Source organism: Varanus komodoensis, unplaced genomic scaffold (genome assembly GCF_004798865.1).
Source record: "Varanus komodoensis strain SLA01 unplaced genomic scaffold, ASM479886v1 scaffold18_1, whole genome shotgun sequence".
NCBI lineage: Eukaryota > Metazoa > Chordata > Lepidosauria > Squamata > Varanidae > Varanus > Varanus komodoensis.
In genome coordinates this window covers 3,777,674-3,849,762 of record NW_025335548.1, presented here as the reverse complement: position 1 = coordinate 3,849,762, position 72,089 = coordinate 3,777,674, and the positions used below count along the sequence as shown (strand labels likewise).

Here is a 72,089-nt window from a genome sequence, read left to right as displayed (position 1 = left end):
GACCGGGGAGGCCCGGGTTCCAGGCCCTACTGGGCTATCAGTCTCACTGGATCATGAAAACCGGCTTGGGCTGCGTGGGGGACGGGAAAAGGTGTTAATATAGCAGATGCGCACCTGTATAAAGCAAGTCAGAATCAACGCGTAGGCATGGACGGGACTAAAACTGGAAGAAGTGGCCGTGGGATATTTGGGTCAGTGGAGGAATATGAAAGGGATGGATCCGAGCGGCAGGTTGAAGAGGGCCGAGGCAGCCACCGGGGTCTGCCAGTGGGGAGGCATCATTGAATAGGTCGCAAAAGGGAGGCAAGCTCTCAGTTCACAATCCCTATCACAGCTCGTGGGACCCCACAGACTCTGAGTGAGCCTCCACGTCCTAACCCTGCCCCCCCCCCCCACCTCTCTACTCGCGGTAAAAAGTGATTTCGGGCGCAACCCTATCCATGGATGGGCAGGAAAAAGCCGCACAGGCTGGGGGCTGTAGGCCCCTTTTCCCGTCTAGAGTTGCCTTGCAGAGCTGACAGCGGGGCTCGGGAAACCAGCGACTTGCCCAAGTGCTGCCCCGGGACCCGAATTCAGAGCCGAGCCCGACGTGAGACCCACGCGGCTCCCGCAGTCAGCCCCGCGGAAGGGCAGTCGGGCCCGGCGCTCTGGCCGAAGGGAGCAGAGCTGGGAAGAACGGGAAGAGTGGGCGGCGGGGGGGCTCGATCCGCGGGCCGGGAGGGCGAAAGCAGCCTTTTCCCCAGCGAAAATCAGCTGCGTGGCCTCCCTGGCCTTGAGCTCCCCTTGCTACTAGCTGCCTCACCCCTCTCCTCTCCTCCCTGCAGCTCCCCCAGCCTTCCCCCCAGCCCCCGAAGCCGGCCTGCCCAGCAGGCTCTGGGGGCTGCGCGCCTCCCCGCTAGCCCGCTCGCTCTCCTGCCAGCCATTTTCCTGCCTGCGAGCCCGTGGCTGGGAAAGGAGCGCGTGCCAAAAGGAAGAGGAGGCAGTCGAGGCGGGCGATCCACGCGCGACGGATCGCCTAGTGGATCGCCCGCTCGTGGCCATCGGGGACCGTGGAAGCGCACCGCAGATTCCGTCCCCGGCTGTGTTCCTTTCTCTGCTCCCTCTCCAGCCGGGGCTGTGCGAACGGGAGCGCTTTGCTGAAGGGGAGGAGGGGCGCCGGGGAAGGCTGGCTTGTGCTTAATCCGCACAGCCGACCAGCCAGGCCGCGCTCAAGTGGAAATGGGTCTCGGGGAAGGCTGGGACGCGCGGCCCGAGCTCCGCGCTCGCTTCTGCTCCTCCGAGGGCGGCTCGAGTCCTGCGCAGAGGAAACGTGGAACTTGGCTACTCCGCCACCGAGGCAGACAATTAACCCGGCCGACCCCTTTCTCTGGAGCCACCGTCCAGTGCGCAGCAGGCGGGCCAAAAGGAGAGCGGAAGAACTGCAAAACAGCAGATCCGAGGTTTTCGGGCGACTGTGTGCGAAAAAACACAAACAGCAGAACCCTGACATTGGGTTTTCTCAATAGTTCTGTTGTTATCTCCAAGCTTGTTACAAGTAAAAGGTTGCTGCTGAGATCCTAATACTAGTAAAAGATTAATTTCAGTGGTGCCTGCAGACAGGTAATGTTAGACTCTGGCCTTAATTGTCTGATGGGGCCCCGCTCCAGACGGCAATGTGTGCTACTTCACTGGATTCAAAATGTGGTGAGCCAGCCCTGTTCTGGGGGCCCTTCTCGGCTCCCAGGTTCTGCCCCGAAGTCCTGGTTTGATGGCAGCACCTGGTGCAATACAGAGGACATGTAATAATGATAAATAGGTCGGTCTGACTAGCCTTTAAAACAATAAGGTAGGGCAGAACCACCCTACCCACCTGAATTGCTTCTATTATCCCACTTCTCTCAGAATCAACCACTGTTCTGTAATTGTTATCTAATGCATCCTCCCAAGAACCTTGGGAGGTAGGTTATCAAGATTAAGTTATTTCCCCCCCTCCAAGCTACTCAAATGAACTTCATTGTCATAATCGGGATTATGGAACCACAAGGATTAGACCCTTGTGATGATGTCATGTTAGTCTAGGAAAGCAACCATTTATGGTTCCATATTCACAACCTCTGTGGGTGACTCAAATGTTCACATCAATTTTATCGCCTTGACTGTGACTCTGATATGGGGAACCGGCAGCCGAGTCTACACTTAAGTGAGAATTTGAAGAAGCTGTCCAAACCCAGTGTTCCCCTCCACCACAACATATGAGAAAGGGAGGCTTAGCCTGGTTCCTTAGTTAATTTTGGATCTTTTGGTTTTCAGAAATACCCATTGAACAACTCGTGCCTAATGCTTCACCTGCTCTAACCAGAGGAGGGTAGGCAGACAGATCGTTCCACAAGGATTCAGCCACAAAGGACAAGCCACAATGCACCCTTCATACTATCCGACAGAAGAATCGCTGGAAGTACTGTCAGGCAATCAAGGAAAGAAACATTGTCTGCTTTCAGATGCCTCACAGGGCACCTTCAGGATTTCAAAGGGGCTTCGACTTCGATGTCCTCTGCTGAGAGAGCAAAGACAAATGGAACTACCACTACCGGGCAGAATCCACATTTCCAAAACTCACAGATCCAAAACCCAAGTGCTATTTATTGTTTTCTCCACCTTTTTAGACGGATGCCTCTCAGCCTTCCCAACCCTTGCATCCGCTAGATGAATAGGACTACAGTTCCTATCATCCCCCTGTGTCTTTCACCTGCTCTTGAAAAAAAGGAGGACACCTTGAGGCTCCCCCCCCCCGCCCACTGTCACTGGAAAAAACAGCAAGCTGGTGAAACAATTCTTCGCGCTTAAAACCCTCTCCTAAAGTGTCGTGCGTGTCCTTCAGCAAGGCTTCTCCTTGTCCAAATAAAGAAGGAAGATTAAGCTGGATCCTCCTCAAATACATCAAAACACAGAAGGGGTTGCCCGGGGACTTTGCAGGAAATCACCCATCACTGAACTGGTGGGATGATGCAGAGTGACGTGACTGAGGAAGACGGATGTCTGTCTCATCAAACACATCCAGAGATGGAAATGCATCTTATGCACACAGGGAAAGTGGCCCTTTCCCGGGCTCTTCCCAGCAATAGCTGTAATGCAATCTTACGCGTTTCTACTCAGACGTAATCCCTACTGAAATGAATGGGACTTATTCCAAGGTAAATGGGTAAATGATTGCAGTTTAGATGGCCTAGGTCAGGAATAGGTAACCTGACGTCTTCAAGGTGTTTTGGACTACAGCACCCATAAGCTCTGCTCATTCACTGTGCTGGCTGGGACTTGACAGAAGTTGTAGTGCAAAATATCTGGGCGGTACTATCTGACCTACTTCTGGCTTATGGAAATAGCTGAAGTTCACTTGAGAACCCCCTGGAAACAGCTCTGAACTGTTGGGAGGAAAGACAGATTGAGGGGTATAAATCAAAGAAGTAATCATGAAAACAGAAAGGCTTTCTCTGGGTGCAATTTTTCCTTCTAGGTGAACAAACTGTACTGAATGTGCGCACATGTTTAAGCAGATAGCTTTTCAATGTAACCATGTTTAAAAACTGCTGTATCTTTTTCTGCGTGCACCCATTTGTATCCTCCTCGTTCGGGGTTTGTTTCTTAAATCGCATGTATAAAACCACGCATCCCTGGAAGGTGCGGGGGAGCAAGTTAGCTTTTTTTCTAGCATTTCATGGGGAGATTCCGATTTCTGGAGACCAGGCGCACAGGCCTCTTTGGCAGAAAGCGTCCACCCCCACCTGGAATGGCTCTTATGTGACGGATGGGGTCTTGCCTACGGAAGCTCCCGCCTCGGGATCAGGTTTCTCGGTCTGTGTTGGTTTTGCTGCCACGGACCAGCGCTGTGCCAGGAAAAGCTGTTGCACGTCTGACGGTCCGATCGCTCCCTCCCTCCGCTCTCCGGCTCTCCCTCCCCCTCTGCCCACCCCCACCCGGGGAGGAGGCGAGGCGATTCGCGAACCTGGCCCAAAGGGGCATCCCGGTGACGTTTGCCTCACCTCCACACAGGCGCGAGGCAGGAGTCCCCCAGGAGCGCAGTGACAAGATCAGGGCAAAGTCGACGGAGGGACGGTCCCGGGTCGTCCCGGATCGTCCGCCTCGGGCGCGCGCGCGCGTTTGCGAGCGAGATGCGCTGGAAGCATTCGCGGGAGAGGACTGCGCCCGCCGAAGATGTCGGAAGGAGCTGCTCGCCCCCCTCGGCGCCTGCCCCCCCCCCCCCGTTCAGAAGGGCTCGTCCGCCGGGGAGACGCGTGGACCAAAGAGCCCGCTCCGTCCCTTGGGGCAAAGCAGGGGAGACTCTGGGCGGCGACCTTCTATGGCCACGCTGGGTGGCAAAGGACGGACGAGGGCTGGGTTCCCAGGCGAGCTCGTCCAGGATCCTTCCCAGCCTTGCCTTCCCGCTTCCGAGCCGAGAAGTTTCGCGCCCCTGCCCGCGATCGAGAGATGCGCACAGCGCGAGGGGACCACCGCCCGCCCTCCCCGCCCTCCCGCTCCCCCGCCCCGCCGCCCCTTGCAGCCTTTGCCCGCGGCGCAAGGGTTAATCTCTCCTGCGGGTACAAACAGGTCCGCGGAGTCGCTGGCTGGCGACAGATGGCCACTTTCTTCGGGCCACAAAGGGACGGGATGGAGAAGCGGGCGGCATACAAATGGGCAGCTCACGTGACCCCCCTCGGAGCTTGACGTGGGTGACCATATGGCGCGTGCCGGGGAAGGCTGAAGGGCCGGGGGCGGGGCGGGCGAGGGGGCGGGGCTCGCCGCTCGCCCCTCACCGGGGGGCGCCTCCAGGACCCGCCCCGCCCCGCCCCTCCCCTTCCCCGGCAGAAGAACCTGGCTATATAACCGGAGCCTCCTCCACGCAGCCTCATAGGGGAAAAAACAGTAAGAAAAAGAAAGGGAAAGAGCAGGAGCCCTTCCTTACCCACGGAGAGCTCTCCAGGCGCACCAGGGTTATGAGACGATCACTGCGAAGGACCCTCTGAAAAGGAAAGGTAATGCTGAGGCTCGAGTCCCTGGAGCCTTGTGCAGTGATGCTCCTCGAGGCTGCCCTAATTTCTTCGCCTGGGGGTGGGGAATAAAGAGCCAACATCCCATCGCTGGGCTTACCGTTATCTCTACAGGACAGGATCGATGGATGGAAGGATCCTTGAATTTCCCCTCCTTTCCCCATAAATGGCATGCCCTGTTAGCAAACCTTTCTCGGCGTACATTGGGTGGGTGGGTGGGGGTGACTTCCAGCCCGATCCTAAGCATGTTTACTCAGGAGTAAGCCCCGCTGAGTTCAATACGATGGTCTCAGTAGCAACTCTGTGTCGGATTGTCACTCGGCTTGCTCTCCCAATGTTAGCAAGAGAAGTTTTGTCCTGGGGGCATGCAATCGGAAAGATTCGGCGTATTGGTCCCTTTTGAGTGACTGGCACTGATCCGGGAAACGCGGAACGATTCCAGCGGATCTTGTCCATCTGGCTGGGAGAAGCGGGTGTTCTGGAATGGGTGTCGCCTCCAGTGCCTCCCATCCATCTCGGCAGGTCTCCTCTAGGGAGAGCCAAGATGGGATAGGGTGTCTATGTTTTGAGGATGAAAGTGGCGGGCAGCGGGGGGACTTAGGCGGGCAGGAGAAGAACGATTTCCACTCCTTTGATCCAACTTCGCGGTCGTCTGAATTTAATTTGGGAATAAGCAAAACAAAAAGCAAACGCACGGGCACAAGGATAGGCTGGGGAGGGAAGAGGGGCGGCTGAGGCCGGCTGCCTCTCAGGGCAAGGCGAGGCAGGGATGCCCCGCAGGGCCGGAGGAGCAGACGCCTTCAAAGCCGCCGAGCAGCTGAACCAGGCGCTCAACTGTTGCGTTTTGCCCTGCAAAGCAGACTGAACTAGCGCCGCTCGTCCCGCCACCCGGCAGGTTTCATCCCAACCCACTCATTAGCCGACGTTTCCCCAGAACATGGAAGTTCCTCTAAGACCAGAAGGACGCCCCCGCGAAAAGGCGGGTGGAGGGGCGGTTTATTAGGCTGCACCTGATCCCCGTCTCGGCGGCGGAGCTCTCCTTGACTCTGAACAGTTGGGAAGTCTGCACGGCCATTGTGCAGGATGGAGTCGGCGGGCGTGGGGGGGGGGGGGGGGGGGGGGGGGGGGGATGAAAAGGAGCCCAAAGAAAGGAACAAATCCTGTCCTGGCGGAATCATCACTGGCGATTTGCCCTGCCTCTTCTGCCTTTTCAGAGGCATGCTCTTCTTTTCGATGGTATCTGGCAAATTTCTGCTTGCATATAATCCTCTCAGAGCCATCGCCACCAATATAAACAAGTTACATAATGGTATTTGAGAAGACAGATCTCCTGGAAGTGCAGACGAGCAGAGAAGTTAGGAAGTTTGTTGCGGGGGGGGGGGGGGGGGGGGAAGGAGCAAAAGAGGGCAAGGGGGGGGGGGCGCTCCTCTAAGTGAGTTCAGCACACGGTTGGGCAGAGCCCGTCTATGAACCGGCTTTAAACGTGGAAAATGTGAATTGCATGGATGCCTTCCTTGGAATGTGTTGTAATGAACGGTCTCATTTTCAGAGATTTCAGTGCAGAGACAAGTGAACGGGTGCCTAATCGACGCCTCCTTTGCAGACCTATGGAGGTTTGCTCGGAAGTAAGCCTCGCTGTGCTCCGTGAAGCTTACTACTCCGTAGGGTGTTTAGGGTTGCAGCCTTCGCGAGGGAGGCCTCTGAGGGGAGAAATCGTTGCCGCGCCCTCCGTTCAGTGTACTTTTCTTGTGCTCTCTTCTGCGTGCAGGACATCCCAGAATGACCAAATCGTACAGTGAGCACGGGCTGATGGGGGAGGCCCAGCCGCAAGGGCCCCCCAGCTGGGCTGACGACCGCCTCAGCTCGCAGGACGAGGAGCACGAGGCGGACAAGAAAGAGGAGGATCTGGAGGCGATGCACGCCGAGGCCGAGGGGGACTCGCTGAGAACCGGCGAGGAAGAGGAGGAAGACGACGACCTGGACGAGGAGGACGAGGAGGAGGAGGACGAGGACGAGGAGGACGAGGAGGAAGACGACGATCAAAAGCCCAAGCGGCGCGGGCCCAAGAAGAAGAAGATGACCAAAGCTCGCCTGGAGAGGTTCAAGCTGCGCCGCATGAAGGCCAACGCCCGCGAGCGGAACCGCATGCACGGCCTCAACGCAGCCCTGGACAACCTGCGCAAGGTGGTGCCCTGCTACTCCAAGACGCAGAAGCTGTCCAAGATCGAGACGCTGCGCCTGGCCAAGAACTACATCTGGGCCCTCTCCGAGATCCTGCGCTCGGGCAAGAGCCCGGACCTGGTGTCCTTCGTGCAGAGCCTCTGCAAGGGCCTCTCGCAGCCCACCACCAACCTGGTGGCCGGCTGCCTGCAGCTCAACCCGAGGACCTTCCTGCCCGAGCAGAGCCAGGACCTGCCGCCCCACATGCAGCCGGCCGGCGCGCCCTTCGCGGCCCACGCGTACGCCTACCAGTCGCCGGGGCTGCCGAGCCCGCCCTACGGCACCATGGACAGCTCCCACGTCCTGCACGTCAAGGCGCCGCACGCGTACGGCGCGGCGCTGGAGCCCTTCCTGGAGAGCGCGCTGGCCGAGTGCGCCAGCCCGGCCTTCGACGGGCCGCTCAGCCCGCCGCTCAGCGTCAACGGGAACTTCTCCTTCAAGCACGAGCCCTCCGGCGAGTTCGACAAGGGCTTCGCCTTCCCCATGCACTACGCGGCCGCCGGCCTGGCGGGCGCCCCGGCGCACGGCCCGCTCTTCCCGTGCGCCGCCGCCGCCGCCGCCTCCCGCTGCGAGATCCCGCTGGACGCGCTGCTGCCCTACGAGGGCCACGCGCACCACGAGCGGGTCGTGAGCGCGCAGCTCGGCGCCCTGTTCCACGACTGAGCGCGCGGCGCGGGGGCCGCGAGACGGGCGCGCGCCGGGCGGGCGGGCGGACGGACGGACAGACGGACGGACGGGACTCGCGGGCGCGGCGCCGCCAGCGCGCGCTGCTGCTCCTGCCTTCGAGAGCAACGGGGAGGCCGCGCTTCCTCCCGTGCCCCCTTTGCGTTCGCCTCCCCTCTCCACCCCAGATCGAAACCCGCGCTGGGGCTGTAGAAAAGATGCCGCTCACCTCCCCAGTGATCTGATCGGGACAACAAAACCACGAGCAATAATTAGGATCTATGCAATTTTTCTTTCCGAAACTTGTCATGGGCCGGTTACAAAAAGAGAAAAAGAAAAGAAAGAAAAAAGTAAGAAAAGAAAGAGTATATATAAAATCTCTATTTTTCAATCAGCATTTTTCCTACTTGCTACCTTTCCCACGCTGAATTATTTTGTTGTGATTTTGTACAGAATTTTTAATAACTTTTGATAAACTATTTTAAACCATGCAGCTTCATCAATTTTTATACGTATTGGAAACAAAGTAGAATTATATCTAATTTATACAGAATAATTTAAGTAATTTAAACCAGCAGAAAAGTGCTTAGAAGAAAAAAGTTGTTCTGTTGCCTTAGCACCTCCCCTTTCCACTTTCCTTTTGAAGCATTCACACCGAAAAATGACAAAGAACCAGCAACATATTCTCCATAAAACATTTTATTTCCCTGCAGTAATAATTAGAATTCTACAGTCTTTTTGATGGGATGGAAGAAGGAACTGCTTCTTCTTCTAGTATCTGATTCCAACACGTTTTGAAAAAAGCCTATGTATATATACTCCTATCTTCTAATAAGCAAATGCCAACACCCCTCCCTGACTTAATCAAAAGCTGCTTGACTATCATATTCAATTTGCACTGTTTCTTTATAATCTTTGGACCTCCTTTCCTTCACATGGTGTGATTTTGAAGAAAACAAGAGTTAACTTGAAAACACTGGTGTTTCCAGGCAATGTTAAATGCATGATTTATTATACATAGTCACATGAATCTGTGGTTTGTCATATTTTTGTCCAGAAGTTGAAAGCAAATCAGATTTATGATGGTATGATTATATAATATATACCAATTGTAGTCAGTAGTTTCAAAACAAGTTCAAACCATTTGACTTCGTAATTAGAACAATATAGTTATGCATGTACAATGCAATCCAGAATAAGAGCTGTCTGAAATGTAATGCTGGTTCAGCTGAAATCCATCTGTACTGTAATTTTGTCCATAATCCTGTATATGATGATGTAATGCACATTCGGGATTTTAGGAAACACACCTTTGCAACAAAATAGTAAGGAGCCGTTGGTCCAATGTTGCATTTCTCTTTAAGTGTGATTCCCTGCTCTCCTCCTGCCCCACCTTAGTGTAAGCAATTCCTATGGGATTATTGTAATAGTTCCTCAAAGGTGCAACCTTTACTATTTGTACAATAAAATGACATTTAAATGACACATTGCTCTTGAGGTTTTCTGCAATAGGAACTTCAGGGTGGGTGGAAAGTGGGAGAAATGTTAAGCTAGTGAACAGATGTTCGCTGGGCAATTTGATCTGGCAGTTACAGCAAGCTTGGTCTTCACTCCGACTGCATGCAGTGTTAAGAGGCGCTGCTCACATGCTCACAGTCACATACTCGCCCAAGCAGTCCAAGGCCCCATGTAGCTGTCCACCTCTGCAGTGCTGGGATGCAGCAGAGGACGGAAACAGCCGCCCAGTGTGGCCTGGCCACTTGATCCAGCCACGCAGCAGAGGGGCCTGCTGTGGCTGAGTGGGAAGCCAGGTGCTGCGCCTGGAAGCACTGCTCTTTTTAATCCAAGGTAAAGAACAGGAAACTTGATTAAGATTATTCATGTGGCTTCTCTGAATTATTGTACACCGGTGATGGTTGAGTTGAGGCGCTCAAGCCCCTCACCCCCAAGACAATTTCAAGGGAGGTAGTCCTCTCCACAAAACTAACAAAAATGCACACTTTTGTATATGCTAATTTACATATGCTCTAAAGTCTCTCTCTCCCTCTCTCTCTCTCTCTCCCTGTGTGTGTGTGTATTTAAGTACCCTCTCTGCAAAGGAACTACTTATTGGTAAAAAGGGATATATGGGCAAGAAAAGAAGGGTATGGAATTTCAGGTGGAAAAGCCCTCAGGCAAAAAAGGGTGCAGGCAGCAGGAGGTAAAGCACGTGTGGCAGAAAGGCAGCTAATTCAATACAACAGAGATCATCTGGGCCCCTGTTCCTTTATTTTGGAACATGTCCATGAAAAGCAGGGTAGTGGAGCAGAAGGGCCTCTCAGAGATTTAGAGCTCTAAAGAAAACATGTGGGGCTCCAGCCCTGGTGAGCGTTCCCTCATGCCATCTCTGGGCTACATGAGTAAACTAGAGGAAGTGATGGCCGATCTGCGTCCCTGGACCAAGTTCAGTATCCTTCCTATCTGAGGCTGCCAGCCTGGGTTGGGAGACACAGTACCTACTTGGTGTTCTGCCATGCATGGCCAAAGTTCAGGTGTACTGTGTCCTACACACACAAGTGCTCAGGGCTCACAGATATGGATTTCTTCTTCTCTTCCTCCCTGGACCAACTCAAATCTGATTGAAATGGAGGCATGTTCTTTAGGGAGGGGAGAGGATGATTGCATATAGCTCTGTTTCATGTCACATGTGATTATTCATCAAGAGCAGCTCCTCCTCCTGCTGTCTGGTTACTGTAAGCTACAAAGAATTAACAAGACAGAACAAACAAAAAAGCCTAAAGCCCCCTCCCCACAAAAAATAATCTTGGGTGTATCCAAGAGCAGGGCTCTGGTCCTTTCTGGGAACATTGTCCCTCTGTCTCCAACAGAATTTCTTTACTAGTGTTACTCAGAACTGCAATGATACCCTGCAGCTTATTTCTGACACAACAGATATGCTACTTTGAACACCATTACTAAAATTTGGAGCTCTGGAATCAAGTTTTACTGTATACTCAGCTCCAACATCAATGCTGTTTCCCCAAGGATAGGGGAACGGACTGACATTATATTACAAAGATACCACAGTTTATGAAGATACCCTCCTGTTTCGCCCTTGTGTTTCTATTGTCCCACTCACCCTTGATTCAAACGAAGAATGGGAAGTGCCGGGTCTACGAAAATACCATGTACTGTATTACTAAATGCACCATCACAATAAGCTCAAGAATGTTTGTGATCCCAAGAATCAGGCTGTAGCTCAGTGCAGCGTCACGGTTTCCATGCAGAGGGTCCCTGGCTTCTCTAGAGATGGTAGAGAATCACAGGCAAAAGGAGCTAAAACTGGGCTAGCAGGACAAGTCTGCCCAGTAAAAGGCAGCTTCCCAAATGTACCAACCTCGTTGGCTTTTGTGGAAGCACTGTTTCAGAATCATGCCCTTTGATCACAGTTAGAACAGTAATATTACCCCTGATGGAAAGCTGTGTCTGAGAGAACAGTGCCCAAAGTTACACAAGAAGCGTGAATGTTATGTCCACCAGGCTGACCAGGATCACTATGAAGGCTCTTTACAATAGAGGTACATACTCGTAAAGATATATGCCAGCATAGTTAGGCCACTGGTGGTGTGGGAGGAAGGACACATTAAAGAAAGGCTTTGTCTTGTGGAAGCCACATTTCAAACTCCTAGGAACATGACTCAATCCCATATTCCTGGTTTCTTCTTGCAGCCCTCTTTGCCCAGTGAACTTGTGGCTGCTGGGACCATGTTCCTTTATTCATATTGCTCCTTTCCCTCTCCCTTGTAATTTGTGGGTGTCCCTTGTCACACATAGATGCATTTACACATTGTGTGCAATGTTCCAAATACACTGGTTTTGGAGAATTATTGGTGTCCCTGTAGCACTCCAATCTTTTTCCTGTCACCTAACCTAAGAAACTTAGATCGAATGATACCTTCCGGGAGGATGATGCACTGGAAGAATCATTCCTGTGTAGTATTTTCCCTATTTAAATTATATTCCTAGCAAGGGTGCGATTTGAGTGGTGCCAGTGGCAAGAGGGAATTCATAAGCTGCACTAGGGATGCCAACAGGCCACCTCCATACCGTGTATCAGACTAGGCTTGGCACCTGAAGTTCTGGCTTCGCCCTCAAACCAGCTCTGACCTAAGTCCCTGCTTGGTGATTCTGCTCAGATCTTCTACCTTGACCACAACCCCTTCCAGTTTGCTCTGCCATACTTCCAGCCTGTTCTGCCCCAGGTGCCAGACGCTCTTTGGCATTACTGCCATTTCTGCAGGATGATTGTGCTTGGCCAATGTGGAGTCTTCACTCAGTAGTATCATCACGGCTGCTGGCCAATGACATAGTTGCCAGGGATGTTTTGGGAGTGGCTGTTCAGATTAGTGTATCAGCTCTAGTTGCCTGGAGGTTACAGCTATGGGAAGTCAGACTGCTAGCCTGGCACAGGAGTGGGCAACACAGCAGGGTGTAAGATCTTCATGTGAGATTGTGTCGAACGTGAGGTCTGAACCAGGTCTTCCTAGGACTTCTCTTAGCATGACACAAGGGAAAGGGTAGTGAAGAAGCCCTCCCATTTTAGAAGAACAAATGAGTCACAAACAGAAAAAGAGGAACAGCCAGCTAAAACTACAGATGTCCTTTGCTAACAACAGTTAAGCCACTATCACTAGGTTTCCAGATGGCTGAGTGGTCATCAATTCAGTCTTATGCAATCCATCTGGTTTATCAAATGGAGCAGTGACAATATGGACCAATCTGAGTTGGAGAAATTATGTTGCACTTAACTGTGACAAGAGTAGGTGCACAACTCATTTGTATACACAGGGATATATGCTTAAATCAGTGTGTCTGAAGCTGCTCAGCACAAATGACTAACTCAGCTGCTCCTCTCAAATATGTTACATGTACATGGGTCATTATAGTCACAGCAGCGCCATAACATTAAAACACTGCTATGGAAAATGTTTGGATTGCACAATGACATGCAGACATAGAAAAAGTGCTGAACAGAGTACTGTGCATCCTAAGAATCTCCGTTTTCTTTTTTAAAAAGCAAGTTCCTAGACCTTATGATTGTTAAGATGAATCATGCATGCATGTATATAATTTTATTTTGAGGATTTGTAGCATAAAAATAAATGTATACATTTTATACTATATCTCTTGAGTGAATTATCCTCAAGGCAATCTAGAACAGATTGCAATAATACAAAACAAACAACAAAAATTCCTGTATACATAATTCATCCCAGCAGCATTCGGTCCTCCAGATGATGAATGAAGCTAGAGCATGTGTCAATTGTTTTTGCAATCCCAGGCAGTTGCAAAGTGTTCTTTCTGGTGTCTGTGTGACTGTGAGGAAGAAGCTTCCCAACAGTTCGTCCTTCTCTGCCTGATGTGTGAGGTGGCTCAAACAGGACGTTTTTTTGCAGGCCTAGAACATACGTTAGCTAAAAAACCAAAAGAGCAGCTGAAGGAGGTTTCACATGGGAAGGCAAACTGTAATGACTACAGAGCATAGTAACAGATTAGAACAACAATATTTTGCATTTCCCAGATTTATACATATCAGTATTCTGTTTTTAGTTTTTGTTTGTTTTTGGGTTTTTTTGTGGGGGGTGCAGAGAGTGATTAGCTGTGCCACAGACTTTTTAGGTTTGCTTTTTTAAACACAGGATATACAAGCCATGAGGCATGATGTTAAGCCACCTTTCAAATTCAGAGGTGATGAGTGAATGGGCAGGATATTTTGTGGGCCTAGAAGCTGGACTGTCTTTGCTTCCTGCCTGCCCTATGTCAGGCAACTTAATAAGCTGATAGCTTTCCTAGCATCACTAGTTCCGGAAACGGAGAAGCAATGCTGAACTGTGCTTAGCAATTATCAGTGGTGGCTGGTGGCCACTGTGGCTGGTGGGTCCTCCCCATACATACATAATAAGCTAATGCAGGCAGGCCACAAGTGGCATAAGCAAAGCACAGCTGAATTACTTTTTGATAACATAACAGGGAGATGGGCAGACACGGTCTTTTCAAGGCAAGGTTCAGTCTCAAAGAGAGAATGCACAGATAGTCAAGAGGTCTGTAAAGGATCACAGAGCTTGTGATGCACCTTCAGAAACAGAACAATGCACATTTCATCACGACTCCAGCATTTTAAACTGAAAGCACATTTTCTCATCTATAAGGGTGCAGAGAAAAAAGTTTTTCCCTAAAATTTAAAAGCCAGATATGGCCTAAGTGTGTACTCCAAAGGACACAAAAAACAGCTTTGTGTCAAACCCATTGCACACCCCACTTTCTATTTTAGAGTTCTAATTATTGAATTTCAAACAAGTGACACCTTGTGTCATTCTGGAGACTCTCTGTAAGTATCTTGAGCCCTCCCACCAAGAGAGGGCAACAAGACCCTTCATCACATCACCACCACCACCACCTCAACAAATCCTTCTAGAGAAAAGCAGAGAAATACTTTGCGCATGGTTACAGAACCCCAGTGACAAGCTGGAAACACTCCGTAGATTCTGAGACACTTCCATTGTTCCCTACATTCCACCTGAGCAAGTTCCAAACTGCAGTCCCAATTGAACAAATGGAACCCCAACAGACACCCCACACATGCTTGAAACGCAACTTCAGAACTCAGTATCAACAAGAACAAAAAATATCTACTCCTCTCAGGATGTGCCCTTCATTTTGTGTATGCTCAGAGGTAAAATGAGCATGATAACTTCAGGGAATATTAGCTTTGGAGCATATATAGTAGATCGGTGGTGGTAGGGCATGAATGCAAAAGATCAGTCCAGCTTTTCCTCCATAGTTAGTTTCCTTCTAGTTGCAGTATAGCAAGAGTAGCTGAAAGGAGGGCACACAACACACCTCAGACACACAGTATGCTTATACACAAATTCCTGGGCTCAAGTTCAACCCTGCTGGGAAGGGAAAAAAGGAGGAGAGTTCTAACAGAGCTACCTGCAGATAAAGAGAAAGCAGAATGTCCTCTCCCTTCAGCAAATCTACTCCCCCTTGGTAACGGAGAGAGAAGCCATTGGTCTGCAGGACTATACCATTTCCAAGCAAAAAGAATCAAATCAGTGGATAAATTAATTAAGGGATAGTTGCCTCCCTTCCACTGAGACTGAAAACTTGCTCACTGAGCTACTCCGAGGGGTTCCATGGTGGGATGTTTCTTCTTCACTGTACATGATTGGCTGTGGGCTAGCCCCAGGGCACTCCTGCAGCCAATCAACTTCAGGTTGGTAGGGGAACTCCCTTTCCCATTTCACTCTCTGACTCACCACCAAGGAGTGTGCTGGATGCTTCCCAACTTTCTCTTCTATAGTCCCAGTGTAGGTTGTGCAACAAGAAAACCATTCTTCCCACAACTTTGGGTGTGCACCTGCATGCCGCCCAGAAGAGAAATAAAAGCAAACAAACACAACATCAGAACCTAGTGGTTTTCTGGGCCCCGAGAAAATGTGAGCTGCCAACAGCATTGCCAAAATCTGTTTGTTTTGACTCCTGGGGTGGGGGGAGCGGGGGAGATCGGTAGGGGAATCAGGAGGTGGTCCATCTAGTCCAACATTCTGTTCACAAAGCAGCTGCACAGCTGCCCACAGAAAACCTACAAGCAGAGCATGAATGAAAGGCACCCTCCTGCCCATGTTTTGGAGCAACTGGGGCACATATTGCCTCTGCTGCTGGAAGAAGTGTACAGCTTATCTGGACTAGTAGCCTTCTCCTCCATGAATTTGCCCAATCCCCTTTAAAAGCCGTCCAAACTGGTGGCCATCACAATACAGTGGTACCTGGGCTCACAAATGCCTTGGTTCACGACCAAATCGGGTCGCGAACAAAAATTTCATGAAAAATTTGACTTGGGTCGCGAACTCTGCATTGGGTGGTGACCAAGATTGCAGCCATCTCCCCGCCCCCCCCCCCAAGTGGGGAGATGGTCATGATTGCAGATGCATTCGTGCAGGGAAGACGTGCGTGATCGCAGCTGTGCTGCACACGTCTTTCTTGCAGGAGCGCGCCTGTGCCAGGATTTCTTTGAGAAGCACCACCCCAACATAACTGTAACGAACAGAGTGTTGAATCAGATGAACGATAACGTGGTCCCTCATTTCCGGAGGGTTATGCAGCGCCAGAAAAAACAAGTGACTATAGACAGATTTTTCACCAAAATTGACCCTGCAGCTATGAGACAAAGAGAAGAAACCCCTGAAAGAGATCTCCCCAATGTCCTTATGGGGGGGACTCTCCCTCAAAACAATAACCTCCCCCCCAGCTGGGTTAGTGTTCTCCACTGTACTGTACAATACTTTGTTGTTACTTCGTTTCAAATTTTTCTTTTTAAAAAAAATAGTTAAGGAACGGATTAACCTTATTTACATTGTACATTATGGGGAAATTTGACTTGGCTTGTGACCAAAACCTGGCTCACAACTACACTCGGAGGGGCCAGAATGGATTAACCTTATTCACATTGAATCTTATGGGGAAATTTGACTTGGGTCACAACCAATTTGGGTCACAACCAGAGTTGTGGAGTTGTGGAAGTGAATTTTAGTGTAACTATGCACTCTGGAAAGAAGTGCTGCTTTTTATCTCTCCTGAATCTCCCACCCATCCGTCTCATGGGATTACTACAGGTTCTAATATTGCAAGAGAGGAGGTGATTGCACAGCCAAGGCTTTGTCTGGAAGCACCCAATATAGGCGAGCAACTTCTGGGATCCACCTTCTTTCCCTAGAACACAGAGATCGATTAACTGCACCCTGGCACAAAGACATACCCTTGAAATTTAAAAGTGAGATCAGGAATTTGTTGTGTGTGGCAAAACTGAATGAACCTCCTAGTTTTCCCTCAAAACTTTCTTCATTCCAGCAGGAGAGATGTAGATCTAGATGAGAGGTGTAATTTGTTGCTGTTATTGGTTAATAATTGGGAGTCAGAAATCCTTGCCAATCTACTACAAATCACCCAGACACTTACCAGGAGATCTGAAACTGTCCTCTCCCCAGCTCTGTACTAAAGTGCCACCCTAATGTTTTCTCTCACAAACTTCGATTGTGTCTCCCCCGGTGCTGAATATCACAGGTCCATGCTGGCTGCAAAGCAGTAAAACTGCTTAGAATAAGCCATGGTGAAGCATGGAAACCATGCAACAGACCATTGTTTCTTTTCATGGTTCCATGGAAACCAAGTGTAATATGTGGTAAGTGCAAAACAGGGTTCAGACAACATGACAGTCCATCCCATGTTGAAAACCACCATGGCTTGCCATAATGTGTGAACCCAGCCATCATTTGAGCCCAGAGTCATGGTTTCTATGGTCTTAGTATGCAACTACCAGAGAGTCCTCTGGAAAAAGTGGCAACTTCAGGAGCGACTCCAGCCCTCTAGTCTCTATGTATAGTCCAAACAGGAAGAAGCAGGCCACATAGACAGGGAGCAAAACATCTTGAGATTGAATTTCAGACACAGTGGCTGATAGGATACATGTCAACAGTGGGAGGAGTGAGTGGAGACAATGGAAACCATGATAATAAAGAAACCACTTAATCTTCTGTCAGGTAGATCATAATAAAAAACTGCAAATCAGGATAACTATGCAAGGTTGCTTGTCATGCCATGTGAATGCAGCCACAGTTTCAAATTGTTCTCATCCTTTCAGGGAGAACACAAAGTAATCTAATAAGTAGTCACAACCAGCTACAAGTGCTGTATACAAGAGATTAGAGCCTATTATTAGAATACACTGGGAGTTGGTATGGTATAATGGTTAGTGTTGGATTGGGATCCAGGAGATCTAAGCAGTAGTCTCCATACCACCACAAAACTCACTGACTGACTTCGGGTTAGTTAGAAACTCTCAGCCTGGCCTACCTCACACGGTTGTTGTGAGGATAAAATGGAGTGGTGGAAAACCTTTTAAGCCACCTTCAGTTCCTTGTAAGAGGAAGAATAGTGAAGTATACATGCAAAACAATATGAACATTTTTTAATGAATGAAATTTGGCCGTTCAGGCTAAGTGGGTTCCATTCCTCTCCTTCTCCTTCTTGCATTTAAAAAGTTAGAGGTCCTCCCTCTCTTCATCCCCAAATTTCATTTTTTTGTCTATGGCCTGTCAAGTCTATGGCAGGGTTTCCAAGAAGTGCACAACTGATTTCATGTGTCACAGAGGACAGTAGCTTATTCTCAAAAATCAGGCCCAATCATTCATGGCAGAGGAGACTTGTAAACACAGTTTGTGTATCTGCAATTCTAAGACAAAAAGTGAAATTGAAATAATGTCATCAGCCATGCTCAACTTTGGATGTAGGTAAAATAGCTCTTTGGAGCCCAGCCTTTTAATTAACAGTGAATTATATGTGAAGGTTAATTATACAAATATCATTGCAAAAAGAATGGTTCCCTGTACTCTTTTTTTAATTGCAGGAAAGCAGCATTGTAGATCAAAGTTTAAACACTAGGTTAACTTGTTCCAGACAGTTAGATCTGAATGGCGGAAAGTGGAATTATCTTTTTAGGGGGCAAAAGACAAATGGAAAAAATGCTCCTGTGTTTTGTTTCTTTTGGTTAAGAGCTTTCATTCCAAATAGAAGGATCCTTCCAGTCAGTCAAGGGGCAACTCACTTGCCACCATCTTTTATTCAAAGGCAGGCACAGATGTTCCTTCTGCAGGGGAGGTTTTAATTTATGAAAATGATATCGTTTATGCATGAATGCGCTCCACATAACACACACTACTTCCATCTGATGAGAGAAAACTGCAGAACCAGTGCCAATGTCAGGAACATATTCTGCAAATTTACTCGCTTAAATGTTTAATGAATATTTGGAAGACATTTACAAGCCACAAGAAAGCTTTTCAATTACCTTCTCTTTTTTCACAGCTAATAATAATTTTCACCTCCTCCAGCCAATGCAATTGACTTTAGAGGTCTGACAAATTTTTGTAGCTGCGGTACTTCAAAGAAATAATAATTAAGAGAACAAACAAGCTAAATTGGATATTGGTGAGATTTAGAAAATCTTACTCAGTATTTTTCCTCACATAGATTAGAATTCCTTCCCCTTAAATAGCAAAAGCAACAACAACAGATTACAAATTCTGTTCTCAGTGATATCAACAATAATCAGTTGTTTACACAGATACTTTGATATCAGCAATGCAAGTAAAATAATATTTAATAACTCCTTCCCTATACTTCTACACATTTACTGCTAAACTGATTAGTAAATTGATGGAAGTAGGAGTATTCAGGAGTGTTCCCTTACTTCACATGGTCATACTCACTGCTGTTATTCTGGCCTAGGTATGTACAGTTTCCTCATCACTGCCGGAATTCATTTTCCCAAAGCTAGTATGGTTGGGATACAAGGTAGCCTCCTTTTCAAACTTGTAACCTCTCAAGTATCCTCCTTGGTTTGGATCCAGACTTAATCACACATAGAGTAGACCCACTAAAGTTCATGGAATATAAGTTGTGACTTACTGCAGTCCTACTGGTTTCAGTGGCTTGTATCCCATGACCTTGTTTGCACGACAAAATCAATCACACGTAACAAGCTATGGTGGGTTGTTGTATCATCTGAACCCACTGTGGTTTCAGCAGGGTGGCTTAATTTTCATGAACCACCTTGAGAATCCATGCCTTGTTCTATGGACTATTCAACTCACAATGGGTTGTTGTGCTGGCCAAACCCAGCAGGGTGAATTATCATGGGTGGTTGATTACAACTATGAAGCCATTTTGGCAAGAAAGGCAAAACCATCAGCTGCTTGCTTTCACAATTTTGCCAGCAACTACCCTTCCACCAAGATTGAAATGTGCTTTGGAAAGATTATCACTCCTTTCTTGGCTTTTTAAAATGTATTTGCTAATGTCTCAAAAAATAATTGGATCTGCATTTTTCAAACCTCTGAAAAATGCACAATTTTATTATTATTATCTTGGTTATTTACAGCATGCAAGTGTAGACTTACAGAGTCTGTATTCCGCCCATTACTTAAAGTGGGAAAGGGATTTTTTTCAAGTCTCAGGATGATTTTTTTAAACAAAATAAAACCTGTGTCAGTTTTTAGAAATGTGTTATTACTTAATATTATCATGTTCCTCTCCTAACATTCTACTAGTAACAAACACAGCTTTAAAAAAGAATTAAATACCTCTATCTCTTGGTTCTAAGAGTTTTCTTTAAAGTACAGTTATTTATATTCTATCAGACTAGATAGTGACTGAATTTATTATGCTTTTCACCATGGCCTAAATATGCTATTTAAATGGAAAACCACTACTGCAATTGCATTCCCCTGCCATGGTACTCATTCACATAAAATATATTAATTACAGTGATGGGATGAAAAACTAAAAATAGGCTATTGTTTAAATGACAACAGGAGTGGTTTCAATAAAAATATTTCACTGGAATATGTATCTGACATGCTGTCATAAGGTAATGTAAAATTATGCTCAAATGTTGTCTTACACATATTTAGACAGAAAAAAAAGGCCTGTAACAGGGAAATGCTGGGACTGTAGGCCATTTTTTGTCTAAAAACTTGCATAGGATTGTATCTTAATACTGTTAAATTGCCTATAGGATATGGTAGTGACTGAATAGCTTCCTTTGATTTTTCATTTCCAAGCTCGTAATACTTTGCCTTACAGTGACATTTATGGAAAGAATCCATAGTCAACACTTGTGATATAGATTATATAGCATAATTCTGATGAGACCAACATATGAAGTAAAACCATGGGACAATGTTAATAGCAGTACAGCCAGACTATTGCTTCTTGTTTCACTGAAATGAAAAACTAAATTAATGGGCTATGCTTACACCTTTAGTGTTTGAAGAACACTGCATGGTAAAACACAGTGCAAATTAAAAGGAAAAAATGAATTCAATATCCCTGTTCTCTGATTACTTGGAACAAATACAGTGATCATAATGAATTAGTATTTCTGGAAATTTTGATAGAGTATTATCCTTCAGTGAAGCCAATACAGAGCTATTTCTCTGCAGATTGTGTCCAAGTCCATGCTCAGTCCAGAAAGTGTGAACTGGGTAAATCCCCAGAAAAACTGATTGTGGTAGAGCACTGATGGTTAACTGATATGGTTAACTGATACAATATGGTTAACAGATATACGATTCTACAAACCTATTATTGCTGTAGTTTTATTATTTGGGATTTAAAGTATGTTTTACATATTGCTGACATCATTTATTTGCTGCCTTGACCTTCCTATTAGTGAAAGGATAAGATCTAAGTGTCTAAAATAAATATTCTTTAGGGAACACTCGAAACGTATTTTCAAATGTCCTTCCTAGTAACAGAGATTCCCTATTTCCTGGATGTGCCTGTTGGTATTTTCTACCAGGTTGCATTATAATCTGCTTCTAAGACTGAATTTAGGAAGGGAGCCAACTTTTTCAGAGTCCAACACCTTCCATAGGGTCTTGAGAAGTTAAATGATTGAGCAGGAAATATTGGACCTATAGAGCATTCATCTTGGCTGCCCATGACCAGTTGTGCTGCAGATAGAACATGGCTAATGGGGTTGCAGCATCAGCACTTCTTCATATCATTTAAGTGGACTTATAACCACTTGGGACCAGGGTGCTTAATCTTTCCACCCACTTTTTGGGAGCAGAAGGCACTTGCAACTTTGGCTTGAATGGACGGCTCACCTTTTGATACTTGTCAAGAGAAAGCAAAGTACAACCTCCCCCCCCATTTTGGGTCAATGCCCATGGTTGATACTTGCTGCATTTTGACTGCCAGTACTCTCCTGGTCATTGACCAAGCAATTTATTTTTTTATTTATTGTTCCTGTAGATATGTGCATTACTGCTCCTCCAGAACTGCAATTCCAGCGCTTAAAAAAGGAAAGAAATTAAACTATTCATACACAATCAGGGCTCAACAAAAGAAGGACATAATGAGCCACAGAAAGCCTCTCCTATGTGTCACCTGGGTATATGTTTTAGTAAGTGTGACTGTCTAAATGGAGATCAAGAAAAGCAGTCTCTGGAAGGAAAGGTAACAAGGAAGGAGGCTGGAACAAGCCAGAATGAGTCCTGGCAGGCAGAGTAGCTTGAGCTGGCATATTTGCTGGTGGGCAGAGGAGAAAGTGGGCTGTTAACCCACACTGAGCTTTATTGTCCACCAGCCATATTGTGGATTGTTCTAGCAACATCGAGCAACAGGCTGCAGCTTATTTCCAGGGTGTGTTGAGATGTTGTATGAACCCACTCAATGACTACTTCATTTGGCAATGTATTCAGCATCATTTAGTGCAGGAGAACCCATGGGGCAGCAATCCTTACAACGCAACCCTATGAACACTTACTAAAACGTCTCACTGAGGCACTATGGCTGCCTCCTAGGAAAGTGCTTCCTCCTAGGCTCGCAAACAGGTCGCCTGACTTGTACGGCAACCCCCGGCGTTCCGCGCACAGTCCTTCCTTTAGTCTGTGAAATATTGCCGGGAGCTTGTTAGTTCTTGACTGGGTGACAAGGGTCCGCTCCACTCCCGCGGCTCGCAGCATTCTTCCGAGCGCAGGGATCCTCGAGCGCTGCCCCTGCCCGCGCGCCGGGCTCTTTTCCCGCCTTTTGCAGAAGCGCCCCAGAAAAGTTCGCCCGCTCGCTCGCTCGCGCCGTGCCCGCCCCCCCTGCGCGCGAGGCCGGCCCCGTGACCGCGACGGGGGGGAGGGGTCGTGCAGGAGGAGCAGGAGGCCGCGAGCCGCACCGTGAGCCCCAGACGGAGCGCGCGCACTAGGCCGCGCACCCCCCCCCATCCCCGGAAGGGGGGGGAGGAGGAGGAGAGCGGCTCGCGGGCTGCCTTGGTAGCGGCCGCGGAGCACCGGGGCATTTTTGCTTTCCTTCTCTCTCTCTCTTTTTCCCCCGCTCGCGCGCGCGCCTTCCCCTTCCTGGGGCTGCTGAAGCACGAAAACGACGACGCGAGTATCCCGCAAATGCATCGCCGTAGGAGAATAGCGTGGGTCGAGAGCCCGGAGGGCACTGGGGCACTGGAAGCGGGCGCTGGCCGGCAGAGAAGCGGCGGCTCCTCTCGCTCCTCCTCGAGAGAGGAAGGGAAGGAGCAGGGAGAGCTGCCTCTGCGGGTGCGTGAGGAGGCGGAGAAGGTGCGGAGCGAAGACCCCCAGCCGCTCCTCAGAGGGATTTTCGAGATCCAGAAGAAGAGCTGCGACGTAGTGCTGAGCGCCCAGAGGCTCAAGTGGAGCCCGATCCAGCCTGAGCGCCCCGTAGGTGAGGGGTGTGCGCGCGCGAGCAACACCGCGAACGCGACCAAAGCTGCTTCTATGCTGGCGAACGCGTGTGCGCGCTTCCTTGGAAGTAAGCGCCTCTGAATGGGGGTCTGATGGGGTTTACTCCCGCGTAAGTGCGCAGGGTTGCGGTTCACGCATGCGCACGTGTGCTCCCAAGGAAATACTGCTGAATTCAGTGGGATTTCCCCCTCCCTCTCCTTGCCCTTAAAGCCGAGCGTGCTGCCGCCTCTTCGCAGAACAGGTTCTTCCTCCTAGGCATCGAAGCTGTTCAGTTAGTCTCCTGGCCTCTTCAGCGGCTGCGCAATTAAAGAAAAGTTTTGTTATCTTCGTGTCTCAGCTGTATCCAGGGTCGAAACTTAAACTAAGAACGATTCGGTGTAGCTGGTGGAAATCTTGATGAAGAAGAATGTATTTAAATATTAAGCTGACATTTAAAATAACCATCTCGTTCCACCTCCCAGGCTGATTCCAGGGCAGGATTTTATTATTCAATTGTCATTCTTCAAACACGGACTTTTGACAAGGGCTGCAAACCCCCAAGCGCTCCAGATGAGGCTTTTCTCTAGCGGGGGGAGTGGTGCAAGTGTCCGATTACTCATAACCCTCCCCATATTTTCCCAGTGCTTCTCCCCCACTGCTCTTTCTTACAATAGAAAAAAGGAATAGCTTCACAATAACATAGAATTGGTAAAGCTAGAAGCCTTCTGAAAGGGAACATGTCGACACTTTTAAACAGAAACCATTAGGAAGGGAAAGGTGAAAGGAGCTTCTCAGATGCCTTTGGTAGTTCTAGGAGCTGTCCACCCAGAAGTTTCTTGGATTGATATAAATCAAGGAGAAAAAGCTGTTTTCAGTCAGGTATCCAGCTGATAGTGCCACATGTATTTTGCATCCAGTGGTGCAGATCTGACTACTAAACCAAGATAATTTACAACTAAGGGTGTGATGCAGTGAAAATGCTCATAAGGCTCTGAACCTGAGTATTTCTCACATTCTTTTGAGAGCAGGGGGAACAATGGAGGCAATCCTCATTTCAGCACTGCTTCTACTTTATGCGCATCACTTCATTTTTACAGCCAGGCATCCATCCATCCATCCATCCCATTGTTGCATTTCATATATTTTTCATTCTTTTTTTAACCTATAGAAAGAAAGTCTTCAAAATATTCCTGCATAGGGCTATTTTCCCACACAGCAGCTACAACAGTTTGTAAGTATAAGAATATAGGAATTTGCACCAGACAGTTTTTCTCTTCTTCAGTGTTATTTTCAGTCCTGTTTGGCCCAGTCCCAATTTCACAAAAACAGAGTAGGTAATAATGTAATTCTCAAGAGTGATGATAAGTAGAAGAAAGTTCTGATAGTTACTTGGCAAACTAGAGTAATTTATTTCCATAAATTTCATAAGTAATTTATTTTCATAATCTTGATGACTCTGAAGATTTATATTTGAGAAATGATTCTTGCAATTGTTTCTTCATTTGCATAGAAAACTTTATTAGAAGGAAGCCTCTGATCTTGGAGGCTCAAATTATCCAGTACCCTGCTGGGCTGGTGTAAGTAGGAAAGGCAGGAGCAGCAAAAACATTTTTTTTTCTATTCTGTGCTCTTTCTACAAAATTTTCTCTATGTTGGCTTTTCAACCCATGTAGAGAAGTTCTACTGTCAGGAGTTCGGCCAATACTGAGAAAGTCATATGATCTTTCATATTCTGGTCAACTCCCTAACCACAAGAACACCCCTTTTCTCTCGCTTCAGTGCTGCCTTCGTGACCTTGGGAAGCAGCCAGATAATTCCACAATGGCAGTGAATGGCCATTGATAGGTGAAATTGGAGCCCCCTCTTAAAGTCTTAGAAATGTCTACTGCCTTGGGGTAGAGATTCTAAACAATCCTATATTCCCTGGAACATTCTGCCAGGGACCATCAGTTTTCTCTCCAAGTCATCGTATCTGATACCATTGTATTGATCCAGTTCAGAGATGATCACCCCCCTCTTTTTTACAGACCATTTAAGATTAACTATGTTGCTATTTAAGAAAAATGTACAATTAAGGGCACAATCCTATCCTTTCTTTAAAGAAAAAAACTTAGGTGGATAAGGCTGGGAGTTACAGTACTTTTCCTGACTAAACATGCATAAAATTGCTTCCTAAAAATAAAATCATCTCAATTAAATCATGGAATTTGAAATTTTAGGCACCAGTAGTGATTGTGGGGGCTGCTGTGCATGATGCTCCTGCCTGGTCTCTGCCAGATGGGCAGCAGACATGGCCTCCCCATCAAAGCGAACATCCCTGTGAGCGCATGCCTACGTACCTGCTTCCTTCCCTGTGCCCTGCCCTCACCCTGTCCCTGACCTGGCAATCCAGGGGACTCTGTGCAAGCCCCACTGTGCAAAAACTGAAGCTGAATCCAGACAACACAGGTCTTGCAGCTTTTGGCTATGCAGGAATTAACTTTGCCCAGGAAGCATCTGTGCATCATGGTGCCTTTTCCAACCATGCCCCTCCTAAAAATGACTCGATTTGCCCACAGTTATGCATGCCTTAATACCATGCAGACTTGTCCTGTCTGCATAGCTGTACATTGAACTAGCATGTCAAGTGACCTTTGCTAAGCTGGAAAGACAGGCCTGCAGCCAGATGGGTGAGCAAATGTGGAAGCAGAGCAGGGGGTTGGACTTGATGGCCCCTTTCAACTCTACTGCTATTCTATTCTGAATGTAATGTGTTACATGTGAGTCTCCCTTTGAAAAGTGTTCAGAAATTGTGGCTGATCTAGAATTCAGCAGCTAAGATGTTAACCAGTTTTCTCCTTGGAACCAATAGCACTTTTTCTGGACACTCTTTAAGGTGGTGGTTTTGACATTTAAAATCAAAGTCTGAGAGCAGAGTATCTAATGGAGCTCTTGCTTCTATATGAATCTGCCCAGCAGTTGAGATCTTCATTGGTGAATCTTCTCCTTTGCTAATCTGTATATTGCCCTTTTTGTATTTTACTATTATTCTTATGGGAAAATGTAAGAAAACATTATTTTTAAAAGGACTTAGGTCCAGTGGGAAAATCCAGTAGTTATGACTAGCTTTACAAATTGATTTTGATGGGATTTCAGTGAACCTAGTTCGGTCTGTATCCAGCCTAATGTAAAAATACAAAATACTTAACAGTATCCCAACTAAAAACATATTAAATAAATCAGCAGGCAACCCTAGCCAAATTACTAAACAAATTCACATGCTGATTATCACACCAAATGAATAGCAGAAGTTTGTCTTTGCCTGGGGCCTGTAAGATAGCGCCAGAGGTGGCACCAAGCAGAGCTTGAGAGAGCATTCCACAGCCGTGACGCAACTACAGAAGAGACCCCGTCCCCAGTGCCCAGCTCACCGTCGTGTGGAGGCAGTCAGAGCAGCGTGGACATTTTCTGTGTAGCGGTTCCCTGTCAAGAATACTCTGACATGAAAGAAGTTTAAAATCCTTAAACCAGCAGGAAATTGTCCGTTTCTTATGTTTAGCATTGATTTGTCCATACTATCACATCTTCGTGTATGCCTTAATTTGTGAAGTTCTATTTTTGTTAATAGTTGAATTCTTTATATAAAATTGATAAGTAAAGTCCTGAGTAGCTGTGAATTCTGAGCAGTATGTGCTTGCATGCTTTAAGAGACTGTCATAATTCTTATGTAGTTGTGTTTCATGGGAAAAAAACCATTAATTTCTGCTGGTTATGCCTTCTTATCTGAACATTCTGTTGAAACATAATGTGTTGGGTATTTGATACATGTATTACTATCCTACCATAAGGGTCCAACTGATTTTATGATAGTATTAGATTTCTTCCACATATGCTTATGTTTTCGCCCAGATGAACTCAGTGAACATCTGTTACTTTTGTGGTGGTATCTGCTGTTTGCTTTGAAAATTTGTCCTTTTGCTGAATTACAGCTACAATTCTGCAGTTTTTCAGTATTGCCAAGTTCTTCTATCAACAATATATTTTCACTAATGAGCTGTTAATACATAGTTCACTTCTATCATGCATAATCATATCAGCATATGAGAACTAGTAGTTAAATGAGCGTGGGTATTTTAAATGTGATGTGTTACTCATTCTTGTGAAAAAATCAGTTCCATATTTACACATAGCAGTTAAAATCTGTAGTACATGTTTCCTAATAGAGAAGATGTTGGGAATCAGGTATTCTGCTATTGGAATATACACAACACACATGAATTTACTTATTCATCCTAATCTAGTAGCAGTAATTCATGTACAGAAACTGGGTTCTGCTGCCAATGCTCCAAGGTCTATATTATTATTAAGAATATTATTATTAATAATAATAATAATGTAATCCCATTATTTTATTTTACTGCCCCACACAGCTGAAGCTCTCTGGCTGTTAAGAAGGGGAAATGCCACATTAGCACAAAAATCATATAATCATAGATGACTGGCATTGTCAGCATGAAAGCATCTCTGGAGGCAGACCATTATTTGCATCTGTTCACAATATTTAGATTTTCAAAGAATATATTGCAGAGATGGACAAAGAAATGTTGTGACAGAGGAGAATGCCCAAGAAATGTAGTTAAGTCTTATTGTACTATCTAGCCAGCACTTCTCTAATTTCTGAGCCTCCCCCAGCCATTGCCTAAGCTATCCAATGCTGTTGGCAGATGTCATTTCTCTGACAAAGTTTGATATGATACTAGCATTTGATGCATTCATTATAGCAAAATGTATAATCTTGGGTAGGGCTTCTTACTGAATCCATTTGAGTTTCAGAACTTGGGCACATTGCAGTGTGCCTAAAGTTGCTTGGCTGTATTGCCAGGCCAAGACCTGATAGGTCTTTTCTGGAAGAAAATCAGCATTGCATGTTACAGTCCATCCATGTTACTTGCTGCCCCTAATAATCCAAAGATGTTTTGTGGGCTTTTAGTTTGTTTTAAAATAATTGTATCTGCCGAAGTGTTGGAAAGCTTTCAGGTAAGAGCAATATATACAATGTTGAATAAGTTGTTAAACCCTCTAGATTTGTGCTATGGTCAATTTGAAACTTGACTGGTACATTCACACTTTTTCAGATGAACAAACAAACACGCACTGAAATGTTGAAGATGGTGTATTTGCACATGCATTTTGTTGTTTTCATAACTCTTGCGGTATTGCAAGGTATCAACTAATATTCTGTATGTGAATTCTTTTCTTTGGGTTCTTTTAGATTTCATGTTAGAACAGGAAACAATAATTTGATGAGTAAATTTCTAAAAATCTTGATTTTACACAGATTCAAGATTTTATTTTACCTGTTTTAATAGAATTTATTTCATTTTATACCACAGTAGCTAAGGCTTTCTTGGGGGTTAACATAAGTTAATTAACACACACACTAGTTTAAAAGAACAAAACCCAACAGCAATAACAATTGATATTATTCAGCACAGAAGCATAGCAGCAGTGCAGAATAACATGGAATATATAAAAACAAAGTTTAAAAGTTAGGCTGTTTAATTGCTGGGAAAATAAAAAGGTATTCACCTGGCTTTGAAAAGAATAGTAAGTAGATGCCTGTTGGACCTCTTTGGGGAGGTGCCACAACTGAAAATTCCCTCCTTGTGGTAGCAACCCACCTCACTTGTCTCATTGGTCTCTCCACCAATGTCCAGAGTATGGGAAACAAGCAACATGAACTTGAGTTCATAGTACATGAGGGCAATTTTGATCTTACAGGAATAACTGAAACTTGGTGGGATGACTCACATGACTGGAACTCTACAGTTGATAGATACAACCTGTTTAAGAAAAATAGAAAGAATGAAAAGGGAGGTGGAGTTGCACTCTATGTAAAAGACACATATATATCTGCACAGAAATACAAGAAGAGGAACTTAGTAGCCCCATTGAAAGCATCTGACTAAATTTAAAGGGAGCAAAAAATAAGAAAAACATAGTTATTGACATCTATTACTGACCAGTCAAAAAGAGGACAAGGATGCAAGCTTTGAAAAGCAACTTGTCAGCGTTTCCAAGAAGAATGATGTAGTCATCATGGGGGACTTCAATTTCCCTGATATATGCTGGGAGACAAATTATGCCAAGCACGGCCCATCCAAGAGATTCCTGACATGGCTTGCCAACAGCTTTCTCCAGCAGAAAGTAGTGGAAGGTATGAGAGGATCAGCTATCCTCAATTTAATATTAACAGGGATGGCCTGGTAGACAGAATAACAACCATGGGAACTCTGGAGGAAAGTGACCATGCAATAACTGAATTCACAATTGTAAAGGAGACAAAGAATAACTGAAGCCAAACAAGCATCCTGGACTTCAAGAAAGCCAACTTTAACAAACTCAGAAAAATGATAAGCTAATTTTATTTATTTATTTATTTATTTAAAGTTTTTATATGCCATCCCCTTACTACATAGCCTCGGGACGGCTCACAACCATAATTGCCATGGCAAAATACCCTAAAGTAAAAAGGAGTCCAAGAAGGATAGGAAATCTTGAAAAAGAAGATTCTCCAAGCACAACTACGAACAATTCCATCAAGAAAAAAGTGTAGAGGATAGTAGAGGAAGCCCACGTGACTCCACAAAAAGTTAAGTGACAGCCTGAAAGAAAGAAAAAAACAAACATGTACAGGAAGTGGAAGCGGAGCCAGGCCATGAAGGAAGACGTTAAACAAATAGCAAGGAATAGCCAGAATAGCATCAGGAAGGCTAAAGCAAGAAATGAACTGAGAATAGCAAGGGATGCTAAGAACAACAAGAAAGCCTTCTTCAGATACATCCAGAACAAAAGACATGAGAAGGAGAAGGGTGTCCAGCTACTTAAAGTGGATGGCGGAATGATAACTGACAAGGAAAAGGCAGAGGCGCTCAATTCCTACTTTGCTTCAGTCTTCTCCCATAAGGAAATCTACAACCAAGAGGAAGTACAAGCTGGAAGTGAGAGATGGCAGCCCAAGACTGACAGACAAAAGGGCAAGGAATATGTAGATGGAATAAACACGTTCAAATCTCCAGGGCCCAGTGAATTCCATCCCAGAGTGATAAAAGGGCTAGCGGAGGAACTCTCAAAAACACTGGCTATTATTCTTTGATAAATCTTGGAAAACAGGAGAGGTGCCAGACAACTGGAGAAGAGCTGATGTTGTCCCTATCTTCAAAAAGGGGGAAAAAGATGAACCTGGGAACTATAGACCAGTTAGTCTGACATCAGTTCCTGGAAATATTCTGGAGCAAATTATTAAAACATCAATCTGCAAGCATCTTGAAGAAAATGCAGTGATTAATAGAAGCCAGCATGTATTTATCAAAAATAAATCCTGTCAGACTAATTTAATCTCATTTTTTGACTGGGTAATCTCCCAGTTGGACAAAGGGAACACTGTGGACATAATCTACCTAGACTTTAGCAAAGCTTTCAAGATAGTGCCACACAACATTCTGACAAGCAAATTAACAAAAACTGGGCTAGATGGAAAAACTATTAGGTTGATCCAAAATTTGCTGCTAAATCGGACACAAAGAGTGCTCATCAATGGCACCTTCTGGAATTGGATGGGGGTAACTAGTGGGGTGCCACAGGGTTCAGTCCTGGGCCCAGTGCTCTTAAATATCTTTATTAATGATTTAGACAAAGAAATACAAGGAAAGATAATCAGATTTGCAAATGATACAAAACTGGGCATAATAGCTAACACCCTGGAAGATAGAATGAAGATCCAGGGCAATATTTTGATTTTCAAGTTTTTATTATTTCCTACCAATTAAAACAATGATTATTCCAAAGACATCAGACATACTGGGTTGGAATTTTATTCTCTTTACAGTTACTAAATATTTCAGCCCTAAATATTCTATTTCTCTAACCAATGATAAAGAAGATCCAGGTTTGATAGTAGTATGTATCTTTTTTTCCTTAAGTCAGTCTGTCCATTTCCACACAGCCAGTATCTTCTTTAAAATCAGTTCCTAAGTCTGTAACACTTCATTCCTCCAATATTGCGCAAATACAATCCTTGCTGCTGTAATTACAATGCAAAGTCAAATATATGCTTTGTTTATCAAAGTCATCAGAGAGAATGCCTAGTAAAAATACTTCCAGTTTAAATATTACAGGTCTCTGCAACATTTCCCCAAGCCACCCAGTATTTTTTTTTGCTTTATCACAAGTCCACCACATATGGTACCAAGCTTTTGCTTACATTGCCAACATCTATTTGACATATTTGAAGACATTTTTGCTAATCTGTTTGGAGACAAATACCATCTATAAAACATTTTATAAAGATTTTCTTTATATGAAGTTTATTTATTTATTTATTTATTTATTTAGGGAACTTCTATGCTGCCCCATTTGCCGAAGCCTCGGGACGGCTCACAATCATAAATAAATAACATAATATAAAACAATATAATTTAACAGTATAAATTAAGTCGCCCTGGCCAAAGAATAAAATAAATAATATTAACAATTAAAATAACGTTTGAATAAAAAGGTCTTCTGGCACCGAAAAACAAATAACGACAGCGCCAGGCGGACCTCTCTGGGGAGCGCATTCCATAGATTGGGTGCCACCACAGAGAAAGCCCTCCTCCGAGTACTTACCCTCCTAATTTCCTTCACGGAGGGTTCCCGGAGAAGGGCCTCTCCCGCTGATCTCAAGGGGCGGGCGGGCATATATGGACGTAAGCACTCCTTCAGGTAACCGGGACCCAAGCTGTTAAGGGCTTTATAGGTCATAATCAACACCTTGAATTGGGCCCGGACTTCAGTGGGAAGCCAGTGAAGCTGACGGAGAACTGGAGTCATGTGAACATAACGCCCAGTCCCCGTCAGCAGCCTGGCCGCTCTATTTTGAACCAATTGAACTATCTGGACCATCTTCAAGGGCAGCCCCACATAGAGTGCATTACAGAAGTCAAGTCGGGAAGTCACCAACGTGTGTGTCACTGTCGCCAGGCAGTCGTTCTCCAGGTAGGGGCACAGCTGATGGATCAGCCGAAGCCGAAAGAAAGTGCTTCTCACCACTGCTGTCACCTGAGCTTCCAGTGAAAGCTCTGTGTCGAGGAGCACTCCCAAGCTGCGGACCGTGTCCCTAAGAGGGAGTGCAACCCCATTCAGGACTAGGTTCAACTCACCCTCCCCGAAGCCCGATCCGCCAACCAACAGGACCTCCGTCTTGTCTGGATTGAGCTTCAGTTTATTGGCCCTCATCCAGCCCATTACCTCGGCCAGGCACCGGTTCAGCACAGCCACTGCCCCTGGATTGGTGGAGAACGAAAGGTAGAGCTGGGTATCATCAGCGTACTGATGATTCTGCAGCCCACACCTCCTGATGACCTCTCCCAGCGGTTTCATGTAGACGTTAAACAGCAAAGGGGACAAAATGGATCCCTGTGGTACTCCATGGCATAGCTGCCATGGCGCAGAGCCATAGTCCCCCAGCACCACCTTCTGGAATCGGCCATTGAGATAGGAGTGGAACCACTGCAAAGCAGTGTCTCCGACCCCCAATCCCGCTAGTCTATCCAGAAGGATACCATGGTTGATGGTATCGAAAGCCGCTGAGAGGTCCAGAAGAACCAACAGGGACGCACTCCCCCGGTCCTTCTCCCTGCACAGGTCATCATACAGGGCGACCAAGGCAGATTCAGTACCATACCCGGGTTTGAAGCCGGACTGAAATGGGTCCAGATAATCAGTTTCATCCAAGAGTGCTTGGAGTTGTCCCGCCACCACCTGCTCCAACACCTTGCCCAGAAACAGGATGTTGGCCACTGGTCTATAATTAGTGGCCATCTCTGGATCCAGTTACACTTTCTTCAGGACCGGTTGGACTACCACCTCCTTTAAAGGGGCAGGTACCTGACCCTCCCTCAGAGAAGCGTTAACCACTTCCAAGATCCAGGTCCCAATCCTGTTCTTGGCGTTGTTAATTAACCAAGATGGGCAAGAGTCCAATAGGCAAGTGGTGGGACGTACTCGTCCAAGCACCTTGTCCACATCATCAGGCCACAATAACTGAAATTCATCCATTAATTTTGGACCAGACGGCGACATTGGTATCTCCCCAGAAGCCTCTGAATCACTAGTAGAGTCTAGCTCGTGACGAATCTGAGCGATTTTCTTCCTGAAATGCTTGGCAAAGTCGTCACAGCGGGCCTTCGAGGGTGGAACCAGATCTTTCTTAGGGCCAGGATGGACCAGCCCTTGTACCACTCGAAAAAGCTCCGCCGGATGGCATTTTGAGGAGGCAATGGAAGCGGAAAAAAACTTCTTTTTCGCCGCCTTCACTGCCGCAGTATAGGCCTGATAGTGGGCTTTCAAGTGTGTTCGGTCAGATTCATCCCGTGATCTCCTCCACCTACGCTCTAGCCGTCTCCCGGCCTGCTTCATCACCTACAATTCAGATGTATACCAAGGGAAAGAGTGGGCTCTGCCTGGTGGGAGAGGACGCTTAGGAGTGATCATGTCAACAACCCTAGTCATCTCCCCATTCCATAGTTCGACTAGAGCCTCAACAGGAGCACCAGTCTTGTTAGCCAGAAACTCCCCCAGGGCCTTCAGGAATCCGTCCGGATCCATCCGGCTCCAGGGACGGACCCACACAATCGGGTCTGCACCCTTACAGAGGGAGAGGCCGCTCTCGAGCACAAACCTCACGAGAAGTTGCCAAAGTTATCTATTTCTTTCCCACAGCTTTTGCCATTTCTGCAACTCAATATTATATCCAAAGTTTTGTGCCCATGATATCATAGTTTCCTTGACTTTGTCCATCTTCCATTTTCATATCTAAGAGAAAGTTATACAATCTTTTAATTATTTTTTCATCTGATCTTAAAATTACTTGAACAAACATAGTTTGCTCCTTATAAAAACCATACTTTTTATAATCTTTAGCATACCTTGATTGTATTTGCACTTGATGCCACCAAGAAAGGTCAATACCCTGTTCTTGTAGTTCTTGCTTTGATTGCAATCTTCCATCATTATCAAGAATATCATTATAAGTCACAATCTTGTTAAAGTTCAAAGCGTTTGGATATACAAAAGCTTCCATGGGGGAAAGCCATCTCGGTATCTTATTATAGAGTTTTGTCTTTAATTTTTCCCAAACCGAAATCAATGAGTTCCTAAAATAATGATTTTGAAAATACCCATGAGTTTTGCATTTCTCATACCACATCAAAGCATGCCACCCCATTTACAAATCATGACCTTCAAGATATAGAGTTCTTTTGTTTCTTAAAGTTATCCATTCTTTTAGCCACATTAAAACACATGCTTGATAATACAACAACCAATCAGGAAATCCAAAACCCCCATTCCCTTTAGCCTCCTGAAGCATTTTTAACTTAATTCTTGTTTTTTTCTTTTGCCATATAAATCTCAAAACTTGTGTATTTAGATCATCAAAAAACTTTTTCTCGGTAAGATCCAGGGCAATCTTGATAAACACTGGGCTCAAAGCAACAGAATGAGATTCAATAAGAACAAGTGTCAAGACCTCCACCTAGGAAAAAGAAAACGAATGCATCGATACAAGATGGGGAATATGTGACTCAATAGAACTGAAAAAGAGAAGGATCTCGGAGTAATTGTGACAATAAGCTAAATATGAACCAGCAATGCAATGCAACCACCAAAAGGGCAAATTTTGGGGTGCCTTAACAGAAGTATTACTTCCAAATCACAAGAAGTAGGAGTTCCCCTATACTCCTCACTAATCAAACCTCATCTGGAATACTATGTCCAGTTTGGGCACCAGGATTTAAGAAAGATGCACAAAACTTAGAAAGTGTCCAGAGGAGGGCAACAAAAATGATCCAGGGTTTGGAAACACTGCCCTATGAGAAGAGACTGAGAGAGCTGGGCATGTTCAACCTTGAGAAGGGAAGACTGAGGGTGGTCATGATATCTCACTATAAGTACCTCAAAGGCTGTCACAAAGAGGAAGGTCAAGATCTCTTCTTGCTGATGCCAGAGTGCAGGACACAGAATAATCAACTCAAGTTGAGACAACCCAGATTTAGTTTGGATATCAGGAAAAACTTCCTCACTGTCAAAGCAATACAATAGTGGAACCAGCTGCCTAGACATTCAAGGTGAAACTGGACAGCCATCTGAGGGGGTGATGTAATGTGGTGTTCTGCAACAACAGGGGTTTGGACCCAATGGCCTTCATTTCCCCTTCCAACTCTACTATTCTATGATTCTATGATTCACCACCTTTGGAAGGGAATCCTAGAGAAGGACCCATGAAGATGACCTCAGTGCCCATGCAGTGTTCATATTGGAGGAGGTGATCCTTCAGGTAACCTGGCCCCAAGCTCTTTAGGGCTTTGAAAGTTAGTACTACCACTTTGAATCAGTCCTAGACTTCAACCAGCAGCAGATACAGCTGGAAAAGGACTGGCATAATACAAGGGGTCTTCAAAAAGTTTCCGTACTTTTATATTTTATAAATATATTTTATACATATTTTGCTGATGGCATTAAAAAGTTGATACAATGCTGGGAAAATGCATCACAAAGGAAGGTGACTGTAGAAAAGTGATGTAATTTGTTTTTGAATTTTTTTAATAAATAGAGTTTTAAAAAGTGCAGAAACTTTTTGAAGAACCCTAGTATATTCTTGTGAGCCACTCCCCATTAACAGTCTTGCTGCCCTGGTTTGGTTTAGTTGAAGTTTTCAGATAATTTCCAAAGGCAGCTGTACATACAGTACATTGCAGCGGTCCAAACAAAAGGTTACCAGAACAAGGATAACTGTAACTGTTCTCTCTCTGTCCAGATAGGGTCATAGTCAGTATATCAGCTTAAGCTGATAAAAAGCGCTTCATCCCACCAAGTCCACTTGTGCTTCAAATGACAACTCTGTGTCCAGGAGAGCCCCCAAACTGTGAACCTTTTCCTTGAAGGGGAGTGTAGCCCCATCCAGAACTGGTTGGATATCACGCACCTAGACAGACGAACCACCCACTAGCAGCACCTCGTCTTGCTGGATTGAGTCTCCGTTTGTTGGCCCCCATTCAGTCCGTCACCATACTCAGGCAACCGATTCAGAGCAACCACTGCCTTCCTTGGATTTGATGAAAAAGATAGGTAGAGCTGAGTCTCACCTGCATATTGGTGGTTCCTCAGCCCATACCTCCGGTAACCTCCCCAAGTGGTTTCATGAAGAAGTTAAATAGCATAGAAGATAAAATAAACCCTGTGGTTCCCCGTGGCATAACCGCTGTGGCACAGAGCAATAATCCCTCAGCACCACCTTCTAGAATCAGCTGGTCAAGTAGGAGTGAAAATACAGCAGTGCAGTGCCTCCTCCTAACCCAGCCAGCCTATCCAGGAGGATACCATGATCCATGGTATCAAAAGCTGCTGAGAGGTCCAGGAGACTCAACAGGGTCACACCCCCTCCATCTTTCTCCTGGCAAATGTCATCCTACAGGGTGTTCAAGGCAGTTTCCTTTCCAAAACCAGACCTGAAGCCTGATTGAAATGAATCTAGGTAATCCATTAATTCAAGAGTGCCTGGAAATGTTCAGCCATTACCTGCTCAAGCACCTGTTCATTTATGTACATCAACTACATTTTTTGTATTAGCTAAACATTTTGCATTTTTAAAAAATAACTTATATTGAAAAAGGTGGTTATATAACTATGTTATGTCAAAACCATTAGAAGAGAAATTTTTCATTGCAGCCTTTTAATAGTGTGGAACTATAAGGAGCGTAAAATTAGTTAGCCATGTTTAGTTAATTTGATTTAAGACAGCATATACTCATCAATAGGATATAGGAAGGTATGCTTAGGTAGGTTTTGCAGATCTTTCAATCCCTGAAGTAACATGTTATGGTCTTGCACAGTGGTGTGTATCATGGAAACAGAACAATAGAAAAACAAAAAATGGATGAAGAAATTACATAATTACTGATATCAGCAATACGTTATTGCTAATGGTTGACTATGATATGAAGCTATTTTGGAAGATTATGTGAGCCTTGCTAAATCCAGTAATTTCAAAAAGCTGAAGTAAGAAGAAATACATGTTTTAGTTTGCTTTTTTCTGGTATTCAATGAAGGACAAACGGGCAAGTTTGCCTGTGGTGCCCCTTCAGCCCAACACAGCCAGATCTTTTAATTGTGGTCAGGCCAGCTGTTGGGAACTGCATTGGCTATCCTCCCTCACAGTCTTCCAGTGCATTATCTTAATTGATCAAGCGCTCTTCCTTCTTCTTTGTCAGCAGTGAAAGCCTGCCTGTGTGTCTCACCTAGATAGATTGCAGCTCGATAGTTGGAATGCTTGGGCTGTGATACCGCCGCACATTTATAGTAGGAGCAAGGGATTCAGGGATTCTTGCCCTGCCATGCCAAGGCAAAAAAAAAACTGTGGTAGAATGTCTGTTTTAAATGAAATGATTTTATAATAGCATTTCATACCCAAGAAACACATTTCTATCTCATGTCTTTGTATGTGACCTCTTTTCTGCCATCCTTACTTCCTCACTAATGAGTAAAATTCTGAACATGTGTATGTTTTTCTGTTTAGAGAGGGTTAGTATGAATAAGACAGGGGAAAATGAAAAGAAAGGAAGAGTTTATCTGTGGAGAATGGGAGGATTAAGTATTATGGTAACTATGGATGAATGCTGTACTGTAATAATGAAACCTACATACAGGCTAAGATTTACTCCGTATATAGCAGACACATATAAAAGAACAGAGGTATTTCTTTTTCAGACCTATGCATAAGTTTAATCAAGACTTGTGTTGTGCAGTGATCGGTGCTATATTAATGCCTTTCATTTATGCAACATGCTGTATGTATCTACTGTTACCAGAAATGCCAGTTTTTATAATTGCATTTTTGATACATGCACTTAATATTTTTGACCTGATTGGCAAATCCGATTCACAGGTGGACATAATGATTACAAGCACCATGCAGTGAGACACATGGCATGAAACAACATGGGGGAAGGAGTGCACAGTTTGAACTGGAAATCATCTTGTGGTCAGAATACTCTGTGCATGCCCATTGCCTGTAGTGCTTGCTACATACGAAGCTCACATTGTCTTGATATTTAAGATACACTTTAGTGTTCAAACACTTCTGACATTGACTTTATTATGTGAAAATGAACACATGCATGGACGCATTTTGGTTTAGTAGTGCAAGGCATACAAATACTTCCGTGCTTAAGAGCTTAATGCATGAAATAATGCTTAAAAGCATACTGGCACTTAGAACTTACATTTCACAATACAAATTATTTCAGTTAGTTTCTTTAAACACTTCTATTGCATGATGACTGCAGTGTCAAATGATGAGTGGCATGCTTGGAACAGCCAACACAGATTAAACACCATAGGAACAGCTTTTATATCCACATACGCATATGTTGTTCCGAACAAAGTGGGGTCACTTCAAATGTACATAAATTTGAGTTATTGAGCAATAAAGTACAAGGATGTGTCATACCAAGTGAATATTTTGTGTGGATGAGATCATTCATGCATGTGAATGACGTGAGTAAACCCTGAATATGTGAATAAGCACTAAATCTCATTTTGAAGTTTGAGTTGCAGAGCATTTGATCCTACAGCTATACCTACAGGGGTTCCACCAGTATAGAGTGCTGGATCATATTGAGAACACTATATTCTTTATAAAAAAGATACTCCTAAAAGGAAGCTTGCATTCATCCAGAAGCAATAGATGTTTCTAAGAGACTGCACAATATTATTTAATACTGATTTCTTGCTGTGAGTGAAAAGACCGTTTGCTTCAGATTGCTTCAGATGGATCAAATCATATTGTTATCAAATTTCTCCAGAAAATGTTTGACAGGAGCATTGAGCATAATGGAGCTGTACAATGGGATTTAGTCCCAAGAAAGTGTGCCTAGATTATAGCCTTAACATTAAAGAATACATTTTATAGCCATGTGACCTTTATAGATTAATGTCAATTATATTTTTATTTTTGCCTGTTTTGTAAGACATGCAGCTTGGCAACACAGTTAGTTGTACATGTTGCAACATAAATCTGGAACATGGGGGAAATGAGTGTTTAAAAATGGAGACGGAGAACTTTCAGAGTTAATCATGATGTGACATGTTCTCGCATGTTGAACCGACAGCATTTTCAGTCCTAACAAAAGTGACCCTCAGGTGGTATGAAAGAGAAAAGGAGGGGCTGGAATTACAGGTAATTGGCACTGTCAAAACTAATAGTACTGCACTTGGGGTGCAGGCAGTTCTAAGGTGAATGTGCATTTTCGATTATCTGCACAAGACACTTCTGAATAGGCATGATTCAGTCCAGAAGAGCTTTCTTTATAAAATAATGCATGCATAAGTTTGACCAGTTGCAGTGGTACATATACATACATTACTAGTTGCAGAATTGTATCCCAGATTAGCTTATTTTTACTTTACTGCTGAAATCCTGCTTTAACCGTATTTCTAACTGAAAAAGGGACGAACAAATCTAGTTGCCTTAAATCTGTACCTCTTGTTTTAAGCCTTTAAACAATGATTAGGTAATAAGTTTAGACCAATAAAAATGGTATATATATTTCAAACTGTGCATCCCAACTTGGACAAAGCTGTTGCTATGCACAAACTAGACTAGGGTCTCCTCTCCTCAGTGCGTATTCCACCAAAAGCAATGAAATGGTGACAAGTGCTGCTCTACATCCAAAGTAGCTTGGATTCCATTTTATGGAAGTAGAGAGTTGGACTTGAAGAATGTGTGTCAAACAGAGTATGTTCTCTGTGGCCAGTCTCCTCACTTCATGGACCCTTTGGTTGTGGAATACAGTCTCTTTCACAGTTGAAGGAATTGTCTATTGTATGATTGACTCTTCTGTTACCTGAAGAAACAGCGTGCAAAAGGAAGCAAATAGCAACAATATCTTAAAGCCTGAAGTCAAAACATGCATGATAAGTTGGATGCAAAATTTTGAAGAAGAAATACTGTCCCATCAATCGGAAGCCCTGTGGACAAAGAATATAAATTTACTGCCAGTCAAGCATTAAAGAGAAAATTGGAATAAGATGTATTTTCAGTGGTATTTTACCCTGAAAGATATGCAGGAAATGAATAAGAATTATAAGGAGAAATGTTGGAAATGTAAAGAAGTACATGGGACTTTTTACCATACGTGGTAGACTTGTGATAAAATCAAAAGATTTTGGAAACAGATACACGTGAAAATGCAGAAAATTCTCAAAATTAATTTTCCTGTGAATGCTAAGAATGTGTTACTGAGTGTCATACCAGAGACTCTACCAAAAATTATGCTAGAGTTTAAATATATGATAAAAGCAGCAAGAGGAACAATTGCATCAAAGTGGAAGGCAGAAGATTGTTCAACTACTGAAGATTGGAAAAATAAGCTAGCTGAGTATGAAATAATGGTAAAACTAATTAATTATATAAATTGAACTGCCAAAGCACTTAATGAAAAACTAATATGGAAAGTTAAAATGAGCAATTTAACTAATTTTTTTAAAAAACTCATAAGATATCAATGATTTTTTACTTCAATACTAAAGTTGTATTATTTACAATTAGTATGGTAAATTAGATGAGTCTGTGAACCTTAATTAAGGATTGACTTAATTGCAGCTAGGGGTATAGACATTTTTGCTTTTTCATGAATTTTTAGATATTGAACTATATGCTATATTTGTGTCTGATTTCTTGGCATTCCTTTTCTCACATATAATATATTTTTCTTTGTTTGTATCATTTCTTTTTTATGAAAAAAAAAAAAATCTTAAAGCTTGGGATATGGCTGCATTGGCCTTGGAGTTTAAAAGAGTCTAAATGCAGGAATACAGCTCAGCTAATAAATACCTGAGGGTGCATTCCCTTTATGATGAATTCTCCCTCCTTCTGCAATTACTTGAGGAATCAAGTGAGAAGAGTTAGGAATCTTCCCCACCTCTGCTGTCTCTTTGAATCCACATTTAACAGAAGTAAAGTGTGAGGAATATTCAGCAATAATTTTGGATATTAATTAGGGAGAATTCTAATTTGAAATCATTTTGGAAGGGCTAAGTTATTTAAGCACTTAGGTAAAGTATAATGCATTCTTAATACATGCTGGTAGAAATTACTGTCTTAGCCACACTTATTTTGCATGCTGTATTTGAAAAGGTGGACATGTGCAGAAACTGTGAGTACAATTAGCGTCAAGCAGATAAATCCAGCTCTAATCCTGTTTATGCTCTACATCAGGCAGATGTGCCAAAATTGATGTAGACAAGCTCTTGGCTTATAATAATATTTTTGAGAGAGATGTGGTATTGTTTTTGTAAAAATCTTTCTTAATGTGAAGCATTGTTAAAAAGAGAAGAAAACCTAACAAGTACAACCTACTTTATGAAGGTCCCTGTTCTCCTCTGATAGTAATAGAACAACCCAGCAAGAAAGATTATCTTCATTCCTTGTAATTAAATTGACTTTGGGACACAATGGGAAGTGGGTCCTGAATTAAATAAATAGCATGATATCTAATGTATACTTAAATCCCCTGTAAGAACAGATGGTACTCTGTATCCTTCTAGGTAATGTGAGAGGAGAGTTAATGTTTTGAAACAACTAGCAATAATCACTATAAAACTAATGAATGGATAGTTCTTAAATGGACCCCCCCAATAGTTTTTTTAAAAGCAAGTTTAGATGTTTTAGAAGATTTTAAGCAGAAAATATAACTTTACACTTATTAATTTAGTGAGAAATTATGATTGAAATTCCACAGATTTAGAGGAAAATAAATGTTTGGAAATAAACACCCTTCCTTCTAATATTAAAGACTTAAAGCTGCTGTAGCTCAACTTGAGCATCTAATATGTTGGAAATAAGAGTTTTAAAATGACACTGGTGTTTTGTTTTGTTTTGATTTTTGCTGGGCAGGAAAAAGGCTATAAATTCAATCCAGTGTATCATCTTCATAAAATTGGTTAATCTAGAGTTGGTAGGAGTGTTGTAGTAGCATACTAACCAAAGACAATTGCATTATTTTTTTTCTTCCAACACCAGCAACCAGATAGTCCTGTACCAGCTTCTTTTGTAGCAAGACAACAACAAAGCAAAAACAACAGAAAGGTGTTTTGTTTGCTTGGTTGGTCTTTGGCTTACTCTATCTATAAGTGGCATGTAACCAGAGGGATTTGTCAAAGATGCTCTCTTTGCTCCCTTGATTTTATTGGCCCTGGGCCTTTGGCTGTGACAACTCACCAGCTGCAAGACCAGCCTTAATGACTGAAAAGACAGATGAAAACCATTTTACTAAGTAGCAGGTGGTTTCCCTGCTGTATATGTACTTCATATTTAGCAGTCACTACAAGGTAGAGTAGAACCTCAGGGACAGGTGCAACTAGAGAAGTACATGGAAAAGGTAACTTTTTTCAAAGGTTCAGAAAGAGGTATGTGACCACCTTGGTAGTCTGCTACAGCAGTTCTGATACATTTTGTGGCCCTTCTTCATGACAGTGTCTACAAAAGAGGAGGTTGAAGAAGTCATTTGGTTAAGGAGATTCCATTTTTCCTTCTTCCTAATTTGTCCTGAGGGAAGACAACTCACTCAATGATATGTCTCAAACAAGATAAGTTTGAGACATATCATTGCGTGGCCACGCTGATGTGGAAGCACAGGAATGGATCTCAGAAAAGCAAGATCACTTCCTGCCAAAGACCCTGTTGCCTCAAAGGTCCTTGGCAGGGTGCACTTTGTCCCTCAGTCATTTTTGTAAATACAAGAAGGACTTTGTTTCCCTTATGCAAGTAAATGGCGGAATTGCTCCAATCATTTGCTGAGGATACCAAACTCAATTCAAATGCATAAATCATTAAAAGAAGTACAGTAGCAGTGATAGATAAGGCCCTTCATTAAAAGCACAGTACTCTAAAATGGATCAAATTCAGACTATTAAAGGATTTTAAATCCTTCTAAAAGCCAGGAAAGGAATGGGGTTTATAAATGGTTGGGATCGGCATTCCAAAGTTGTAAGGCCACCACGGAAAAGGTCCTTTCTGCTACTTGCCAATCTGACAGTTTTCACTGGTGATGGCAGCTGGGGCTGTGGTAGAGCTTCCATGGCCTACCCCTGTTTTTGGAAGGGAAGGACTTTGGAGAATCAAAGGCCTGAGAGAATTAGAAAGCCAAGGAACCACTATCACTATTGATACCTTCAAGAAGCAGCAGTCAAAATGCAGAAAGGATGAACATGGACCCCTTTTTTCTGCGTATGTCAGTAAGAAACACTTGCAAAAAGGCAGAGGATAAGGAAGGAACCCCTTTCTCCATTTAGGGAAGAGAGTAGCACAATCTTAAATTAAATTATGTTCCCTAAGAAGAAGAAAAACTTCAGTCTCTTCCAAACATTACTGAGCATAGCATGGGAGAAGCTGAACTTCAGCAAGTCTTACACTACAGCTAATAAGGTAAGACCTGGGTCTGAACAATCTCCAAGCATCTGTAAAGAGATTCTAAAGGGATGCTTCTTAACTAAACATGTTGATAATTTGTATGTATTCCTTTATTTAGGAAGGAACTATAAGAAATTATATTGTGATATACAGTGAGACTTAACTTTTTTTTTCTTTTCTTCATTCTTTGAACAGGTGGAGCCAGCATAGTCTTGCAACATAAAGAGGAATATGTTGAAATGAAAGATGTATTTTCTGTAAAACTAAAGCGTCGTCGATTTGTTGGGCAGCAAAAGGGCGGTGTATTATTAGGTATCACCGTATTTGTGTGTCTAAAAAAGGAAGGAAATAAGCTTAAGGATTCCACAATTCATCTAAGTAACATGAGTGAAGACCATTGTCATTTGTGGTTTAGATATTTGACAGAAATAGTGAATGGTAAGTACCTTCAGGAATGCTTCATTTTTCCATTTCCTAAAATCTCTTGTATTAAAATAATTTAACCATGAGCCTATCCATAGTTCAGAGAAACATGTTTTCTTATTCAGAATTGGGCCTTATTTCCAGAAGAACACATTCAGGATTTCAGTCTTATTTTGTTAGCTATGTATCAAGTATACTCGATTGTAATTAGGTTAAGGTGTTATTCATATATAACATGAAACCATGGTTTCTTTAGCTAAACCATTATTTGTTGTACAGGCCTGGTTCACAGTAGCACTTATCTCCAATTTAGTGCTACACACATGAGCCGCAACCTCTTTTGTTTTCTGGCAACACCACAAAGAGCAGAAGCTTTCTCTTGATTTTGCTACTTGCTGTGGTGACTTTCTCCTGCAACAGCAGGGGGTTGGACTTGATGGTCTTCATGGCCCCTTCCAACTCTACTAGTCTATGATTCTATGATGTCAGAACTCAGACTGGATGAATGCATCAACCTAATTCTTGTACAAACTTGTCCCCATTGTGCTGAACTGTGGGGTTAGCATTATACCCATATCTGGTCACTGGTCACATTCAGATGATCATAATTTTGTTTATTAATCCAAGATATGCATGGATCTTTTGTGCACATACACAACTTCTTTGCTTCAAACATATATTTAATATCCTGGCTTCATCTAAAGCTGATAGTAATATTTCTTGGTTCTGATGGGAGGAGTTTAATTGCAGGTTGTGTGAAGGGGCTGCAAGGGCAGAATCAACACTTGTGGATAACTCTGCTTATTATCTCAAGATGTGGCCTGTTGTGGATAATCATTTTCTGACATCAAGAGACAGCTTCATCTTGTTCAGCTGCTGTGCTCATTGGGAGATATTTTCCTGGTATCTTGCATGTCTAGTTCACCAAGAGGGCCTTCAATATGTAGCAGCCATCTCTGGACCTTCCTACTACTGTCCATTAGGTGCTGACAAACTTTCTTGAGTTTTTGGTGCCTACTGAAAATTACAGTGTGCGTTGAAAACTGGATTGCTGTTAGGTCTGAATCTACAGCCAAGTGACAAAGCATATTGCTTATTTATTTATTTAAAGTTTGTATATGCCATCCAATACTAAAACTCTCCGGATGGCTTACAAAAACAAATAAAGCAACCATATACAACACACAACACACTGCGTGTTGACAAATAATGATAAAATCATGGATAAAACCAATTTACTGTTAAAATAATGGGAAAATAAGAAAGTCTTTACCTACCGCTGAAAAGAATAAAGCGATGGTGTCAGGCAAACCTCTCTGGGGAGCATGTTCCACAGTCAGGGCGCCACCACTGAAAAGGCCCTTCTCTGAGAAGCTACTCTCCTAATTTCCTTCAAAGAGGGCTCCCGGAGAAGGACCTCTGCCTCAGATCTCAAGGGGCAGGCAGGCACATAGGGAAGAAGGTGCTCCTTCAGGTATCCAGGACCCAAGCCATTTAAGGCCTTATTGGTCATTACCAGCACCTTAAATTGGGCCCAGACTTCAGTTGGCAGCCAGTGTAGACAATACAGGACTGGTGTGATATGGGAGCATCTGCTGATCCCCATTAATTACTTGGCAGCTCTGTTCTGGACCAATTTAAGTATCCAGACTATTTTCAAGGGCAGCTCCACCTAGAGTGCATTGCAGTAGTCCAAATGGGAGGTTACCAGAGCATGGGTCACCGTTGCCAGGCACTCCTCATCCGTTAAGAATGCAGCTGATGAATCAGTCAAAGCTGAAGCCAAAGCACTCCTTGCCACTGCCAGCACCTGGTGCTGCAGGGAGAGGTCAGGGTCGAGGAGCACTCCCAAACTGGATACCCTGTCCTTTAGGGGGAGTGCAACCCTGTTCAGAACAGGGCAAAAATCACTCGCCTGGAAGGCTGACCCACCTACCAACAGGACCCTGGTCTTGTCTGGATTAAACCTCAATTTATTGGCCCTCATCCAGCCCAATACCCCAGCCAGACACTGATTAAGGACTGACAGTGCCTCACCTGGATTAGATGTAAAAGAGAGGTAGAGCTGGGTGTCATCAGCATACTGCTGACTCTGCCACCCAAAACCTCAAATGACCTCTCCCAGAGGTTTCATGTAGATGTTAAAGAGCATGGGGGACAAAATGGAACCCTGCGGAACTCCATGGCAGAGTTGCCACGGTGCAGAGCCATAGTCCCCTAGCACCGCCTTTTAGAATCAGCCAGATAGGTAGGAGTGGAACCACCTCAGAGCAGTGCCTCCGACCCCCAATCCCGCTAGCCTATCCGGAAGGATACCATGGTCGATGGTATCGAAAGCCGCTGAGAGGTCCGGGAGACCCATCAGAGACGCAGTCACCCTGTCCCTCTCCCTGCACAGGTCATCATACAGGGTGATCAAGGCAGTCTCTGTTCCATAGCCGGGCCTGAAGCCAGACTGAAATGAGTCTAGATGGTCAGTTTCCTTCAAGAGTGCCTGCAGTGCCTGAGTTGCTTCATCTCAAGGGGTGCAGTGCCTGGGTTGCTGCATCATAGATACGGTGGTTCTAGCTCAAGAGGATAAAAGATTCTGGAGATGGGAGAGTGCTTATGAAACTTGGCACTCAGCAAATGGGAAGCAGCAGTGGCTCAAAAGCACACTGAAAGTTCACACTGTACTGCACATTCTTGAGTATTGTTAAATCAGGCTAAATTGATCAACACATTCGGATAACATTAGTGTTTTATTGTTATTCTATCTGTGATAGAAGGGTATTCAAATCTTTGGCTGCATAGAACACTGCATGTGTTCAGCTTGTACAAATGAGCAGTCTGTTTTCTATATTAAAGTTAGCCAGCAGTGGGAACTGTCAAAATACTTCTCTGGTTAAATTGAAAGCATCAGGACACCAATCAAGGCCATGCCTCTCTGTTTTCATTACTTACAGCAACTTATTTCTTGAAATTGCCCCTGACTGGTGTCTGTGCAAGCTGGTCTGCTGAATGAAGGTTAAAGAGATGTGAATGTAGTGGGTTGGAGACAAGGGAACACGTGTAGTTTTGTGGTACTAACATGTGTATTGCAGTATTGTTTGTGATGGAACAAATGTTTCTGTCTTTTAAGTTAACCCTGGGCTTAGTTCAATGCACTGTATTAGATTAAGTCCAGGCATCGTGAATGTACCATCTCATATTCTAGTAGCAAGTTCTAACTCTTACATAGATTTAATAACAGATTGGGGCTGATGTGGTTGTAATTCAGACTGAAAGTGGACAAGTACGTATGTGTGAAAGGATAAAGAAATGATGATCCTCATTTCTGAGTATTTCCTAGTGACCAGAGAAAATCAAGATGTATTGTAGATGATAATCATTCCACGTATATCATTTTTAAGTCTTACCACTCTGGAAAATCCAGATTAGTATTTCAGAATATTCCTTGCCCTGCAGTCATTTCTTTATAGTTATTTTGGACTGCCTTTTGGCCTTAATAAAGGATCACAAGGTGGTTTACAAAACAACATACAAAAACAAATTTAATAATAATAAAATCTTTAGGACAAAATCTTAAAAAGAAGAGGTGAGTTAAAACATTTAACCTCAAACACCATTGAAAGCCATTAAATATGTGTTTGCTGCTAGCCTAAATGTTATCAGGAATGTGTAGTCCAACTTCCCTTGGGAGAGAATTCTGGACCCTGGCCCCGCCACCAAAAATGTCTCCTTAGCATGGTGCATCTTGATTATCCCTGCCCATTCCTGATTGCATTTAGTGATATGGCTAATCCATTATGGAAGTTTGTTTCTGAAGAATTGTACCTTACTACAAGGATTTGTACTGTATATTGAGCTCTTCTCTACTTTACATTTTCAGTCATTCAGGTAAGAAAAACCTTAAAAAAAAAACAAGTCAGAATATTACATGGTCTTTCTCATTTATATCATTTTGTATGAATGGAAGACTAATGATAGTTTTTGTTAGATGCAGACCAGTGCAAAAGGGAAAGGTGATTATTATAAAGTCTAGATACTTATTTTGTTTTCACACAGAAGAATGTTGTTGTCATTGTTGTAAAAACAAGGGTGTTTAAACCAAAGTGAAGGGTCATCTTGTTAAAGAAAGTTTCAGAAAACTTTCCGCAAAGTTTCAACCAGAAGAATGCACCTATTTGAAGAAAAAATAATATCAGAAGCTTTAAAAATGGATTCTGATGTTGTATTCCTGTGTCTCTCTTCTACTGGAAAGCCTTCCTTTAGTTGGTGTGATTTTGCATATACCTCCAAAGTGACACAAAAACAATCTTAGCATGTTTGGAGAGAGTCATTTGAAAGTCTGATTTCCACAGTTTTTAGGGGACAAATATTAATGTACCAAAGAAACTCTCTTTGAACTTGATTCCCAGATTCTATGTTCATCAATAGACCTGAGTTTGAAGTTTTAAAAGGAGAATCCAGAAGAAAACTTCATAGATTAATGTACTTTAATGAAAAATATTGTGCACCATAAAATGCATTGATTTTACGAAGCATTAATATAAAATACCAGAATGAATTTATTTCAACCAGCCCTACTTTTCTTTTTTATCTGTAATTATCTTAAAAGTTTACTTTAAACTAAAGCTTGCTTTAAACTACAGAGTGTAACCTCACTCTCAGAGATATTTGCATTTGTGAGCCTGATATTTTGTTTGACTTCAACACTGAGCAGTATATAGCGGTGCTTTCAGAATAAAAGACAGAATGGTTATTTATAGAAGAAGTGTGTTATCGAATCTCCCTTGAAGCACGCCTCCCACACCAAGTTCTAATGTGACTGTCTAAAGCTTCATGCATGAAGGTTTAATTATCCCATTAATGTTATACATTAACAGTGTAACATCAACAGTGGTATATCTCTAGTTAGCATGAAAAATGTTTATTCACATCATTACTTCTGTCTCTATGAAACAATTTTCTTATTGCTTGTTGTATAAAATATTAATAATGTATATGACAGTGACATCATTCCAAGCTCTTAACTTTTGTAAACATATGCCTGCTGCTATAAAACTAAACACTAAAAACAGCACAGATGTGTGTTTGAGGGTAGCGTCTCTGCTGCCCTATGAGCCTTTGTTTTCAGAACACCCTGATTAACCCCTACCTTTCATGGTTCATTGATTCACTGATAGATCAAGTTTAAACTAGTGCATATTAGCACATTTGTTGCTACCAGAAGAACAGTTGGCTATTCTGTTTTAAAATGCTGTTTCATTTTAAATGGACGCCTCAATAAGCAGCCCAAGAGTACATAGGTTCTGATTACACCAAAGGCTGCAGCTCATCTGTGTTTGTAGTAAGAACAGAAACATGTAAACATTTCAATGAGGATAAAATCGTTTCTTATAAGATAGTCGAATAATAATTTATGGGAAAGGAAAAAGATGTTAGATAAAATAGCACTCTCAGGTATCGGAGCAAGTTCTCTGGACTACTTGGTATGGATCGGGAAACGTCTTGGGCTTTTTCAATGTTTCCACTAGCCACTTTGCTTGCACAAAGTTCTACCTCAGATTTGTCAATTGCAGTCTAATAAACTGTCCTTTTTCTGAGCATGAAGCTTGTGCCTGCACATTTCCTCCCTTTGCCCTGTTAGACTTCTAAATACAGTAGTGAGGTGGACTGGCACAGTAGGTAGGCCAGTAGGACTGCTCTGCTCAACTTGCCACGGCACTGAACATTGCAACAAGATCTTCGATCCGAAGAGCACACCTAGGTCCCTTCTGTAGGGTTGCTAAGGGCTATTAGAGGTGGTGTTCTCCCGCTCATTCCACGCCTGGTGTTCAGACATTCACCTATGATGGAGACAATTATTGTCCCAGGTATACATTTCAGATTCCCCTGATCATCACAGACAACAGCAAGCGGCTGGAACAGGGCGACTTATTTTATATCGTTATCTCTTGTATTTTAATTTATGTTGTGAGCCGCCCCGAGGCTTCGGCGAATGGGGCGGCATAGAAATGTTTTAATAAATAAAATAAATAAATGAGGTGGGGGCAGGAGACCCTGGCTGAAATGCATGCCTGACCATAGCAACTGATGCCCATCCAGATGTTTGAGACTGCATTTCCAATAAGTTCCAGCAGCATGACACTAATGAGGGATTAAGGAAGCAGATGCCAGGGGACAGGAAAAATAGTACAGAAGTAGTACTAGTCCTGGTGGCAGAGTTTGTATGCCATGCAACCTGCTCACCAAGGCCAAGGTAGGAAGCTTCCCTGTCACCAAGATGGAAGCAAGAATGAACCACAAATGCAGTCAGCTTCTGTGTGTGGAACTGGGATGGTATTTTATTTTTTGCCTCAGGAAGCAAAATAACGGGCTAGCCCTGACCAGAGAACACATGTATTCCATCTCCATCTGTGCAACTATTTACTGCTGCCTTTTTAAAAACTACTCTTCCAAAATATGGCTGTTTTCCCCCATTTCAAATCTTCACATTTGAGGTTGTTTTTGGGAAGTGGCCGTCCTCTCCCCTCACCCGCACCTCCAGACTTAATCTGTGCCAAAATGACTGGAGCCCATTGCCACTACATTGCTTAGATCCTAGAACAGAGGGAGAAAAATGCCTCCAAACAGGAGCTGAGTGGTTTCCTTTCATCCAGTGCAGCCTTTCTGCTTACTATTAATTCAGGAGTATGGAGTATGCTACCTCTGAGCATACACTTAGCCTAAGTTTTTCAGTGTAAGGGTAGAGTGTATAGTTTTCCTGCAAGAAATATATGCAATTCTGGCATCCTCTCTACCTTCCTGCTTCCTTTATCCCAGCAACCCTATTAGCAAACAAATACAACCCTGTTACAAACAGGGAAAGAAAATGGGTTTTTAAGGTAATTTATCAGGACAGTGGGAGAAGGTATTTTGTAATTAATCCTTTATTTACATTGCTAATCAGTACATGTATGGATCAGTCTTCTACTGATCCATACATGTTCACTGTCTTTCCTGAAATGCTGTTTTCCCCTCATTGTCTTTTGGACTTGGAGAAGAGGAAACTATGCAATAGTAAAAACATCAAGTTTGGCTTTTGAGAGGAAAATTCAGAAAGGTGGGGAAGATCTACGTCCTTGGAAGAAATAATGCCAGTTTCTTGTCTTGCACTTAAAAGTTTTATGAGCAACAGGTAGAATATTAGTGTCCTCATAAGGTAAAGAATAGGAAGATTATGAAAGTTTGCAAACAGCTTTGCTAGGCAACTTCTATGCAATGCCAGTTTACAGGTCTGGGTAATGAAGAGATTTAGAGTGCCAAAAGAAAAAATGCAATGGACCTGTTGCTTTATATTGTGACAGTTAAATGTATGATTTTTCCTGGGACTGTGGCTGTCCTTGGAAGGTTACAGGGTAAGTCAATCAAGTATTCTTAAACAAATTATCATTTGCCTCTGTAAAGGCAAATGCTTAGCACTGACAATAAATAAAAACATTTGGAAGCATGGTTATAAATACTCATTTTTTAGGTAACAAAAATGTAGAAAAGCAAATACACATTTTGGGCTAAAATGTGCCTTAAGTAATACACATTTTGCATTTCCCCCTTCTCATAACCTTATTTCTTGATCCTTTAATCAAGGGCAGATTTCTTTTGCACCTGCTCCTCCTGTGTGGCACGATACATAATCTGTAAATCCTGAAAATTGTAGTATCAAATCTCTGCCCCAACTGTGAAGGAGTACCATTATCAAATCCTTGCTGAGAGCCATTTCCTTTTAAATTCTCAAGAGAATATTCCCTCTTTATCTTGCTCCCTCTTTCAGATATGAACCATGACCTAAAACCTCTTTCGTTATATCTGTCACATAAGGCTCTTGAAGGGGGTGACTGACTGATTTATACTGGCTATTCTTAGCTGTACTCGCGAGCAGGTCAGTGCTTCAGTTGCTCAAGCATATTATATAGGTGTCGGGCATAAGTACTGGACATCTTCATGTAAAAAAAGGTTACAGACAATCTACATTTCTAGTCAATATCAGAATGTATCTGTATACTTACAATTTTATGTCTTAATATTTTAAGGGTGTTTGAATAAATCAAACCAACCCCACGCCCTCATAACAATGTTATTGCTTTCATTTTGCAGGTTTTCCAAATAGGCCAAAGTCATTAAAAGTGTTTGTCAATCCAAACAGTCATAGAAAGGAGGCTGCCCGTCTTTATTATGAACAAGTTGCGCCTCTCTTTAAGCTCGCTGACATCAGAACTGACGTGATAGGTAAGATGCTTTGCAGAACATGATTTAATCCATTTTTGAAGCCAGCGAGGCAGCCAGTGGCACCATTTTGATGTTGCTGAAATTCCTGTTCTGGTTAGTGAAGATTATTTACATGGTTGTGTAGGATTTTTAATTAAATCCTTTCATACATCCTTACCTTTTAACAATACATTTCACCAAGCTAGTGATTAGAGTTAGTTAAAAAAATGAGCATTACTAGAAGTACCTGATTTGTGCTGCAGGAAGTATACTTTATATATAGACTCCACTGGACTCATTGGGGTTTGCATAGTAGATACACATGTGAGTGCTGCCTGTGTCACATAGAATTCAGTGGGACTTATTTCTGAGTAGGCATGGATCAGGCTAGGCTGTTAGGGATGGGATGGGAAGAGTCTGGTGCCATTCCAGAGAGTCTCCAGCTTGGGATCTTCTTTTAGTTGCTGAACAGAGGAGTGGCAGTGTCCTTCTGGCAGACCAAAGAGTGTGCTCAGTTCACTTCCCTTTGCAAACAGGTGGGCACCACTTGCGGAGCTGGTTAACAGTAGTCAGCACTAATCATGCACACCCCAATGTTTGTCAATATGTAGGGGAAATCCAACTGCTTTTCCATTCACCTACCATCTTTGCTGAAATTTTATAATCCTTTTATAACCCAATTTTAATAACCTCTGCACATGCCATTTTTGCTTGGTTTGCATGATAAAATAAACCATGGTGCCCACATGCCACAGTTTGAATATTCAAGAGGGCCACCAGCATACATTGCAACCTGTCTTGACCTTAAAAAGCCGCAGTGGGCTGCAACAATCATGCTAACTGGCCCAGGGTATGTTGAAGTTTTTCTTTGGTTTTTAAACCTCAGCTAAAGAGTTTGGTATAATCCGTAAGGCACCAAACTGTAAACATGCAAAACTAGAAGGTAAAATACTTAATATGTAAACTGTTCCAGGAATGTAATTCTGTCCTAGTGTTTATGGTTCTTCTGTAATTGTAGCTTTCAAATGTCAAAATACAAGACACCTTTAAGAAGGTTATTTGTTTCAGTTACTAAAAATATTTTTGACTAATAGAATTACAGCCACTCAATAACCTGTTGACAATGAAAATGTTAATAAAATAATTCTTTGTTCCTGTTGCCAAAGCATTGATGTAAAACAGCTAGACTAAAGAGAATTAATTCGCTTTCTTTTTATTTTAATAGATAGGATAAAATTAAACACATGCTATCTCTTTTAATGTCCACACCATTTTATAATCATTCAAAGCATGCTGCTGTGTTTATTGGCTAACACTCTCCACCTACAGGATACTTTGGCAAATTACATGCTATCATTTTTATCAGTTTTTTTTTATTAAACAGCGTAGTTCTTGTTTAATCTTTTCATCTGTCATAGTTCATACATGAATATCAGAAATTGCCATTTAATTTTAAATATTTGAATGTACCTAAGAGAAAATGCACATTATATATATATGTGTGTGTGTCTCTTATTTAATAACAGCAGAAACCAATAAAAACATGTTGGCTTAAAACTTACCCCACTCTGAATATTTCATAGACTAAAGCTGTGTTAGCTATGTTTAAACTCACTATTTGTCATTATTTTACACTCAATTCTTACTTTATTTTTATAATTCATAGAGCTCACATTACTGAGCCAATAGTATGCAGGTAGCAAAGCTTTTCCTGAAGGAGGGACTGGAGTCCACACATCCTGCAAAAGTCCTGATGTCCTTCAGTAGAGTAGGAAAGCTTTCAGTATGAGGCTTCCAAAGCTTTTTTTCTGCTGGTAAAAGTTTTCCCCACAAATCTGAAATGAAGGACAAAGCTGTGTATTAAAATAAGAATCTAATTAAAATAAGAATCTAGACTATCCAAATTTTACAAGTGTATGAATTAGTGTGTTAAGTATTTGCCTAAGTTTCCTTATTTTCAGTTTGCGAGACATTTCAGGAAGCCCTTGTTTATTTAGGACAGTGTTGGACTTCCCTTTGTTGGACATAATGCAAAACTATGGTTGGTGCTTCATGAATGAGCCTCAGGCTGATGCATCCCTCCCTTTCCTTCAACTGAAAGGAGATCAGAAACATTTGCCTCTGTTGAATGCAAATTGCAGTATGTTGATATGTCTGAATGTAGTCCAACTCGGCTAAATTTTCACTGATTTGTCTGAACAGGCCAATGTCAACTCTATGTTTGGATCAGCCATTGTTAAATTAATTGCATAGTTAAAACTAACTGTTTTGTCCTAGTTAACAGTGAATCACAGCTAATCCTTTTAGGAGTAAATGTTTCTAATCTTGCACCTGCAATTAAAAAGAAGAGGGGAGCAGGCTATGGTTTATCATTATGTCTGAAGGCATCTTTCTCCACCTAGCCCTTGACTCTCCAATTTAGCTTACTTCAGTCTGTTGCCCTCCTGGCTCAGAAGAGGGTGTTAGGGAAGCAGGAGAAATGACTATGGGACTGTTCTATTAATAACCAAAGACAGGTGTCTAGAATACCTACTAAGTGAGTTCTGCTAAGTAGAGAAAGGTGGGATTGACTGGGCTATGAGATCTGCTCAAGAACGTTTAACAATGGTTGCATTGTTTTGTGTTAAAGCTTTTCATCTAGCCAGCTCTACATCTTTGAAGGATGGTAGGGCTAATTTCCACTTAACTGATAATGCCACAATGATGCTTCTGCCTCGTCATGCTGTTCTTTGGGCCTTTAAAAGCCAAGGGTCAGGAATCTAGCATATGGAATGATGGCACCATGGTGCTGTTCCATGGCTGGCGTTCTGCATTTGCAGCCCCAAGCCAGAAACAGTGCAGTGGTGTTCTGCACATTGCTCCACTTACTCACCTAAAGGACATTGCTATCGATCATAATGAAGCAGGTGAGTGGCTGGCTATGAAGCTTTTTAATAAGAAATGCTTTTAGATACTCGCACACTGAATTTAACAGTATTTAAAAACACTAGACAAGAGACAATGTACTATCACCAAAGACAGACGAGCATGAAAAATTAATGTAATCTTGCATATAATAATGCACATTCTTACACAAAAAATCCATCTGGAAGTGTCATGTCAGTCAGCAGAAATCTTTGATGAGTGGATGCATCTGGGCTGTCTCTTCTGGCAAAGATGCCCTAGAAAATGCTAAATGTGGTTATGATGCTTTATGCCATCTGCAGCATGCCAGTTTAGTCTTCATTTGCTAGCATTTACTATACCACACAGAGTATCAACAAACAGAGACAGCAATGTAGATTGACAGATTTGTTTCCTCCAGAGGCTGCAGTTTCTGGTGTATACTTGTACCACCACCCTCCTGTATTACATTCTTTTTTTCAACTGGTATGCAGCTTTATTATTTCCATGCTTAATTTGTCCAAGTTAAATATTTGCATTTACCAATGCAAAGACCCTTGTGTTTTCAAACAATTCTGTGTGAAAAATAATTACATCCAGACAGGGATGGACAGACTTAGACTTGTTGGATCTACTTGGTATTTTTATTAGCACTACAAGACCCACCAACCAGAGCCAGGTACATACACTTCATATTAAAGACTTGGACTTAAAGAAGAGGGGACACTTGAGCACCACAATTGAGCTGAGCTCACAAAAGTCCACTTCTGATTACCCCAAGCAACAGAGTTTACATGAAAGCATAATTATGTTTTTGCTACTGTTAAACAACTGGGAGGTAAGAGCATTTGATGATCTACTGACTATCAGCTAGAGATTTACCAGTACAATGATCTTCACTGTTTTTCAAACAGGAGTCACTTAGGCTTCAGACAGAATTGCCAAGGCCACCTGGGGGCCTTTCCTCTCTTTGTCTCTGGGCAGGTGGTGACATAATGCACCAGACCTGGTGGGAGGCCTCCCCATCTACTTCCATGCCATCCAAGAAGGCCTCATCCTCAGCCAGTCACCAGCAGGTCCATTCCAGCAGTCTCGTTTAGTTCTTAGGTAGGGACGGTTCTTCCAGAGAGTGCTCCACTCCACACAGTGCTGCAAAAATCTCTCAGCATTGCTCATGCACATTTACACATTTGGTTTGCTTTCCAGCTTGTTTCCGCACAGTGCTCTGCTGCAGCAAGGCGATCGTGTTGTCCTTTCTGCTTGGGCTCCACCCATGCTGCAGCTAGTTGTCCTCTTCGCTCTCTACTCCCAGCTGCCCTACAGTTGATGAGTGGCATGTTTCCTGACTCCTTCTCCCAAAAACCACCTTGGTAGCGCAAGTCATAGCAGCTGTCCCCCAGCTTAACAACCAGGCAAAGCTTAGAGAGCTCTTGTTGAATGTGAACAGCTAGTGCAGAGAGGTAGGGGTGGGGGTGGAGAGCCACCCTTGAGACGACTGGGAGCTTCCAGTGGCCTTTGGGAGCACTGTGCCGGTACATCCTGATATGCATTTTGCTCATTCCGGTCATAAAAGGTGACAGATTATTCTTGTGCTGACATTTACATTTGTTAGATTATTAACTAGTGGTCTGGAAGCGAAATATTGATTGTCTTCCTTGGAAGATAACAGATTTTGTAACTAAGAGCTCAGTTGCGTAGTTCTTGACAGAGTTTAGAGGGCCACAGGAAAATTCAGAGTACCAGCTCCAGTGTCAGAAATGTTTTCCAAGGTTGGCTCTGGGACTCCAAATTTGAAGTACCCTCCCTCGGGCCTTGTAGCTCATGTGGAAAGATCTGTGGTGGGAGCAGCTCCAACCTTGGAGCCAACACACGGAGTGAGCGCTCCGGGAGGCAAGGAGGAGTAGAGTAAGCCTCTGTTGGGGTAGGATGTGTCCCGGTGGTGCCTCAGCCTGTCCTCCTTGGGAGTTATACCTAAAGACTTGAGACCAGAATTGCCCACATTAAGGCTTTTGCAGGGCAGAAAAAAATGATGGGTGGATTTTTGCCTCCATGCTTTCCTGTTCTCAGTAGGATGCCCATAATTCCAAGTTTGAAGGTTTATGGCCAGCAGGGATTGTGTTGGCAGAATTTATGTGGCTAAGCATGCCTTTTTCATACTTCAAAATATGAGGGTGAAATAATAATGGCCATAATCTATAATGACTTTAGGATTGTTCTGCTAGAACGGAAGCATTGCATGCTGTATACAATCTGTTCTTTGTCTTGGGATCTGCTGCTCTAAGGGGAGAGGCCAAAAAGCCCACAAGGGAAAATTAGTAGCTTTCTGTATTGTGATTCATAGCTTCTAAAGCAGGCTTATTGTTCTGCGCTGAGAACTTGAGTGTTTGAATTGGTGTCTAATAGTTCCTGCATTATAACAAATGATGTATCTTTCATAGTTACTGAATATGAAGGACATGCTCTTGCATTGCTTAAGGAATGTGATCTAAAGCCATTTCATGGGTAAGAGAATATTTAATTGTTTTACATCTCTATTAAGGATACTGTTAACTTTGGGAAAACATCTCAGCTATCAAGGCAGCAGAGGTCTTTTTAATTATCTGTGCGTATGTCTCACTTCCATCACAACAGAGTTTTGTCCTGCACTCAGTATTTATTTATTTATTTGATTTATACCCCTCCTTTTCTCTTACGAAGAAGTCAGAGTGGTGCGCACCATGCTCCTGCTGCTGCTCTCCATACTATCCCCATAACAGCAACCCTGGGAGTTAGACTGGGATGAGGATCTGTGACTGGCCCAAAGTCATCCTGTTGGCTCCACGGTTGAGGGAGAACTAGAGGTCAGATCGCCTGAGTCCCACACCTGCTTTCTTGATCACTGCACCACATTGGCTCTCAGTATGCCACTTCATAGTATTTGATGTAGGTGTCCTGTTACACCCCCCCCCCCCACTTCATGAATCAGTCTATGTTCAGAAGAGCTCAGGCATCAGAGTGCTCATGGGTCTTGTAAATCAAGGTTTGTACAAATGAAACAAGTGTATGTGCCCTGCTATATGTAATTCAAGTACTTAAGAGTAAAGTTTCCACCCTCATTTTTAGTGCATGTTTAGTACAAATGTAGTCCGTTTCAACTTGATGAAAGCCCCTTTTTATTTAAACATCATTTTAATTGTTAATATTATTTGCTTATTTTATCTGGCCAGGGCGACTTATTTTATATTGTTAATTTGTTTTATATTTTGAATGTATTATATTTTAATTTATGTTGTGAGCCGCCCCGAGGCTTCGGCGAATGGGGCAGCATAGAAATGTTTTAAATGAATGAATGAATGAATGAATGAATGAATGAATGAATTGCTTGGCCATTTTCTCCCTTTAGGGTGGTCTGTGTTGGTGGAGATGGGACTGTCAGTGAGGCCGCGAATGGTCTTTTACTGAGAGCGCAGATGGATGCTGGAAGGGACAGGAAGGATACGCTTGCACCAGCCAGAGCACCACTTCCGCTTGGAATAATACCAGCAGGTGACACTATAAATATAAAAAATGCTACAAAATAGTTTCTGTGGTCTTACAGTTCAGAATCTCCTCCAAATTTGATACTGTGGAATCCGCATGCTTATCCTTCGGATTATTGAAAGGTGACCAACTGTCTGACCTTCTTAAGGGCAGGTGCCCTAATCTTTGGTTGGGTCGCCATAGAAGTTTGGTTTGTTCCTCACAGACTTAGGTATGGCCCATGTAAAATCAACCCTTGCCAAAATGGTGATTTGATACTGTTTTAGAAGCACAGCAAAAGTGCTGGCCTTTGTTTCACTATGGATCATGTCCAGTGGTGTCAATTCCTTCCACTTGTGTAAGCTCGGCTTTTAGCCTTGTGCGAGTCTTGGATCCAGTACTTGTTTCTGCATGTGTGAGTGACTGCATGGGCCATCACACAGCCTGTTCTACAAATGGTTGCACAAGATGTTGCGTTATTCCAATTTCCTCAGAGTTGTTTACATTCATGGTAGGTCACATTTAATAATTATGCTAGTATTTATTTAAAACATTTGTATGCCACCCGTTGTGCCACAGCACCTCTGGGCGGTTCACAATAGTAAAGAAATTACAGGAGTTTTCATTGTTTTGCTGTGGGTCATGCAACTAGTGCTAATCAAGTCATAATGGACTTTACAACACTTTTTTTTTAATATTGAATATTTCAAAAGAGAGCTTAAACAACAGTGAATAGAGAAGGGAAAAAGATGAACAAAACAAATAAAATGTTAATTTTATTACATGAGGTTTAACATATAATTTAGTATTAATCATAATACTGTATATGTATTCTATGTCCCTTAATATTATATAGGCAACCAACTAATGTAAAGGTGATTATGCATGGACTTCAACCAAGTCAGCCCACATATCCATATATTTTCCAATTTGAAAATTATGTCTAAAGACCACCTGTGCAAAAATAACAAGTTTCATTAAATCCTTCACTTAGTGTGTTATTGCACATGGCCGATTATCCTTCCAGAATTGTAACATAAGTCTTTTACCTGCCAAAACAGCATGGAAAATCCATTTGCATTGACCTTGCATTAAATTCCAAGAGACAGGTAGATAATTAAGGACATGTGTATCACTGAATATTAAAGAACCTTCCATCACAAATTTATCTAAGTTATTACCTCTTCCCAAAAGGAAGCAGCCACTAAATACAACCAAAACATATGAATAAGAGAAACATGAGCTACATAGCACCTCTAACAAATGGCAATTTTATCAAACCCTTCTCAAAAAGAGTTTGCAGCATCCCATATACTTGAAATAGCAGTTTTTACTGAATTAAACATAGCCTAAGATCCATTGCAAAATAGATAACAATGAAGATCCACAGTTACTATGCAAAATGGGCTGCTCCATTTTGTTATCCGGTTCTTTCTAAGACCCTATAAATTCATTCACCAATCATAAAGAATATGTATGTACATAGACTTCAACCAGTACATCCAATAACACAGGTGGCTCTGAAGCTGTGCAAGCAGTCTCTGTTCTTACAAACAGCTCAGTAGCATTTATTGCCGTGCAGCTGTAGCTGGCAGTTGATTGTTAGCACACAAGACAGAAATCAGCAAAAAGTTAGCACTAGGACCTGCCTACTGATCCAAAGTAAAAACCATCCTGTCTGTCCAAGTTTGACAAACAAGCATGTTCTTACCAGTCTTTAAGTCCAGATTGTTTCATAGAGTTTTACTGTTAAGATGCCAGTTCACCTTGCATTTCATTTTCCCCAGAGTGACTGTTAAGTTACCCTTCAAAAAATTAAAAAATTAAAATGCAAAGCAAAATGTTTTGTCTTGCTTTGGCTGTTGTATTTACTTTGAAACATAATGCCCCATTAAAACCTGTATATAAATTGCCAAATGAAGTTGATATATGAGGTAGAATAAGATGAACAAGGACTCAGCAAGAAGCATACAATAGTGCTAATTACATGGAGGAAACAAAAATTAGGCTAGTACTCTGACCTTCACTTGTCATTATGGCTGCTAGGAAAGCTAGGTGAGATGGAATGGAAACTTTTCACATCTTATTCTGCTGTTTACTCTGTGTTAATAAAAGAAAGTGTAGCACAAGTGAGAGAGATGTTTTTGTCAGACTGCAAGGCAATGAAACAAATTTGAATTAGCATCTAACAAACAATTAACCTTTAACATGTTTGTTCTAAATGCATTTCGGTGAAGGCTTGCTAAAGTCTGTAAAGATGTTCTGTGAACTTGTGTACAATTACAGTATTAGCTCTGTAGATGATGCATTTTACAAACCTGAATTAAGTGGCCTATGAAGGTGAAATTCTGAGTAAAGACCACCATCCATTTCCTGAATTCTAACAGTCAGTAAGTGCCTGAATTGAAGCTTTCAAGTTGTGTGGGAGAGAGAGCGCATGCACGCTGTTCATGAAAGAGGGTGTCCTCTTCAGGAAAGAAGCCTTTACAAGGCCCGCATATCAAACTGCTATACTGTAGTCAAAATAAAACAAATTAGATGGAGGAAGCCTGTGGTGATTCTGCTGGCCATTTAGGAATATTGTTTGTTGCTATGGGAACTATAGCTGAGGAACTGTACAGAGGGATTTAGATAAAGAGGAACAACACTGGAAGGATGGGGGAAAACAGTTTAATTGCTGTAGAACAAAGGGAAGTGTGTGTGTGTGTGTGTGTGTGTGGGATATATATATATGGAACAATTCTTATAGTCCTAATTCATCCACTTATATTAATTCTTCCCTTCAATTAATTTGTGGAGAAAAAATATTGTTATGTGACTTTTAGTTTCCATGATAGTTTGGGCAAGGAACCACAGTTTGGTGCAATTTTCATGAGACTCTTAGACATGCTTGACTAGGAAGTCATTACATCACATTTATCTGTTTGGATGTGGGAGACATTAACAGACTTATGAATATTCATGTTGTCTGCTTAATTAAGTTAATTGTTCTGCAGGACTGCTTGCACTTCCAAGGACATTTCCCCCTATAATTTTGCCTGGTACCTTCAGCAAGCATGCTTTACATGAACTGAAGATACTGTTGTGCTCTTTGGCATCCTTCAGAATAAGGATTGGCTAGCAGTTGATGTTAGAAGAAACAGAAGCATATGAACCTAAGTATTATTTTACAGAATGTAGTTGGTGAAAAAATGTATTTTCCACAGAGTGAGAATTGCCATAACTTAAAATACTCTTTAATAAATAGGCCTTAAATTACTGCTACATTGTGCTGTCACTGAGGAAATGTAAAATCCATGATCTGCAAGGAATCTGTAGGCTTTATGATTATTTCTCTTACTAGTATTTTTGTTAGTGTCAAATAAATGCTAAGCATCAGAAGTGTAATATCATGCTGAAATAGTAGAAATTACCAGAGATTTAACTAACCCTACATAAATGTGCTTAGGAACAGAATACTGTCCATCTTGTTGTGGGAAGCCATGCTTGTGCTCATCCTGGGTTAAAGCTGGGTGATAAAAATGGTAAAGGATCAGAGCATAGCTTGCTTTGAAGATTCCAAGGAAGGATCCTGCAAAAGAAAAAAAATAAACAGTAGTGATTTCAGAATTCAGAGGACAAAGTATTTAACTTGTTATAATTCTATAGAGGTAAAGGAATTGGTTTTGATGAGATAAATATAAGCTTGGAAGAAATTGTTGTTTATTTATTTATTGTTGTAAGCCGCCCCGAGGCTTCGGCGAATGGGGAGGCATAAAAATGTTTTAATAAATAGTAAATAAATAAATTATTCCAGATCCATGTTTTCCAGTTCTAGTGTTCAAAGCTCTGACCTACCTAAGAGAGGACATTTTCTGTTACTAAGCTGCCTGATCACTGAGGTGCTCAGAGGACATTCTCATGGTGGTTCCACAGGGACCCGTGACCCAACCAGAGTCCACCAGAAGAATAGCCTTCAGTGTGGTAGCTCCATTTCCATGGAACTTACTGCTTTTGGAAGTCAGATAAGCTTCAACACTAGTTTTCATTGCCTGCTGAAGATGGCCTTGCTCCAAGAAGCCTTCCTTGTTGACCAGCCATGGTTTTAATGTTTTCCTGTCTTTAGTGAATTCTATTTGTATCTGCTTTATCTTTTAATTGTTCACCATCCTGGAATTTGTTTAGATATGTAGCAGTATACAAATACTGCAAATAAATAAAAATGAATTAAAGGGATCAAAAAGGCTGTTTTTAATGCCTTGGACTGCACATTACCCATTGCTGATCAAGCGGTCCCACTTGAACAGGATTAGGGGATTAATTTTGAAATATTCTATCTGATGGTTTCGGTTGTTAGCACACTCTTTAACCTTTACAGGTTCTACAAATATTTTGGCACATACTCTGAACGGAGTCCAACATGCCCTAACAGCAGCATTGCATATAATAATGGGTAAGTACTCCATCCTTCAGAACTTTAAAGAAGTTCTCAGTATTCTGTGTTACATGAGGGTAACTCATAAATACTGCTATTATACACAGATAAAAAGACTTCATTTACATTTTTGCGTGTTGAGTTAATAAGGCAAATAGGATTATACTATTTAGCCATATGTGAAACTTATGTGATTCAGACAATGCCAGTAATAGCTGTGGTATGAAGAAGTGTAAGTGAGCTTTGCTATGCTTCATATGCAGCACTTTCTGAGTGCACTTGAAAGAAGTGTATGAAAGCCAGGATATGACCTCCAGCTGGGGACCTTCCCATGGAGCCATTCTCTTTCTTTGCATGAGGAGAGCTAATTTCCAATGTGCTAGAGAGAATGAAGGAATTCTCCTCCTCAATATCCATTCTTATCCTATGAGGGATGGGGATGGAGGTATTTGGGGATATGGAAGAGGAATATTTGCATTCAAGTTATTAGTTTCAAATAACAGATGTTAATAAGAGGTTTAGCGCTGCTTTTTCAGTGTGAATGCAGAATGCCATTAATTGTTAAGTTCTAGTATGAGCTCTTTTTTCAGCATGCAGTTCAGTTAAAACTGTTTACTTGGTTTATCTCCTACATTTGGAGAGAAGTGTCTTTGTACATTCCTGGCATACTTTGGAAGGATGTTTATTGCAAATCATTCATACACACAATCCACCCTTGTTATAGTGAAATTTGTGAATAGGTTCTGTCATAGGTGGGTCTTCCACTCAAGGGAAGTTTCACCGTGACAAGTGAGACAACTGTGAGGCACACTCCCATTTTGTGTGGTCTGATTCCAACCACCTCATCACTAATTGGTTGTCTAAGCAGTCTGTAGCAACATTATGAGGTGTTGCTACTCTTACTTTGAGGACAATGTCTTCTGTTTGGAATCTCATGAGCATTCCACCCTTTTGTACTCGTATGCACACATGGTGGAAAACATGTGCCAAAACCCGTTCTAGGAGTTTGATATTTCCCTGTTAAACTTGGTAGTGTGCTGCAGCTATAGAAAGATATTATTTTTCTAGCTCATCTGTAAGTTTTTAACAATTGATTTACATCTTCTCTGTTAGTTACACATGGCTATTATTGGGAGATCATAAACATGCTAGTAATTAGTATTAATGGAGTCTGCCCTGGGAATTTCTTTGAGAAGTATATAGAAATTCCCAACCAGCCAGCCAACCAACCAATATTTTGCTAAGCAGAAGTCATGTTGTATATGGAAAAGGAAAGGCAGCATAGTATAATACTGACAAGCCTGAATACATGTTTCTTGTGTACAATATTCTGTTCTTGAAATTGTCAAAAGTTTTTTGTACCTATGTTGGTTTCCCTACCGTACTACAGTCAGTCTGTAGTTCACTGCTTACCTCATACATAACTTCCATGTAAGAAGAATGTGTGTCCTTCACATGTAACTCATTTTTTTTTCTTGCACACATTAAGGCGCATCCAGTGGTTGCATGAAGGGGATGCATGAGGGATCACGCTATCAGTTTTCCCACCCTTTCCTTTGCTGCCTCCTTCACCCACAAAGGACTTCTCCAGATGGTTAGGGTCCTCCTGAAAAGCCAGGGCTGTGTTGCATGGTAATACAGAGGATAAGAGTAGCTGAAAATGAAACAAAAACTTTTGATAGTTGAGGGTGGTAGAATTTTATTACTTTTTACTCAAATATGTTGCTGCTGCTGTTGTGATTTGCTGTCAAGGAGTCTCTGATTTATGGGGACCTGTGAATGATGAATGCCCACCAGATTGATCTGTCTCTGGCAGTCCTGCTCAGTTCTTGTCAACTCGAGGCTCTGTCTTCCTTTACAGAATTTATCAACACCATAGGCCTTCTCTTTCCTCTTCTGCCTTTGACTTTCCTTAGCGTTATTGTCTCCTCCAGTGGGACTTGCCTTCTTACATGTGCCCAAAGTACGACAGCCTGTTTTTTCATGTTTGGTTCAAGGACATTCTTGCCTTCGTTTGATCTAGGGCCCATTTTTACTTTCTTTTGCTCCAGAGTATTTACAAACTTCTTCTCCAGCAGCATGTTTCAAGAACATTTTCTTCACTGTCCAGCTTTCACACCTCTGCACAGGGATAGGGAATATAATAATGTTGACCAAGACCAAGATCTTGGCCTTGGTCTCCACTGAAATGTTCCTGCACTTTTCTAGGTCTTTCATTGCTGCCTTTTGAAGTCTCAGTTTTCCTCTGAGACCTTTTTAAACACATAGGTGCTTAATACTGAGAGAGGATATAGGAGCCCTGGCTCTCTAAAGGTTTTAACTGTTTTATTATTGTTGAAGTTAAATAGTGCATGCTTTAATTTGTTTTTGATCATGAAAGCTGAGACCTGTAATGATGGTTGAACAAAAATAAAATATATTAAAAAACCCATACATATATTTGCATTAATATTACTATTTCAGGGCATGTACAGTCAGTGGATGTCTGCACCTTCAGTAGTCCAACCAAACTACTTCGTTTTGGGTTCTCTTCTATGTTCGGTTTTGGGGCAAGGACTTTAGCTTTGGCTGAAAAGCATCGTTGGATGCCATCAAATCAGCGAAAAGATTTTGCTGTGATCAAGGCACTGGCAAGTCTGAAGTATGATAAATTCTTTAAGATACAAATTGTGCTACTTTCAGGATGAAAATGCACTATGTAGAAAACGTGGATTCATATGTTTAACTATTTGCAAAAGACTGATGATTGTCATTATAACGAAACAATCTAGATATAGACTAGTAGCTAATATAGGCTGCAATCTTAGATCCATATCACTGGAAATAAGCCACATTCAATTTAATAGAATATGCTGAGAGTAGACATGTAGGATTTTGCTGTAAGTCTTACAATATCAAAGTCAAGGAATTATTGCAAATATTTAAATTAGTATGACAAAGTTCTTTTTGTATGAACTAATTTCATTCTTTCCTTAGACCAGAAGATTGTGAATTATCATTCCTGCCTTTGAAGAATGTACAGAAAGATTGCCAGGAAAATGCTAGGTAAAAATCAACCAGTCACAAGTCTGGATTCCTAACAGTGTATCTCATAACAGTGTCAATGCAATTGCTAATTGTAATGGACTGAAACACCACTGGATTGAATTCTGTTCAACTATGACTAATGTTAGTTGGTTGGGACCATTGCAGTGGTCTGATTGCTACACTGTAAAAAAAATGACTTAAGAGCTACAGTAGGCTGTGACCCGCAACAGTGTCCAGGGACCATAGAATTGTTTGGATGCCCAGCTCCGAAGCTGGTAATCTCTCCAACCTCAGATCTGCGGATCCATGCTCAGATTCATACTGCTTGCAGTGGGCATTCAAAGGAGTGCTGCCAAGGCACAATGTATTCTGGCAGTGCTTCAGCCTCCTTACCTTCCCCTCCAAAATGCTACAATTAGACAGGTAAAATAATTCATTTCACAGCCTGGAAGGAAGCAGTGCAGGGGCATCCTTTGCTTCCATGGTCCTCCACATCCGCATAGGATGCCCATCATTGTCCAAACATGGATGGTTAGGGGCATCCCCATAGGACTGTGTCCTTATATTATGAAGGATTTGATATTTGTTTTGTTCTCAGATTATACTATAAGCAATTTAAAATTAGGTGAGAAATTTAGTGTGCTTCTTTTGAAACTTTAATGAAAAATAATTCCTGTTGACTTTTGCAGAACTTGTTTTACAGTAATATGCTTGGGATCAAAATTCAAGCCTGCCATTCTTTCATATCAGACTTAACTTGTATTTTCTTATTTGGTGTTCAATCTTAATTTTGTTTCCATTCAAGCACAAATGTTGCATTTTCTTATTTGTTATTTTACCTCCTTCAGTGCCTTCTAATTGTTTAACACATTTTTTTTTTTAGGAAGAAGCAAGTGAGCCTTAAATCTGGTAAGTTTTCAAGTTTAATCACTTTCAGAAGATAATTAGTGTTGCTTGAAGTAATACGGTATGATGTTGTATTTAGACGGCGAGGATCAGTGGCACAGGATCCAGGGTCACTTCCTCAATGTGAGCATTATGGCAATCCCTTGTCTCTGTTCAATGGCACCAAGAGGCTTGGCACCTAATACCAGGTCAGTAAGGATTTACAGAATTAGAGTCATGTCTCTAAAATCTTGGCATCCCCAGGATGCATGCTTGTGTCATGAGCAATGTAGACCTTTCTTCTGAGGCTGAGAAGGGGATGAAGAGTGATGAGACAGAGTACTGTTGACTCTCTAATCTCACAAATTGTAACCATTTTTGGATCAAGCAGATGAGGTCATCTACCTAGAATAATCATTAGATAATTACACTGATTACAAGTCCGTCTTAAGTGGTAAGCCATCAAGGAATAATCTCCCTGCGGATTTGTTAATAGGCAATCTAGTTCTTTGTAGCTGAACAATTGATTATTGTAATAAATACAAGATATAAACATTTGTGAAAACTTGTATGCAGAATGAAAAGCAGTGAATGCCAGAACAATCAATGTTGTTATTTTAGAGCATCTTTTACAAGTTGTCTGGTTGCAACACTTGTAAAAACTTTCTAGTTTACCTGTAAAATATACTTGCTAGCTTACCTGTGGCCTCCTCTAACAGGTACACAGTTGTAAGGCGTGTTGCATTTAATATACAGTAAAGGTTGGGCTAGGTATCCATCTTTTATGCATTTATATGTATAGCAGGCAAACAAGAAATGTGAAAAGGCTTCTATTCCTTCTGTCCTGTAGATGCCATATCATGATCCGTAAGGCTTCTTCTTTACGTAACCTTGTGAATTGCCCAGTGCATCAGTTAGAATTGTAATAAAGGAAATCTCTTCCAATATGGAACACAGTAATTTCTAATAGATGATTTTCAAAAGCAAAATTTAGTTAAAGGTATATTATCCAGATTTTTCAGAGAGAGGGAGAGAATGAGAAAAGCAGCAGTGCGCCAGCCATGATGCTTGAACTGAAAGGGAGTGAGAGAATGTTACATGCAGGGGAAGAGAAGGGGATGGCAGCTGAAAAAGCTGACAAGGAAGAGGGTGAGAGACACTGTCTTTCCTCATCTCAGTGAAGAAGCATGACAGAGGGAAAGGGAGCAAGATCCTCATTCAGCAGCAGGATAAATCTCTTACAGGCAGGGAGAGCAAGCATTCACAGGCCATTGTCGACTTTTTACTGGACAGGATCATGCAAGGCAGAGGTGCAATGATGGGCCCTCAATAGAAGATTTCTAAGAGGGAGTTGGGCAAGCGTTAGTCAGCATTGCTCTTGGAATTACCATAACTGGTTGGGCTCTAAATTCAGTGTATCGCAACTCCCCTGCCTCCCAAAACAACTAGTGTGTGCATTGAATGGAGAAGCCTGTGCGTGGAGATACTCAATTACCTTCTGCAAGAGTTGAGGGTTCTTGGCATTGCTAATTAAACTGTGAGGAGGTGATGCTCTGAGTAAGATTTGGGGACTCCAGCTCAGCGCATGCAAGAGTTCCATAGTCCAGGGCACAGAGAACAAAGCCATTCTCTTTTACACACATCAGTCCGTGGTGATTGGTGCTGCACTCACACCTGGTCCTGAATTGCCAGATGGTGCCAGTTAAGCAGGAGCAGACAAAAGGGAATCTGAGACACACTCTGGAAGTGTGGGGCCAAATAGAGGTGTTCAAAGCTCATCTCTGCCATGAACTTGCTCAGTGGGTTGAGGAAAGAAACTATATTTCATCCTGACTTACAGAATGTGAGGATTATAATACTGAATAGCAGCCAGAAGGGTAACTCTGCCTCCTCTGGTTGAAAAGGACTTTTGTGCTTCTAAAAATAACCCTATTTCCAGATCGGGACAGATCTGCAGAACTCTCTTCTGCAAGCTACACTGACCTGGCCTATTGTGGAAGTGAGTGTTCCTGCGCATTCCCAGGGGTTCATAGTAAAACTGGAAAAGCTCCATTGCATAAGCAGTGTGTTCTGCAAGTGCAATGGATACTTTGCTTATTGAATAGACAGTCAAGTGAAAAATACTGACATGAATGAAGTGCTAGAGTCACTAAATAGATTTCTAATTAGACCTTGTTTTCATTATTCCTGTATAATCATGGTAGGCATGTCATGAGTAGCGCCAGCTAGAGCTGGGGGTCAGACTAGATGGCCTGGGAGACCCCTTCTGAATCACGCTGTTTCTATGATTAAAAAGAGTGAGTTTTGCAGTTCCACACCTTAACTGAGCCATGTTGTTTTTAGAATGAATGATGGAGGCATAGCTCTCATTGTTGTACGAAACACTTCTCGCCCAGAGTTTGTTCAACATCTGAAAAGATACGCAAGTATGAAAAACCAGGTAAAGGCTTACTCTTATATTTTGCAACCCAAAATTGTATAAATTCATTTCACAACTCTGTCTTCTGGAGGCCAGAGAAGAAAAGAATATGAGACAAAACAAAATATCTAAAGCATAACAAAATAAAAACAGAAGTAAAAGCACCACAGAAGATGTTATAAAGAGACTTAGCTTCCTGTCAGAATACATTAGCCCACTTTTATCTGATTTCTGAAAATCACCAATCAGACTAATACCGATTAGCCTATTTCCATCCATCTGTTGTGATTTAGTTGTATGTGGTTCTTATATATAGGAGTCACCAGAGTGTAAAGCTGCTAAACTGATTTTCAGAAAAACCCAGTTCTATATTTAAATGTTGACTATATTGAGATCAAGAGCAGGTAAAGGCTTGTGACATTTTCTGCTTAGGATTTTTAAATGTTCACCTATACAGGTGAACATTAGATATAAAGCACCATCCTCACAGTGGCAAACAACACAGTACCTTTGCAGAATTTAGAGAGGGCGAGGACATGCACACTGCACCTTGGGGGGGGGTGGGGAGAGAGCCCCCCCTTTCCTTGGATATTTACTCAGGAGCATCTCCTTGACAAACCATCTCCTTAAAGGTTTGGAAACCAGGGGAATGCAAAAGCCATGGGGAAGGCATAGGGCAGTGTGTGGGGCTTGATTCCTGGCGAGCACCCCATGGACCCTGGGTGCCCTAACAACTTCAGACTCTGGGCTGAGTCTGGGAAGCTGAAACCAGGGAATCCAGCAGATTTTCTACGCAAAACAGATTCCTCACACATCCCTAGCTTCCACCCTTGCTTTCTTCTGTTTGTTTCAGGAGAGACAGAAAAGATAATGTATAATTCCATGATTGTACCTAACACAAGTAGCCTTTAAATTATTAGCTTTGAAACACACTGCAGGTATGTATTGCTCTTAATGGGAATATTTTCAAAGCTACATTGCAACTGCCATTAGCATTCTACAAAACATTCAAGTCACAAAGTACTTGATTGCTATGGGTCATAAGCATTGACTAAACCTGGATCCAACCCATTGGTTACAAAAGTAGTAACATAGCACCCCTTGGCCTTGATTTGGAGAACTTAGAAGAAGATGGGATTTTCAATTCCTTCCCATGTCTTTTTTTCTTTAACAGCATTGTGTAGATTTCCATTTGGGCAAGTGGGAGAAATCAGAAAAGGGAATGCCTTTGGAGGCTGATCTGATACTGCTATGTCAGTTGTGGCATCTTTAATCAATTTATGCCTTTGGGAATCTTGTATCATTTGATTGTTTGAGATTAATTTATAGAAGAAAATTCTGGTAATAACCACAGACTCATACTTATTTCAAGACCGCAAAAGTGAACCAGCAAGCTTTCTCCTTAGCAGATTCTAAGAAACTTTTTTTGAATTTTAGTTCAATTTTCCCTTTATTGAAACTTACGTTGTTGAAGAAGTAAAAGTACATCCAAGAACTGGAAGTGAACATGTCACTGGAAATACTTTGAATTCTGCAGAAAAGAGCTATCCTTGGAACATAGATGGAGATTTAATGGAATGGGCATCAGAAATTCATGTTCGGTAAGATTGATGTTTGATTATTTTATAGTCACTAACTGGTCCATTAATGTAAACAGTTCCTCTGATTTTAGCTATATGCAATGGGCACTTGCAAATCAACAAGCTGAACTAAACTTAAAGTACTACAGCAACAGTTCTTAGTGCTCTTCATGTTTTTCATGCTTCTCAGTATCTCTCGCTACTCCAGAAAGGGAAGGTATTAACTCTTTGTCAAACCTTTTTGGAACAGTGATTGTGGGTCCATGATAGCTCTACAAAACCAACCCAAAACACCACACACACCAAGGGGAATGAGTGGAATTGGAGCAAATGGTGGGGTGGGGGGGTCTCACTGGTGCCAACACTCCATTTGCTCAATCCTGTCCTGCCACTTTGAAACTGAAATCTGCATATATTTCCCAGCCTATCAAATTTGCATTCATTTACTGGAAAATATATGCAAATGTCATGGCTGGGAAGTAAATGGCGGGGAGAGATGCACACAAGTTATGCCTGGGAGTAAACAGAGGTGAAATTTCTGTTATATTTCCCATCCATTTACTTTGTAGCCATTAAATTTGCATGTATTTCTGTTAGAGTTTAGGTACTTGGTAGATTTTCTTGCATTTATGTTCTGCAGAGTGGATAATCCATGTAGATCAGTGCTTATATAAAGTGTCATAGTACTGATATGATTTTTTCCTGTTCTCCCATTTTCAGGGTACACCCCCAATTAATTAATCTGTATGGACAGAATATTGATACACTGGATAATCCAAAAGGATCATGCAGCTATGTTTAGAAGCAGTTCATGAAAAGAACTATCTATTTTCTAGCTAAATTATGTATGTATCTGACTTTTCAGTAACATGTGCTAAAATGATGAAGACCAAAACCCAAGCTGAGAGATACAAATTCCTGAAAAATGATATTTCTGCAGGAGAAATGAATGATTCTTATATTTTGCATCTCCCTCATCTTGATAAACAGCTTTCAGTGACTGAGGTGGAATCAGTGACATGTTCTAGATCAGGGGTCCTCAAACTTTTTCA

General features: G+C 42.5%; 2 protein-coding genes across 2 annotated transcripts; both read left to right on the top strand.

Annotated features, from left to right (window-relative positions):
• The first annotated feature begins 6,800 nt into the window (after positions 1-6,800).
• Positions 6,801-7,904, top strand: NEUROD1 (neuronal differentiation 1). Its single transcript, XM_044427079.1, has one exon. The coding sequence runs from the start codon at positions 6,801-6,803 to the stop codon at positions 7,902-7,904; it is 1,104 nt and encodes a 367-aa protein (XP_044283014.1).
• A 14,996-nt stretch (positions 7,905-22,900) lies between these two features.
• On the top strand, positions 22,901-71,873 carry CERKL (ceramide kinase like). Its single transcript, XM_044427067.1, has 13 exons — positions 22,901-23,192; positions 43,875-44,117; positions 52,221-52,352; positions 57,653-57,716; positions 58,597-58,739; positions 63,070-63,144; positions 65,590-65,767; positions 66,103-66,171; positions 67,037-67,062; positions 67,139-67,247; positions 69,382-69,478; positions 70,895-71,058; positions 71,758-71,873. Exons 1-13 carry the CDS (start codon positions 22,901-22,903, stop codon positions 71,837-71,839), a joined length of 1,674 nt encoding a protein of 557 aa, XP_044283002.1. The 3' UTR covers positions 71,840-71,873.
• The last annotated feature ends 216 nt before the right edge of the window (positions 71,874-72,089 follow it).

Bases quoted from the DNA above. Each gene is read 5' to 3' on its own strand.
- NEUROD1 (XM_044427079.1), top strand. From the start codon at position 6,801: ATGACCAAATCGTACAGTGAGCACGGGCTGATGGGGGAGGCCCAGCCG.
- CERKL (XM_044427067.1), top strand. From the start codon at position 22,901: ATGCATCGCCGTAGGAGAATAGCGTGGGTCGAGAGCCCGGAGGGCACT. The intron at 67,063-67,138 runs GTAAGTTTTCAA...TGTTGTATTTAG, and splicing joins GCAAGTGAGCCTTAAATCTG to ACGGCGAGGATCAGTGGCAC. The intron at 69,479-70,894 runs GTAAAGGCTTAC...TTTGAATTTTAG, and splicing joins ACGCAAGTATGAAAAACCAG to TTCAATTTTCCCTTTATTGA.